This window comes from Amblyomma americanum, chromosome 8 (assembly GCF_052857255.1).
Source record: "Amblyomma americanum isolate KBUSLIRL-KWMA chromosome 8, ASM5285725v1, whole genome shotgun sequence".
Lineage (NCBI taxonomy): Eukaryota > Metazoa > Arthropoda > Arachnida > Ixodida > Ixodidae > Amblyomma > Amblyomma americanum.
The window spans coordinates 115,824,663-115,896,751 of record NC_135504.1 but is presented as its reverse complement, the minus strand read 5'-3'; the positions used below and the strand labels follow the sequence as shown (position 1 = coordinate 115,896,751).

General features: G+C 46.8%; 1 protein-coding gene across 1 annotated transcript; it reads left to right on the top strand.

Annotated features, from left to right (window-relative positions):
- Positions 1-35,141: 35,141 nt before the first annotated feature.
- LOC144102687 (uncharacterized) lies at positions 35,142-41,810 on the top strand. The gene is made up of 3 exons (XM_077635886.1): positions 35,142-38,018; positions 38,350-39,786; positions 41,730-41,810. Exons 1-3 carry the CDS (start codon positions 35,142-35,144, stop codon positions 41,808-41,810), a joined length of 4,395 nt encoding a protein of 1,464 aa, XP_077492012.1.
- The last annotated feature ends 30,279 nt before the right edge of the window (positions 41,811-72,089 follow it).

Below are 72,089 nucleotides of genomic sequence, written 5' to 3'. Positions count from 1 at the left end.
ACGCTCTAAAAGGTGGTAGGGTGACTCCGTCTACGCCTGCGTTTCCCTTTGCTTGAAATGCAGTAGAGAAGTTCCTTTTCCAGTAATTGCCTTCGCGTTGCGGGTTGCCATAATTGCCAGTCAAAGATTACCCCTAGGTAAGCTTTGACTGGCAATTATGAGATCGTATCCGACTAAGCCCACCTGTTATTGAGCAAGCTGTACGAGGTACGTTGGCCGTGCCGTGACATGCGCCTGCTACTCAGATACACGGCGTGCCTGTGCACAGCGTAAGCACAGCTGCACAGCAGGTTCTCGTAGACAAGTGGTTCAGGTAAACAAGTGGGCAATGTGATAACAGACACGGGAAAGTAAAAACGTAACCGTACGTGCACCTCATTGATTTAAAAAAGCTACCTATGCATTTATATAATATCTGATCGCTGCAGCAAGCTACGTTGAAATCCTTGCCGTTTGCTAAAATTACCGAGGAAGCAGAAATAAAATTGCTGCCGTGATGGTGCAGCCCTGTGTTGGATTTCACCTTGTACTCAAGACCACAGGAAGTTTTAAGTGTAAAACAAAACCGGACATGAAGAGCATGAAGAAATTAAAATATCAAATGCAAACGTCTAGAACGAAAAGATCAAAATTCTTGCAGCATACACAGAAGTAACGCGCCACCTCAACTCCGGGCATCACAAAGCCGGTATATTCAGTTTAGATCAAGCCGGACTCTATTTGCGGTGCGCAGAAACGCCTGCGGAATAATACTTGTTTGACTGTTACATATTGTACGCCCCGAAATACCCCGCGCTGAGCGAAGCTGAGTTAGGCGCCATTGACGGCTTCCTCATATCTCATCACTACCACTACGCAAAATATCCTCTTGCAGGTTCCACAGCTTTCCAAAGCGTGTCTTTTCATCTTGGCCCCGTCTTTCCATGTTTAGATCATCGGGGGAGAGGGGGTGTGGAGTTGCACAAAGCCTCGTCAAATATTTATGCTGGAAAGCGCCACGACATCACATTCCAACCCCATTGTTGCGCAGGCTGACGTTAATCTTCGGACTCGGGTGTGTGCAAGTTCCCTGCCACTGGGGAAGCATTATTAATTCGAAAGTGCGAAAGCATTATATGATTATGTCGCTTCAGCAAAAAACGTCCGCAAATTTTGTCCGCGCGACTATGTCGCTCTGTGAAGGTAAATGTGCAAAAGTTTGATTTTTTCAGGTAACGCGTGAGCAGATCTTGAAATGAGAAAAGTTTGGCTGATCAATTGTAATTAGTTAATTAAACTGGATGAATATAAAAAGTAAAACAGGAGCGAGAAAAACTAAAATAAAGGTAACAAAACAAGAAATAAATACGAATAAAAATAAAATAATAAAAACAAAAACAAAGATACACGAATAAAACACCTGAAAAAATAAAATTTCAAAAAATAAAAAATACATAAAGATGAGAAATTTAGGGAGCAAGAGAGAACAGCGAAAGGCTTTCGCATTCCTGCCCTCAAGGATACTTATGTGCAATCCTGTAATATTTCTTTCGGGGTATTCCTTTTCCGTCTGGCGCGTGCACGTTTGGTGATTTTTCCCCGTTACAGGCTTATTTCTCGACTGCGTAGTTATTCCCTTGTTTCTGAAGTGCGCTTACAAGGAACAGAGGCTAACTAATTTATTTAAGATGTGGGAACATTGGGGGACGTTGCTAGAGCACCAAAAACCGATAATTATGCGGATACACTTTATAGTGAAAGCAACGGTAGCGCGAAAAACTACGACAAACGAACAAGGGGAGGTAGCGTTCCTCTCTTGTCCTTCTCCTTGCTCCTGTCCTCGTCTTTCGCTCTGTTTTCACCATGAACGAGTGTGTATAATAACTTATCGTCTCAATCCGACAAAACTTGAATGATATTTTCCGTTTATTTCCATGCTTTGCTGCTCTGTTCTTTTTTTGTTTCTGTTTGTTCTCCTAAGTTCCTCGGTTCCTGTTGCTGCTTATTTTCTACCGTGGTAATCAAACTGAAATTTGAAATAAGCTCGATGTCTTGAAAAAGTGTTTTCTGACTCTGACTCGGAAAGTCTGGCAGCGTTTCGCACGGTGCGCATACAGAGATTGGCACTTTGTACCTCAGGCCGTGTCGCCAACGATAACCTTTGCGGCATCGCATTGCAGCAAAATATGTCAGGAGAAGTCTGAGGCCAATAACAAAGAGAGCTAGGCGTGCAAAACGATTTGCGCAAGCAAAAACGGCATTTCAAGGGCCCAGCGCGCATAGGTGCACGAAACAATACAGAGCGGTTTCGGTGCTATACCGCGTCCCGAGTACTGTGTAAAGCGCTGATCGAGGTAACTGGCGGGCACACTAAGTAATTCAGAATATACTGGTTGCTCTGAATTCCCTGCGACTCAAAAGTACGCAAGAGATGAGAAACAGTAAGCGCCGGATGCTTGCCTAGATGAATTATTTGGGACCATCCTCACTGCGCAAAAATTCATGCGTCATACACGTTATCACTTCAATATCTGCGACGACTGAGGAGGATTGAGAAGACCGACCTGGATGTGCAATTTCGCGTTGCCGCCGCCGGCTGACGACCACCAAAGCAGTGTCATGCTTCTAGTTACGAGGAAAAAAATGCCTTTGACAACAGTAGTAAGCTTCAGTTTGGTCACCAGCCGAGCTTCTGAGTCTATAAAATCTGTAGTAGCTAGGCTCGCCGAATCTACAGGGACTTGAAGCCACCAGAAATGCCAAGCGAAAATGGAACAACTTCTGCGCATCACTTGTTTCATAATGTGGCAACCACGGCAACCATGCTGACGTACAAAGGCGGCAAACTATAAGCCTCGCCGTGCTGTCGACATATAGCGGCAGCAATTATTCATCATTGAGCATTTCTATTGACGCGTTACGAGAAGGTCGTCCACGCTAACTGTATTAATTCATCAGCGCAACCGTTTCAGTTTCGCGCTAGTGACGTCAACTAGCTTGTTTTTTTACGAAAGAAGTAAAAAATGTCGCCAAATGGAAGAATTGCAACAAGCTTTATTCGCATATTTTCTACTTAGCTTTTTCAAGACAGTACGTTGAGAGAGAGGAGTATTCGAAAGAGATTCTTTCGGCTTTTTTATTGCACAGCATGCCGATCCGTTTGCTACTATTGCATCACATATTTTCACGGGTTTAAATCATGCACTTATCACTTTGAATTTTTTTATTTTCTTGAAAAACAGTTGACTCTCAACTGAAGACGACAGCATGTCGGCAACGAGAATACTATACGAGCGCTTCACTCAGTGCATAGGCCTTTCGCAGATGTCTAGCATGGCTTCATATGGCGTCCATTTCTTCTTCAGATAAATTCTATCAGATTCTTGTCGTATAATGTTGATTATGTTGTCAACGCTGCGTTACTTTAGGCAGTTGAAACGTATACTGATCATGAGCATATCATCGGTTCCACACCCTCCCCCTCAGCCTTGTCTCATGCAATGCCCTTACGGTGACACCCTTGGGTAAATAAAGTGAATGACAATATTGAAGGTGATGATATTAGAGGTACTTTAATCTCCTGCAGTAACAAAGTGTAATCTTACAGGTTTTCTATATAACCACTAGAAGGCTGGAATACCCGAAGGAAATACTTCAGATAAAATACAAACCTGGGCAGTGTGGAAATCCTTTTTTGAAACGATTCTAGCTGCTTTCAGAAATATAAATGCATTGCTGATGTGGCATTACTGCGTCTATTGAGAATCCGACGTTCAGAAACATCAGACGGGAAAAGGCAAAGCAGTTGCGTTTCGTATACAGATAGAAAACAACAGGTCGCAAAAGAGAGCGAGCGAAGTTAGGAACTCGTGAAGACCCGTGTTGGCGGTGTAATTAAACAATGTTTCGACTGGCTTACTCTTCCCGGATGCAAGGCACGTTGCCTCTCATGCAGACGCGCGAGCAGTGACATCGTTAACTCTAATGTCCGATTCGGCTTGAGCGGCTAGTAACTACGGTGAACTCCTGCGCTCTCTATTGAATTAAGCACCAGAGGCCGCAAAAGCCTGTCTAGAATGCCTTTGAAAGCCCTCAATGTTATCCTAACCTCAGAATGGGCATCTACTTCTGACCATTCAATTACGGCTCGTTACTTGGAAAGGAGGACAGCGGACTGGTGGCTTTGAACCTTCACTTCAAATGTTAAAGTAATTAAATTCTTGTGCGTCTCGATATTCCCGCGAATGTTTGTACCGTTCCTTCGTTTTCACTCAAAGCCGCCGGCACGCGGCTTTATCATTTGGTTTGTGATGATAGATTTGGCCAGAGTTATCTCGAATGTTCGACTCTGCGGGCAACTGCTCCCAGATTGTTCCAGACTGCTGTAGTTGCTTTGAAGCCTTATCTTGATGGTTCCTTTCCACCCATGATATGAGACCTGCACAATCAGCTTTAATGCTTAGACACACGTGTCATCCTTGCTCGAAACTTTTCTTTTTGAAGTGTGTCTCTTCCTCTGTTTCCTTCTAAATAACCACTTCTCTATTGTCGCGGTGCATGGTAGCTATGCAGAACCTTTTTCTCTGCCTAACCTGCTCCTTGCTGCCCCTACTTTCATTCTCTATTGTAATATGGGGATAGATGGTTAGAAATGTTTCAAGCTCGAGGCTACTGAAAATCTCCGCTGCTATGGGTCGCGCGAGAGGAGACGCGGCGAATAAGCCTCTTCTTTGAGGATTTAAATATTAGAGTTCTCGGCACGAAATTGCTTCTGCGGCGTCTTAAAATTATGTACAGCACCAATGATGGATGGATGGATGAATGAATGAATGAATGAATGAATGAATGAATGAATGAATGAATGAATGAATGAATGAATGAATGGATGGATGGATGGATGGATGGATGGATGGATGGATGGATGGATGGATGGATGGATGGATGGATGGATGGATGGATGGATGGATGGATGGGTTGGTGGATGGGTGCTTGGGTGGGTGGATGGGTGAGTGGATCGATGGATGGGTGGATGGATGGATGGATGGGTGGGTTGATGGATGGGTGGATGTATGGATGGATGTATGGACGGGTGGATGGATGGATGGATGGATGGATGGATGGATGGATGGATGGATGGATGGATGGATGGATGGACGGACGGACGGACGGACGGACGGACGGACGGACGGACGGACGGACGGACGGACGGACGGACGGACGGACGGACGGACGGACGGACGGACGGACGGACGGAGGGGCGGACGGGTGGGGATGGATGGATGGATGGAGGGAGGCTGAACCCTTTAAATCGGTTGCTACGTGGCTCAAGCCAACTAGCCATGACTTATGAAATTTTACTCTTGTCTTGATTTTAGCCATAAATCAGATAGCAATCGCTTGGTTACTCCTACCCGCTTAAAATTTACTTTCCCTTCACTGTCTTTAAACCCTAACGCCTTGGATAAATCAGACCCTCTGCTTTCCACTGTGAGGAGAAGCCCTTTACAGAAAACTACGAAGTGTTGAGCCGTTTCTTCCTCCTCTCCGCACGCACGCACGCACAACGTGGCTATCTCGTGGTACCTGACTCTATATGTCTTAGTTCTCAAAACTCCCGTCCTGGCTTCAAACAACAAAGAACTTTCGCTACAATTATCATAGATATTTTCTTTGGCAATATCTTGCTTGAAGATATTGTATGTTCCCAGTGCTGATTTCGTCAGCATCCATGTTTTCCGCAGAGATCTCTGTTTCTTTAACCATTTCTTAACCCATAATTACTAATTTACGCCCCTTCTGCTATCCAGATATTTGCTTGTCAATTTTCTAGTTCGCTTTCTCCCTTTCGTGTCAGCATTACTCATGTACAGGTGTTTGAAAATCTTCCTAGCCCACTGCTTATCCCCCATTTTTCTCAATCGCTCCTCAAATGCTATCTTACTGCTAACTTCTCTGCTTTCGTACGGCGCCCATCCCATATCCCCCTTTACCCCCTGATTTCGTGTATTGCCATGTGCTCCCAAAGCTAGCCTCCCTACGCCGCGTTGTTTGATTTCTAACGTTGCTTGAACATCTGGTCTCATGCATAGGACCGCATTACCTAAAGTCAGGCTAGGAACCATCACCCTTTTGCAGATCTCTCTTTCCCATTTCATACCTATTGTAATTCCACAGTGCCCTATTTTTCATGAAAGCTGCATTCCTACCAGCTCTATATGGGAAATGCGCAGCGCCATCTCTCGGCGCTCCAAGAACTAGGCCCTCCACGTTAGAGCAGTAGGTGATGATGATGAAAACGTGTATTGAAAACGAAAAAGGCTTGGGTTACGGGTAGAATGATCGCGTCCCTTGTCCGGGATACCTTCGGAAAAAAGCCGCTGCCCATGCTATTTCGACTACGGCTCGTTCTTCCTGGATGCCCGAGCTGGGTAGAGCCAGCTCCCAGCTATCCCACGTTGGCTGATTTATTATGTCAATACTGCTATTTCTCTGACAAGTGCATACCATACAGTATAAGTTTGCTTTCTGGCCACAAAATATGCTCTGCGCCGGAAAGGCCTTGGTAGAGAAAAAGAAACCGCTGCCCAGTGTTGGGTCAAAACGGCTGCGCTTCGTCTGCTGCGCTTCGCTGTGCACTATGCAAAGGCACTACGATGCGTACGGGAACCAGGTTCGTTTCAGCTTCTCACTTTTTATTTTTTTGTAGCGATAGCTACATTACGGTAGCATTCCGTGCCTTCAGCATGGCACGCTGTCACGTGGTTGGTCACGTGGTGCGGAGCAGCTGCCGGCGGCGCGGCGCCGTGGCTGATCACGTGATTCCTCAGATGGTTGTCACTTGACGAAGTTCCACTCAGCCAGCTGTAGCTATCGCGTCACTCCAGGCTTAACTAGAGCTAAACCACCGTCTTTTTTACTCCGTGCTAACGTCTTAATAACGCCGAATGCCACGCGAGCCACCTTATGTAGTAGCAAGGCAGACCTCTCCTGTTACATAAAAAGTCCTTCTCCTCCTTATGTATCAGCACGCTTAGCAGCGCACGTTTCGCTTACTCTGGCGATTTTTTTTTCTTTTTGCAAACCTTTCCTGGTGACGCCGTGGTGGCTCAGTGGCTAGGGCGCTCGGCTACTGATCCGAAGTACCCAGGATCGAACCCGACCGCGGCGGCTGCGTTTCGATGGAGGCGAAACACAAAAGGCACCCGTGTGTTGTGCGATGTCAGTGAAAGTTAAAGATACCTAGGTGGTCGAAATTATTCCGGCGCCCTCCACTACGGCACCTCTTTCTTCCTTTCACGCTCTCCTTTATGTCTTCCTTTAAGGTGCGCTTCTTGTGTCCGCCGATATGTGAAACAGATACTGCGTTATTTCCTTTCCAAAAAGAAACAATTTTCGATTTTCATTTTTTTTCCAGCGCTGGGTCAAAACTACTGCTCTTCGTCAGAAACTTGAAATCCCAGTGCACTGTTGCGCTTCTCTGTGCAGTGTGCAAAGACACTACGATGCGTGTGGGAACAAGGTACGTTTCAGCCTTCTCCCTTTTTTAATTTCTTCCTACTCCGTGCCAACGTTTTAATAACGCCAAATGCCGCAGGAGGTATCTTATTTTTCAGCATGCTTAGCAGCGCACATCTGTCGCTTTCTGCGCTGATTTTTTAAAAAGCTTTCAGGTGATTTGCGCTTAAATTAAGACGCGGATCAGGCTCTTTGCAGTCTGTGATCAATATTAGAGAGCCGGTTTCATGAATTTACTAACCCTCCGATAGACCATAGTCGGTCGGACGTGAACAAATCGACCCATACTTAAACAACGTAACAGAGGAGGAAAATTTTCAGCCGACCTGCGCATGCGTTACTGAAGCGTATACTCCAGTAGCGAGGAAGCGTGTTCTTTAATTTGCCGGAAAATCGCGGCCATGGGCTCTCAATGCGCTCCGTCTACAAACCTCGATCGCTCGTGCCAAGGAGAACTAAGTGCACTCAAAGAACCATACGCCGATTCTAGCTTGTTTTTCCAGGTGTCCAGTTTAGATTTCCCTCTGTTCAATTAGCTTTAGAAGGCTCGGAAAGTTCTCTCGACCGTGGATTTGTTGCAAAGTCTCACACACTGTTCTCCTCTAATGTCTTTCAATCGCAAACGCGTATGTTATGCGCGGTAATGCGTCTTTTTGATGCAATACACACTATGTACAAAACTGAGGTGTGACTGTTTTTTTTTTTCAGCATTCCTACAATTGATATCGGCGGCGATGCAATTAAGTCTGTTCAAAAAGCGGATAATCTAGCTATCTTATCGGTAAGACGGGACGACTTTATAAGATTTAAGGCACGTACTACAGTGTTAGGACAACGATTCAGGCCGTGGGATTTTATTTTTGTTGCGCCAAACTGCAACACCTTGCTCCGCGAAAAAGCCATTTCTGCAACTTTGATGACAAGCCAGTTAAGTCTCGCAACCAAACATGCTGATTTCACACATGCACAGTCAGCTGGACCAGTGTATCGAGTCCGTTCATCCACCTACTGCTGTAGGCGCTTTCTCTAATGAAGCGCGCTCTTCATGGAAGCAGGGAATGACCCGCGCTACCACAATTCCTCTTTTACAAGAAGCTTCATATATCCTGATTTCCTCTTTACAAACTCCTTTCCTGTCCTTCCTCACCACATCTTGTTGCAAAATAGATACTAATCAAGTTAACATTGGACGTACAAAATCTTTAAAAAATCTGCGTCTTTGCTTACAATATTTTTCATTATATGCCTGCTTTCCTCTAGTTAATATCCACAGCTAACATCGCAATATTCGATCTAACTGCGGCTTACGCAAGACATGCTTTCAAGGTGTCGAACACCTCTCTGAGAGTGTGGCGGCAATCAACAGTAGCAATGGCACTAGGCTTTTAAACGGTGATGTTGAAAATAGCGGATGCGCATTGCATATTCATTTATTTCATTTCGTAATTCCTGATTCATTCATTCTTAATTAATTCGTTCTTTCCATTGATCAATAAGTCAGTCAGTCAGTCAGTCAGTCAGTCAGTCAGTCAGTCAGTCAGTCAGTCAGTCAGTCAGTCAGTCAGTCAGTCAGTCAGTCAGTCAGTCAGTCAGTCAGTCAGTCAGTCAGTCAGTCAGTCAGTCAGTCAGTCAGTCAGTCAGTCAGTCAGTCAGTCAGTCAGTCAGTCAGTCAGTCAGTCAGTCAGTCAGTCCTTCCATCCCATCTTGCTTCCTTCTTTCTTTGCTTGCATTCACCAATCAATCAACCCGTCCTTTCTTGCTTCCGTTTTTCCGACATCCCTTTCACCGTACTTTTCAACGTTCAATACCGTGTTCTATATTTTTCATTTTATGTTCCTTTCCTTGACATTTTTTTCTTTCGTGCTTTCACTTCTCCATCAATTCTATCTTTCCTTTTCCTATGATTTGTTTTCTCTCTAATTTTTATTTTGCACGATTTGTCCTCACGACAAACATGATGCCCTGAAAATAAAAACGGTTTTCTTCCTACCTTCCGGCTTGTTACAATTTAGTTTAACTTGTATCGCTCAAGTAAGACTGGCAGATTTTGAAAGCCTCGAAAACGAAATTCCATTTGCACCTACTCCGTTCAACTCTACTGAAGCACGCTTCTATAAAAAACGCTTTCAACTAAGCGACAAAATGATGAGATCAGGGCCACTTTTAAACGCCTTTTTAAAAATCTGCTGCGTAACCGTCTTCCATGGCGAGTGCTTGCGATTCCGAGTAGTTTAAACCGGCGAGTTCTGGTTAGGTGGCCTGCATGTTCATGAAAACCTCTTAAACAAACATTCGAATCATTCGCGAAACCATAGCATAAGGGAAGATTTGCCCCCTTAAGAAGTTTAATCAGGGCGGACAAGAAGGTTAGAATTTCCTACGATCAGTAGACGGCGCATAGTTGCTAATGCACTGTGGGAAGGTGTTCCCAGGAAATAGCTGTTTTTATTACTTTCCCACTTATTCATTGTCGTTTACGATGCCCAATTTGGGTTTTGCTAGTCACTTGGTATTGTTTTCGATTTATTCTTGACGTGCAAGCGTTCTCTCTTCATTACGATTTATTCCATGATCCATTGGTATTATGTGAGACGCAGTAGGCCTGTCCACAGATAAGTTCGCCTCTCGGAAATCCTGCTGAGAATCGCATGCTGTATCCCCCGACTGGCTCGTGCCTCGGGCAAGCTTTCATAACGCTGCACAGTTTTAGGATGAGCAGAGAATATGTAATGATGTCAGTGACGACGCCTCCTATCTTACTTCTCGCGGTATCCGCAGCTTCGACCACCGGACAGCGTGACAAACGACGTGGAAGGAAGAAGGCTGCTATCGCCGGATCCAGTTGGTTTCCGCATGGCAGAACTCGAGCTCAGCAGAGAAGCCCCTAATTACACACCAGGGCGACGATATGGACTCCAGAGCAGTCACGGCTGGCTACATTTGTATCATCCACGCCAGCTTGCTATCTTTCCTCCTGTCTTCTTGCTATCCAGATCGCAGTGTAATCCTGTCATCACTAAGCACAGTGCACGCAATATTCGCGGAGAAAGCATCCTATCATTTGCGTCCATTATCCGTCCTTACCAGCTGGGGCAAAGGCTTCTCTTTTCACAGGACTAAGCATTGCTTTCAGCGTATGCTGTGGATATGACGATGGTAGTGGTGGTGAGGCAGATTCCATGCCCAGTGCAATGGCCTAAGTATCGGTGATCCAAGCGCGGAGGTGTAAAAAAATTGGCGGTGGTTTAGCCCAGTTTAAACAGTGGCTCGACAGCTACATCTGGATGAATGAAACTTGCTTAGTTTAATTGCAAAGTCAGTCTTTCGCCGCTTCGTTTCACTCGGCGTTCCTTCTTCATCTTCGTCCCACATAACACGGCGCATGCGCAAAGCTGTGGCAGCTCGGGTCCGCCTGCTCTGCACCACGTGGCTGTTCACGTGGCCAACCTTGTGACCACGTGGCGGTGGCGGCGCCGTCACGCCGTGGCTGCGCCGCCACCGTCACACGCCCCCGCCATGATAAAGTCTCGGAATGCTATCGTAATATACCTATCGCAACAAAATCCTAAATTGTGATTCTCCGGTTAGTTGGTCATGCAAAATCCATGGCGACTTTAGCTTGAAATGAAGGGAAATAAATTGTAAGCAATTTTTTAATCCTACAGTAGGCAAACCAAGCAAACTGGATTTATTCGCTGCACTACAAAGTTTTTTGGAGCGTTGCCGGGCCGATCATTAACCAGTGTTAGTACCACCTACTTGAGCATTCAAGCCCCTTATATTTCCAGCTGTTTTAGAAGATTCACTTTCCTCACGGCTCCGAAATATGTGTTGTAGCGAAGCTACAATACATTGGCCACGAACTCGCAGTTTCGCCACGCTCGCATTCCCGCCGTGGTCGCACAGCACCACGTGACCACCACGTCACTGATCACATGACCAAGCGCGTTACGAACAACTTGACAACAGTGTGAACAGTGTACACAGATTCTTTACATTGATAGCTTAGAGATTCAGTGCAGACTGTCTTTATTTTCTCAAAAAGAACATGAACGCCAAGTGCGACTGCTGAAACAAGAGAGACAGAGAGAGCTGACGCTTGAACATGCCGCGGCATCGGAGTAAGCGGCTCTCTTTCAGTGCAGAGGTGCTAGCCATCTCAAGTGACCGACATACTGAGGCTGCGGCGCATGGCCTCCACGCCGTGTCCTCCACAAGCGGATTTTCAACATGCTTAGGTCCTATACTTCTTCCCTGCAATAAATTTCTTTTTGGGAGAGCACACGTGAGCAGCAGTGCATTTCCAATGGCGCTGCATCAGCCGCTGCATACCATTTACATTTAGTCATGACAGGCATGCACAAGCTTGAAAAATGAGTTTGCCAGTAAAAGCTTCAGCTAGTAAATGCTTTACTGGTGACTTTCTTTGGTTCCCTTCCACATTAAAATTTTTTATTTCCAGTTGGAGGAAACCAGTAGCTAGCCACCGGAAAGCGCTTGAAGCCACACCTACACACGCGACTCGACGGCGGACATGGGATGGCGTCTGAAGCGGGGAGCCGCAGCTCAACGTCCTGACTCGACATGCAACATAAAAAGAAGAATCGGCGGAGCACGGAATATTACAGTTCGCACTGCATATACCCGCAACGCAGCCTCAAAACGTCTTTGTTGACATCGCCCATCAAGATGTTCTCCCAAAATAATGGCACTGCTGTTAAGAACGAACCGGTTTCCTGTTGCCCGGTGGCATAGGGCCATGCTCTGACTGAAGTCTACCCCATGGTCGTTACAAACGCGAATTTTATTAATAATGAAATGTACCCCGTTAGGGAACAACACCAATTTGGAAAGCACGATCTGTTGGCACACGATTAACGCAGTCTTTAAACCATAAGGTGATTATTGTTCTTTAATTACTAGTGATGTTAAGGTAATTCTTTTTTCTGTTTTAGGCAGCCTCTCTCTGCAGTTTCCAGAAATTAATAAAAATCATTTGTACAAACCCTATCAAATAAACAGCTCTTTCATTTCTCCTCATTTTAAAATAGCACGTTAGCCGGCAGATGCCATAAAGGGGCCAATATTAAAACAATTTTACACCCCGACACGCAACCAATAGATCAGAGCCAGACAATAGGGCAAAAAAGAAAACATATAAATACTTTTCTTGATTTGAAAACTGATGACGCAAAAAAAAAATCAGCACGGCTTAGAAGAAGATTCATTTTGAGTTTGCTTGCTCTAAATTTTGAAGGCTTATGAAAAAACTTAATTTTTTTTCAGTTTCTTGACGCACATCCAGCTGCCCTGTAAAAAGCGACATGCAAATTTCCGCTTTCATGGCAGTCTCCACGCGAACCCTTTTGAGAATTCATATGCAAGGAAGATTTATACATGCGGTTACTCAAATGCATGAACATATTTTGGAACATTACCACAGCAGCCTCGCGTAAATTTTGACGCCGCCTTTTACTGGTGCCGCATTACAAACTCAAACCAAACAGCTTTTACTTCATGCACGTATGGTTAGCGAAAGTTTCGTAGTATGTTTGTGCGGGCGTGTGCATGTGCGAGCGTATACAAGTCGATACAAGACCTTATTGCTCTTGAGCCTGAAAATACGTTCTGCTAACCCTTTGCGTAAACTTACCAGAAAACCCAGACAGCGTTCCTTTTGTGTCACACGAGCCCTTTCTACGCAGCGTGAGCTGAAGTTGCTCTGTGCGTTGGTTAAATTTGATATGGCACGTGAGTGGGTTTCGGTGTGGAGCACGCTAAGAGCAGCGGGAATCGACTCTTGCGGGAGTCGTGCGTTAGCAGAAATTCAGTACGGCGTCTTTTGTCGGCTGCGTAAAGCCTTTAGAGTCCAAACCCAATTCCTACTTACAACCGCATTCCGCTGCAAGAAGTTCCCGCAACCTAGCAGCTATCAAAAGAGCCGACTTCCTGTATATGACGTTAACTCTAAGGCGCGCTCCTGAACACAGCCTGCTCATAAAAAAACATGAGGGCAGTGTTAATTCTACCGGCGTGACGCTGACAATGCCTTTTTTTATTAGGTTTATAGTTTATGAGGTTTAGCGACCCAAAGCGACTCAGGTCATGAGGGACGCAGTAGTGAAGGGTTTCGGAAGTTACGACCACCTGGGGTTCTTTAGCGTGCACTGACATCGCTTAGCACATGGGTCTAATACTTTTCTTTTGCATTTCAAAACATAGGCGGCAGGCTGTTATTTCTCTGTCTGTTTCTACTAAAATAATTAGCAGAAACGGACCAAGACACAAGCGCAGCCTATAACATACGCATAGAGTACCACCAGGCGGGACTATTCAAAACAGGGGGAGGTCTTAGTTCCACATAGAGAGAAAAGTAAATAGTGCAACACTTAGCATAACAGCCGGTGTAATTCGAAAAGAAAATTTTGAGGACTGGGACTAAGTGGCACAGTGGCGCCAAAAGAGAACAAGACGGGACTGCTTGGGCTTTACACGAGCTGCTTCTAGAGCTTCTGCGACACGCTCCTTCTTAAAGGGGAGAAACGGAGACAAAGCAGACAATATCTGCAGAATAATTACGGCTCATGGCAAAATAACCATATGGGAAAGAGCGAAAAACGACACCCATGTTGATAAAGTTAAAAGCTGAACAGGGTGGACCCTCCCCGTAAGTAAGACTTTAATCTGTCGTATTCGGTATAATACGCTACCGTAGAAGTTTTTTTTACAATCTGGGAATGTTGAAATCGGCTCTGCACTTCAGTTAACAATGATCGTCTCCGAAAGTTGCCGTGTGACAAACGCTGTAGCTGGGAGAATTGGTAACACGTGGCCCCTCAGGGAAAACTTTGGCCAATTATCAGCAGTGAGTCGTAGATGTTGCAGCATAATATTATTTTTTTCCCTTTCCTATTGCAGGAGAGAAGAAAAACACTGTATAGAATTTGTCTCTTAGTTCAACATGATCGAGATTTCATGTTCGTTGTAAACATATATGGCGGATTTTACTGACATGAACCACCTTAAAATATTATACAGGGTAGCTGCTCTCTGCACCCTAGATCGGAATTTCGCTGGAGCCAAAAGCGCTTGTACCGCAGTTATAACAGTGAGAGTTCTTCGCTGGTTTTGCACACAGAACAGAAGAGTCTGCTTGTTCTGCATCCCGGCTTGCAGAATTTAACTTCTATACATGATATGAAATAAATGAAGAAAACGACTCGTCCACACATGCGTGTCTTTAGGTGACCTTTTCTAGTGTACCCACTACGGGAACCTGTAACTAAGCACTCAATTTTTCATATTGCATTCACGGCAACGTCGCTTGTTTCATGCTTTTTATCCGTCATGCTAGCATCAGTAGTGCCGTTACATTATTTGTGCATTTTATGCAGTCGGTAAAATTTTCAACGTTAATATATTTTAATTTCCTGTGCGTGGAAGTCATTTTTTGTTCTCACTGTAAAAAGGGCGGTTTTCTGTTCTTACACGTCGCTTAGTTCACTCGTGCTGTTAATGAACTTATTCCAACATGCCAACTTGCCGTACGAATGTCTGTAATGCATCAATTCTAGATTAAATTTATGAACCTGCAGTGGGCACACTGGGACTCGGCGAATGACTAATTCAGCAGAGTTGTAGTAAACATAAACTGCACTGAGAATACGAAGATATGGTAGTTGTGTTCAACTTTTCAAAATTTCGGAGCTACTTAAATATATGCCATGAGTGGAGCTTCCCTGCTAATTTCGATAAACTGTCTATTAGTTTTGTTTTTTTCGTTAATCATTTTTAGCGCCGCAGTTCAGGAAATCTTGCCGATGGCAGAATATTTCAGGATGACTGAACATTGCTACATTAGTATTAAACTCACTACTCTAAGCACGTGTCGAACTTCAGTGTAGTAGATTTTTAAAAATATTTTTTGAACACCATTTTCAATCATGCCCTGTTTATAGCTTTTGCTTATTGCATCTTAATCGGAGTTAATCCCTATAGGAAAGTATGCCGCACTCTGCGATCATAAATCCTCTAATCTCTTTGCGTGTTTAAAAGTTTTCAAAAAGAAGCTGTGATAAAAACTGTATTAGGAGCACATAGAAAGCTCCGCCAAAGCACGCCTTGGCTGTTTTATTATTCTTCTTGCGATGGGGTCGAAGGCCTATGTTATTAACATTTCAGCCTGCAGATGCTGAGCAACAGGCCAGGAGAAAGCCTACCCGACATTGGTGGGTGCCAGCTAGGTTGCACGTTGGGTGAAACTGCACCTCCCACACTCAAGACGCATGCTCTGATCCCTACGTCATCGCTGTGGTCACCGCTGTATCAGCGAAAAGTTCCCTTAAGCGTCTCATCAATTATAAAACTTCCAGAGGAGAAGTAGGCATGAATCAAGACGAAAGCCAACTACACGGCGAGACGACGACAGACCCCTCAGTTATGTTCAACCACAAAACGCACTAATATCTGAAGGAAAACACCGACTATTCATGCGTCAGGTACTCACGAAAGGGGATGGCACCCATTCACCAGATGGCAAGGAACGAGAAAATGTCACCAAAACATCAATATCGAAAGCACCTTCCGAGGATAAAGAAATTCAATTTTATGTTAGTCCGGGCACGCATCGAGCTATCCCTGCGCTAAAGGTATTTGCGTGTTATTGGCAAAGAAGGTTTCTTCCGCAGAAATAGATTTCAGGCCATTGGCGCGCACGTGCGTACGGCAAGGCTTCCCGGTTGATGATGGCCGTGACTGTAGAATACGTCGCTTTTCTGGCTGTTGCGGCAGCGTAGGGCCGGACATTACAGAGAACGTAGAACGTCGGGCACGTTCGGACTTCGAAGCTTTCCTGCATTGCATTTCAACGCTCGCTTCCTTTCACGCAGCGATGCACCTGCCAAGACGGATCTCGAAGGCGTACGATGTGTCAGGGAGAATATGCAAATACTTTCTACGCACGTGAGTTCCATTGCGGGTCCGACGAGGTTTGAGCCGCGTTCATAAAAAGGGGAGCCCCAGCCCTGACTGAATCAGCCTCTTCGGTAGTGGACGGAGTGTTACGTGACCGATTCACGTTCACTGCTTTTCAAGCGCGCTCCAACACGTCCTCCAGAGATAAAGAACAGCCGGTGGTCGTTGTTGCTGTTTGTACGAATAATGCGCCAAAAAGTGACTAGTAGCAACGTGGACCATCGGCAGAAGCTCTGTGCCTTTCACGTGGACTAATTGCACGTCAGTATAGAAATGTCGCTTGATAGTAATAATGCCCAGATAATGATACATACTCATATGGTAGAATTACTGGACAAGTTCTTATTGTTTCAAACAGTTTTTTTTTATTTGAAACGAGTTTCAACAACGGTATTCTAAATTTAATCAAGTGGTGCTCTATGTAGTAACTAGTGCACAGTTAGTCAAACAGTTGCCCATTAAACACAGCACCACGGTAGTTACTGAAGCAAGCCTTTCTGCATGAACATGCAACATTAACCTGGTTTTGTCCATGAAAGCACAAAAAAAGCGAAATCACTCTCACTCTAAAAAGAACACACGCTATCTTCGCTACCGATCGCGCCTCGTTTTAAACTGCGACGCTCTCACTCTGTGCGTTGCTGTGCACCTTGAAAAGCTTTGCTGTCAGCATATGTGCATAAATTGCTATAGCTGGTTACAAGCAGTACGTTATATCAGGCATCTTATGAAAAAATAAATAAATAGTGACTGTTGAAGTTTTTGCAAGACAGAAGGTTAGCAAGCAGTGTTTGGTGCCAAATCTACTAGCAAGTACATATCTGTAACCTGGCAGCTTACAGCGGCTGAACGCGGTTTTCCGGGTAATTTAAGTTGCAGAGAGCCACTTCTTTAGCCGGCAGTACAATATGGCCAATGAATAGTTGTGTCAATCGGGAACCTTTTACTTATAAAGCATAGACCTGCAAAAAAGAAAAGCGTCTTACTAAGACACCTGCACATGCGCAGTGCCTTTGACTGCTTTTCTGCACTGAAGGGAGCACTCCGACATTTTTTTTTCACTTGTCAGAAGGTTCCTCATGCGTTCCAGACATCAAATAAAAAGCAATCATTGCAATCGGAGCGTGCAAACAAAACACAGTGGTTTGCACACGCGCCCTGGAAAATTGCATAGAACTTGCGTGCTGGGAGAAGCCACATCGATGCATTTTGACGACGTTGTCATTTTGAGTAGAGGTCAAAGGCACGCCAAGGCCGATTCACTTAGCAGGAAGAGCGAAGCTTTATTGTAAATCCTTTGGCATTGTTAGTAATAGGAAGCTACTACCGGAATCTACATCCCCCGTCTTCACCTCGCCACCTGTTGTCTGTTCTGCTTTGCCTTTACATTCTTGACAAGGCCGTGTCAACTAGCTTTATTTTTTTTTCTTTTGCTGCCTTTGAATTTTTACTTTAAACCAAAACGCTTACCACTATGAAAGGTTCACAAAAATGTAATTTGTTCGGAAACTGGAAGCGAAGACGGAACTGCTTGTTTCGACATTTTCCTAATGCGAATAGCTCTCAAGATAACATTTTAAAACTAGCCGCCTAACGAACCAGAAAGGCAGCGCTTTTTATGGTTGCCATCTCATGTCCGCTACAAAATTAGCTGCTATGTTTGAACGCCAACCCGTAAAATGCAATAATTTGGGCAATCTTCTTGGGTGCTAAGATATCGCCATGTCGTACGCTACAGATACAAACAATATGATCGCTTGCTTTCTTTGCATCGCAGGAAAGGAAGGAACGGATTAAGGCAGGCGAGAGTATGGTCACATCTGTGTCCTTTGTAACATAACAAAAATTCATTGGCCCTAACTAGCCTCGTGCATTTTCCGCATTCAGAGGTCATAAATACACAAAATGCTTGATCTCCTGAAAATTGTCGACACTTTCGTTTGTACATATTATCGTAAAGAGCTATGACTATGCTGCCATGCACTTTCTTTAGCCGCCTGCAACAAAAAAAATAAAATCTCATATACTTACTGAGCCCTTAATGAGTTGGCTCTTCGGAGGAACGATGAAGCCTTTCGCATCGGCGCACGCAAATTCTTTACGCGGTTCACAACATATCATCGCACACTGAAAAGGGAGTGGCATGCAGGCTTGTCAGCGACATCAAAGGAGAGCTGAATACTGCTTACCCCTAAACACGAAGATGATAATCTGGTCATTTGAATTCCTACAGGTTCACTTGAAGATATTGCGAGCGAACGAGGAGCCGTCGATGTCAAGAAAACTGATGTGTCGAACAAACACCATCCTAACTGCGCGGCGAAATGGCAACTGCCAAGATTTGTATGCCGCTCAGATAATCCATGCACTTTCGTTGCTCCCGCACTTAATGCCGACATGAGTGAGCGTTCAATGTACTTAGCACGTTGTTGCACCAACCGATGATGTCCAGTCTCTTGTATCTCTGCAAGCGCGCGTAAAGGAACAGGCAGTAAGCCGGAGGCTGCTTTGAGGCCGACGCGTCACACACCGCCACTTTGGCCCGGCGGAGCTAGGCCTTTCGCGGACTGGCGGCGAAGGCAAAGCGACACGAAGCTGGGGGCTTCAGAGGCAGAGTCTGTGCAGGACATTGCTGCGGAAGGCGCAGGTGATCCGGTGCCTCGTGTCATGACAAGCGAGCGTGCAGCAGCCAGAGCAGAGGCAAGAAGCGAGCAAGCAGTGACGAGCCAGTCTCTGCAGAAGCCAGTGTCGTCAGCTGCGAGCGCGGCGCATCAGCAGCTACCAGAGGCGGCGAGCAGGCCTTAAGAAAGGAGTTTTTAAAATATTTTAGCGTGTGCAGATTTATTCCAACCAACACAATTCAGTTTCAAAAGGTATTTAAATCACGCGAATGCTCTGTTCCACTCCTAAGTTCCGTACCCGCAGTAAAAAACAAGGATTTCCCCATCTTCACCTCTTACTGTTTATAGCAGTGTTTTAATAAAATGAGTTTAAAAGTGGACGACAGTCGTTTATACTCCCATTCGACCTAATTTATTTCTACAGTGTAAAAATTGACTCAAAGTGCATATCCTCACAATCAAATACATTGTGAAGCAAGATGATAATTTCACAGAGTACGTTATAATAAACTCCTAGTTTCGTATAAGTACTTCAAAGTTGCTACGCTGCCATTAGTGACAGATATTTGCTCATTTTCTCTGCATCCGCTTGTGTACGTAGCGAACAGCAACTCTTATTGAACTCTCTCTTATTGAGCCCGCCTTACTGAATAGAAGACATATTTGAACGGCCTTCGATACCTCAGCTAATCAAGCCCGCTATCAGCGATTTCGTCGAAGCAGTATCTCTCATCAACTCAGCCAAAAAAAAATATGCTTTTTGTTTAATTCCGCTGAAGTGCGGCCATTATCGTTATCACCACACCCGCCCACGTAAAATTACTGATAGACAAAGGCTTCTCGTCATGACCTCCATTTCATTCTATTATCTGCCAGCATGAACCATATGTCGGGTCTTAGAATGAGTTTGCTGCTTGAAGGCGTCCTGTAGGACATTCTCTTGGAAATCCTGCGGGCTTTGTACTTTATAAAGCCCTCTTATCAGCTTTCAAGAACCACTACAACGAGTGGTCTGCCAAAATTAGATGTAGTCCGCTATCGCATTGAATCTTTAAAAAAATACACGAAAATACCGCGTAGACATGTGTAACGTCCGCGGTCGTCAGAGAGTCGCTCCCTGAAATTAGAAGTTTGTAATTTGAAAGATAAGACCGTCGCCTACTAATCAGGAGTACCCGGGTTCGAACTCGATCGGCCGTGTGCTATGCGATGTCAGTGTACGTTAAAGATCCCCAGGTGGTCAAAATTATTACGGAGACCTCCACTGACGCACCTCTTTCTTCATTTCTTCTTTCTCTCCCTCCTTTATCTCTTCCCTTACGGCGCTGTTCAGGTCTCCACCGAGCTATGTGAGACGATAACTGCAAGACTTTCTTCAAAAATAGATTTTCAAATTCGAAAGAAAAGAAAGTTGTCATAAAGCGAAAGGGTTCAACGAGCGTAAGATTAACTCGTATTCCGAGTTCCGTGGGTAGCAACTGGATGGCGAAATCTATCATCCTAATCGTATTCTGAATGTCATCGGCTTACGTCACATGAGACGAGAAAAATGGCCGTCTTGCCTCTTTCGCTGCAGGCTGTTTTACCTGACTTTCCGTGAGGTAACTCCTATTGAGTACATCCGGACCGCGCAATTCAGTCTTGCAGTGTGGGTCATGTCACAAACCTGGAAATTACGAAGTTGTTTTCACAATCTCCATAAACTGAGTGTAAATATGCTTCTTTTGTGTAAAGGCCTACGATACGAAAATCTTGAAAAAAATAATGCCCTACGTAAGTGCATATGACATATGTAGGTCGGGAAAAAACATCAAAGCCCGCAGGTTATCCTGCCTTCAGTCACCTTTCTTTATCATGGATACTGTGCAATTTGAAATACTATTCAATATCGGTTTGCGCTAACTTGTGCTTGCTATCCGATTAGAGAACACACATAAGCAGCAACGCCCGCAGAGCACCAAGTTTAGAAGCGGGCGCTGGAAAAAGCTTGACAAAAATAGAAGCGCGCATATATCGCTCATGCCCAATGCTCCCAGCTGCACCGCGGCAAGAGATAAAAAGCAACTACACTACGCTAACGGACCCACAGGCATCCGCTAGTGACATTTGTCTGCCGGTCTGCTTAAGCCGGATGCTCTATTTCCTTTCAGAAGCAACGATTGCGGAAGCTGGCGGGCCATTTCATATCTCTGCGTGAGTTTCTCACGTCCATGAGCAACTTCTGTGGAACGCTTGCTGCGCGACGCACTCTTCATTATGCGAACGAGGCTTGCCAGCAAACAACGGTCCGACTTTTGAAAAGGGAGCGGAGCGCGCAAGGAGTAGTGGGCTATTGCGTGTGCATGATGGGGAACTTCGCGGTCAGATAATATGCGCCTTTTCCTTCCTGCCCACGCTTGCCACTTTATGGCATAAATTTCCAGCATATGTGGCTGCCATTGCTACGCCAGTTGCGTGACTGCGTGGCATGTTCAGTTTTTCCACCCCCTGAATTTTACCGCGCGTTCTATTAATTTTTTTTCCGCTCAGCTTTCCCTTGATGAGGCATGTGTGTTATTATGGCTGGTCCGCCATGTGATCCTGTGGCGCTCTACTATCACAGCGTTCGCAGTCTTAAGGCAGTTTTCCACACTGCCGGCACCAAAAAGGAGCATGCATTCGCATTGTTCTCAGTCTCGTGCTTAACACGCCCACCTCAGATGCACCCCAGCAGCCGTAATTTATCGAGACGGGCTCCGCTTGCTTCATAGTGCAGTTTCTCAACTTTTACCTACAAATGCTGCGCCCACGAATAATAAAACTGTAGAAGGGAGCGTTGTGTCATGCGGCGGACATTTTTCAGTCAAGCTGTAATAAATCTTTGCTTCTTCTGTCTCCTACTCTCTCCATGCACAGCAATGTTTGCGCCACGTTCGATCGGAAACCAGGTCGTCGCCAATCGCTCGCTAAAGGGGCCATCAAATGGGACCAATTTACTCACCCTAATTTTCTTTTATTGAGATTCTAAATTCCTATGCGGCGCTCTCTCCTTAGGTCTTTTCCTTTCCTCTCTGTCTGCGGGATATAAGGCGCGGCAAACACTGCCGCGCCTGTATACATAATAGTTCCTCCGAGCTCCACATAGTAGTCTTTCAGTTGTCACTGCGCAAAATTAACCGGTACCGAGAAAACAAGACACAAGGAGGTGTAAGCAATGAATACTTAGACGTGCGTCTGTGATACTTTATCGGTGATATCGACATTTCAACATCGATTGATTAATATCTACTTTTTCTGTTGCTGAAGAATTTCGCACGCTTAACAACGTGTGTATGGTATGGTATGGTGTGTATGAAAACGTGTCCAATACACATGCGTTTTTTCATGTATACAATAATATTGAAGACCAATAGGAACAGTCGTTTGGTCTTTTTCAAGCGGCGGTTATAACTGACTTTTCCTGGAGGAAAAAACTACAGCTTGAAGACACGGAAAATGGACGACGCGGATGAACCGGAGACTCTAATTTGTATTCCAGAACGAGCGTAGATACATATATTGATCAACAATTCATCAGATGAACAAGATGAACGAGAGTTTTCTTGTGAATCACCACGTCTTATGTGAAAGCCATTTGCGTGGTCGTCATAAATTCAATTCCTTTTTCCGTCCGGTTCAATAAAGGAGAGTCATCGCTCTAAAAAAGCTTCCAAGATTTCTCGCATGATTTGAAATGAACGAAATTCAGGTAGCTAAGTTTGTGGCATTTTTGGTGTCACGAGATTAACGTCATTACAAAACTCTACTGGAACAGGTGCTTCTTCGGGGTCGTCGAATTAGCGAAAATTTTCCAAAGGCAGGAGCTCAACAAAAGTACGTTTTCTGTGTTCTCATTTTCCTCATTCTACACAGACAAACCTTAATACATTTTAACGACACAATCCATCCAAATGTAAATATGTTCCTTTTTCGAACGAGCTAAATCTTGCTTTTGTAGAGGAAGACTGTAGAGCAACATCCCATAAAGCCAACCAAGTATTGCGTGAAAGCACAATCTTCTCTTGTTTAATATATCTTGGAGAAGGGGAAATAAATAGTAATGTACATGTTTTCTTTTCTCTTTATTCTGATGATACTTTGGGGAACGGCGTCGAGCTGTCGCAAGAGATTTTAGTGTGGACACCATACGTTCATTTGTTGCTTAAACCGGCCATAATTCGAGAGATGTCGTTGAACTTTAATGCCTGCAGGCACTGCTCTCGATCGAGGATGTTTTTTTTCGCACAACGCCCAGCTTATGCGATAAGCAGGGACAGGTGTTTCACCTTACCAGAAAAAAAAGGGCTGTAGCCTTCGTTGTATAAGGATCGGAGGCGCTTATGTTTTGTGAATGTTAGTTTGATAAAAACAAAGCGCTTCTCGATGCAACATGAAAACTTGTTACTCTATAATCTTTTTACATACTACTCTCAATAAAAAATTGCCAAATCTGTTTAGACAAATCATATATGCTGTCTATGCACAGCTCGCAGATTTACGTTCCCACATTCTGCTATACTGACAGCTCATCCAGTTGTCTCTGTAAATTGCTATTGTTATGTACAATTTCTATCCAGTTCGTCCGCACCTTACAATTTTTTTCATGTTTATGTCTAAAGCAAATTATGCAGACCGCCTGATTGGTGTGCAATTCTGATGTCTCTAAACGGCGACTTCGGGCCGCTCAAAATAATTTCCTTGAGTGTGAAATGACTTTTAAGGTAGCCAAAGTTCTCATTAGTGGGTTATTGGCTCTGAAAAAGTTTTAGCAGCGTTTTGGCGGTCGTCACAACTACACACTTTTTGTGATCGCGGGAAAAAGGATTCAGCCTACTAATTATGGGGGCCAACTGAGAACTTTTTGCCTCCGCTCGCGCGGTTCAGGTGATCAACGATATATGAGACAGATACTGCGCCATATCCTTTCCCCCAAAAACTAATTATTATTATTATTAGTAACCATGATGGCAAAACGGTTCCGATATGCCAGCGCCTCATCGGTGTCCCGATGGCACCTGCCTCCGATGCAAAAGAATTCTGCCAAAACAAGATGTTGCGAATGTTTCGCCCCGCCGCGGTGGCTTAGTGGTTAGAGCACTCGGCTACTGGTCCGGAGTTCCCGGGTTCGAACCCGATCGCGGTGGCTGCGTTTTTATGGAGGAAAAACGTTAAGGCGCCCGTGTGCTGTGCGATGTCAGCGCACGTTAATGATCCCCAGGTGGTCGAAATTATTCCGGAGCCCTCCACTACGGCACCTCTTTCTTCCTTTCTTCTTTTACTTCCTCCTTTATCCCTTCCCTTACGGCGCGGCTCAGGTGTCCAAATATATACGAGACAGATTGCGCCATGTCCTCCCCCACCCCCCAAAAAAACAGTTATTATTATTATAATAATAATAATAACTATTAATAATTATTATTGTTAATAATAATATTAAAAATAACTATTATTATTATTATTATTATTATTATTATTATTATTATTATTATTATTATTATTATTATTATTATTATTATTATTATTATTATTATTATTATTATTATTATTATTATTATTATTATTATTATTATTATTATTTTGTCTTATTTTGTCTTTACTACACTTGTGCGTTTGCACCGGTATTATATTGTTTTTTCTCTCCTTAATTGTTCATCACGTGTACTTGTTTTCATTAATATTATTTCTTTATTACTGTATACTCACGCCTGATTGTCTGTAACGCGTTCACTAATTACGTTTCTTATTGTGTATGATTGTATTTCTAGCTTGTATTTCAGAGGTTTCATATTCGTTCATATTGGTATTGGCTTTATTCTTGTTTGTATTTTGCTATATGCTGTACTTGGCTGTTATCGGTCGTTCATTCTCTTTGTTTATTGTTTCATTAGTTATTTATATGTCTGTTGCCTGTTCTAGCTGTTTTCATTTACCGCTGTTCTCGCTGTTTTCTTGTTTTCGCTTTTTTGCTTCATGCTTGCTGTCACGCCTAGTTTATATGTCTTTTTTTTCTATCGCCTTGACTGCTGCTTACCTCCCCTGAGTGTCTTCCTTTGTAGTGAAATAAATTTACATTTTGTGCGTGTGAATGGTGTACCAGCACCAAGACCTTTGGGTTGTTCCTGGGCACCGAAAAAATAAAGATTGATTGATTGATTGATTGAATGATTGATTGATTGATTATTATTTCTCTCCTTAATTGTACATCACGTGTACTTGTTTTCATTATTATTATTTCGTTAATACTGTGTACTCACGCCTGATTGTCTGTAACGCGTTCACTAATTACATTTCTTATCGTGTATGATTGTATTTCTAGCTTGTATTTCAGAGATCTCTTATTCGTTCATATTAGTATTGGCTTTATTCTTGTTTGTATTTTGATATATGCTGTGCTTAGCTGTTATCGGTCGTTCTTGTGTTCATTCTCTTTGTTTATTGTTTTATTAGTTATTTATATGTCTGTTTCCTGTTCTAGCTGTTTTCATTTACCGCTGTTCTCGCTGTTTCCTTGTTCTCGCTTTTTGTTTCATGCTTGCTGTCGCGCCTAGTTTATGTGTCTTTTTTTTGTATCGCCTTGACTGCTGCATTACCTCCCCTGAGTGTCTTCCTTTGTAGTGAAATAAATGTACATTTTGTGCGTGTGAATGGTGTACCAGCACCAAGACCTTTGGGTTGTTCCTGGGCACCGAAAAAATAAAGATTGATTGATTGATTGATTGATTATTATTATTATTATTATTATTATTATTATTAATATTATTATTATTATTATTATTATTATTATTATTATTATTATTATTATTATTATTATTATTATTATTATTATTATTATTAATTTTGTTAATGTTACGTTTCACCTGGGGCAGTCAAGTGGAATGCCGCTCATCTAAAAATGCGCAGGACAAGCATGCCATGCAAGGCTTTCACCTATGACATTCTGGCATTTTTAGAATTACGCTAAAAAATTGGAGGCGACACATATGCTCCACCTTGGAGGTATGACGCGATAGCGTTATTGGGTTAATTCTCGACTGTACAGAATTCTTCATTCTGTACTTCACATTCATATATCGCTGGTAATCCTCATACTACACCTGGCGCAGTGGTGCAGCGGTTAAGCGAGGCACCACTGCACTGCGGTGGCAGATGCTGCCACCAGTGGGACTTGTACTACTAAGATTGCTCTTCCCAAGCAAAAAATCATTACTTTAACTGTCACCTGCACTGTGCGCAGTTTGCTCACAATCCGTTGGGCAGGCTGTGTTGACGCCACAAGGTTACATGAAATAAGTGGGCCGCCTGCCTTATGTAGGTTTCTTCCTCTAAATTATTCGCGGATTTATCCCATATGGTCAACGACTCAGACAACGCCGATGCCGCATTCTCTGCGGCACGTGTTAATGCATGCGGTTTCAAAAAACGTGCAGGTTAACCAACCTCTCCAGTGCGCGTACCTTGTCGAAATAGCCAACGTGTCGTGCCTTCTTGTTCTCTGTCTTCGTGTCTTTGCGCAGTTAAACATGGTTCCTTACCAACTCGCCCAGTTTTCCGTTCTTATTAGCCAACATTTGTTGGTAAATAGTGCAGAGGGTAACTGCGTTTTAGAAGTTCTAATATCTGCTGTCAATGTTACTTAGAGTTGGCAACACGTCTCTCAGTAAGTCAGAACACTAGCGGCAATAGCTCAGAAGTTAACTACTATGTATTAGTTAACCAGTTAACACATCTAAGATGTATCCTGATGCGCTACGCTACTGACAGTGCTATGTCGAAAAAAACCCTCTTCAAACTCAAAAAGAAGATTTGAAAAGCTGCAGAATATTTCAGATTAAACACCGAGGTTTACCTATAGTAATATAGCGATCTCAGAATGTTCCTTCCGTAAACGTATCTAAGAGAGCATGGGTATCCTTTTTTTTGGAATCACTTCGTTTTGTTTACGGCAGTACTGGCACTGAGTCAGCAGGTAGCAGCGAAATGGCAAATACGTTCCAATCTTGCTACCGAATGCTTTTGTTAACCCAGGCATGGAAAAGCAGCCGAACTGCCTCCCTACAGCGCACGTGCCACGTGGCAGATATAGACGTCACGAGCGAATACGTCTGGAACCTTCGTCGTCGTCATTCTACACCAGAATTCTCACCGCATTGAATGCAGAGTGCGTAAGTAGGAGTGTGCAAGCTCCGTCTTGGGGCGGCAACTCGCAAAGGCTTTGCTTTTTTAAATGTCTTCGTTTTCCTGTAGCCTTTCTTTATTTTCCCGTCGCTTGCGTAAACTACTTCGGTTGGCTTCCTTTGTATGCTTCCCTATCCTCTTCATTGAAAGCAAATGTTCTCTTTTCCCGATTCTTTTTTCTCGCATTTCCTGGCCTGGATGGTAGGTGCAACGTAATTATTTAGAAATGCATGCTGGGAGCACACAAAGCTCCGAATTTCTCCAGAAAAGGAAGATCAGCGATAACAATGACACTAAACATACCGTTCGTGGAAAGGTTACGTTGCCAAAGTGCTACTTCAATTATGGCGACTATGAAATCAGCACTAGTAAGCACGTCATTTTACATATCTGATATTAGGTCGCAATTTTTTCAGGTTGTATTGTTTCGATTTCTGCGTTGTACTATTTTCCGAACTAAATAGGACATCCGACGAAAATTAACACGTTAACTGCGTCGTGGGTGATCGGCATGTTATGTCGTGCAATAAGTCAGTGCGGCCACTAATACTGAGTCGCGCGGTGAGGTCGAACGATCGCTAAGGCTTTACAAAAAGCCAGTAAAATAAACATACGTGCTCGACGGTTATTGCGATATGTTGCTGGTTCCAATAAGCTGGCTATGCCGGGGGCTCACTTATGGGTCACACTGCGCCCAACAAAATCAATGGTGGGTCACCAGTTGACCACGAAGCACATCGATAAGAGCTGCAAAAATCGCTGCCGCAGCAAATTTGCGAAGCAGTTTACCGATGTAGAAGCTTAGGAGGCTTGGTAGGAGCGCTCTTTGAATGCCGGAACAACTGAAAACACGCCAATTATTCTTGGACGCCCTCCAAATGATCAAGGCTCGAAATAAAACTGGGTTAATGGAAGCAATAACGGATCCAGAGAGGGGCCATGCAGTCCAAAACAAGAGCCACATGACTAACGTCTGGTTCTGATTGCCACAGCTCACTATTACAATTAAGTATATCTGCAGATTGTTGAAAAATTTTACTGCATTTTCTTCAGCGCACTGATTATAACCACACGTCTCCAGCATTATGTCTTTTTTAAATCTTATAACGCGCTTTCAAACGTGTCTTCTATATTATAACCTTTTTGCATGTGCCTTGGCATAGTATTTGTTTTGTATCAAGACGCAGTAGCAAGAAAATAAGTTTAAAGCCTCACAATGCTCGTTTACTTCAGCACAAAATGCGCTGCAGACTAAGCGTCGCGTGAACGTTTTTCTTTCAAAATCACCGCTCCATTTTTTTTTCAACGAACATCGCTTCATACAATGCGGGCGGGTAGCAAAATAAGCATTTTAAACGTGGTTTCGAGGTTCGAAAGAAGAATTGGAAGAGAGCATCTTTTGGACAGAAATTAGTGCAAAAATAATATAACATCTACACATTTATTTTAGTCTCACAAAAGCTATGCATACGATATAGTTACACAGAAATCCGCACAACAAGTCTCCTTTCAAGCATGGCAACATTCAGACGGGCAGGCAGCACTTCGTCCGTGCAACAATGCCTAGAGAACATAGATGGATTAGGTATCTTGCTCGCAAATTAACTAAGAAAACCAGCGCAGAGAAATCTCACTGCAATAGGCACTGTACACACCACTCAGTGCAAAGAATATTTGCCAAGTTTTTGAAGTGCTGAACGCATGCTGAGCTTGCTGCATATTAGGTTGGCTAAAGCACAGTGATTAGTCGATAGCGGCAACACCATGTATGGGCTTTCCACTGCCAAGAACATTTTTCCCACCAGCGTGACACGCGCACCCTTGCGTGGTTTAATTACGTGCATGAAGATTCAACAAGGCGAGCTTCAGCAAGCTTTGCACGAGACAACGTGCCCCACTCGTAATCACATTATGTTGTGAAAAAGTTCGGCTTCATATTCGTCCTCAGGTTCGAACAATGTTCGCCCGTGTTTGGAGAGAGGGATCTAACAACATTTCTTCCTTTAATGAGTAATGTGCGGCCAGGCGCGAGAGAACATGACATCATTCGCGTTGTGAACAGTAGGGTTTTCGTGTTGGGTAGCCGCTAGCTTGGTAATAAGTAAGTGCCAAATAGTTATCCTATACCAGTCAGGGTTAATTACTTATTTGCAAATAGATATTTTCTTTTATATGGGTGCCCTCGGATCCGAAAACATATACTTTACTAGGTTCAACTGGGTCACCAAGAATGAGTGCAACGAGTGTCTGAATGAATGGTTTTGCGATGCATTTTGCTTGGGCAAATTGATGAGTTCATAATTTTAAACCGATGTCCGGCCATTTGAGGATACCACGTACGAAACTGGCGTCCAACGTTTTCTTCAGCATTTAAAATATTGAGTAAAGCCTAATTATGGTAGAATGGTTGATTTCTACAGGTTAAAACTGTGAGCGTAAAACAGCACAGCCATAGAATTGCGCTAGAAAATTTTGGGAAGCATTATTTATTAGTGCTGTAGGCAAAAAATACTCCAGACAAAGGGTAATTTAGCAGCGTTCTAGTTGAACTCGTTTATGAACTCGCATTTGTGTGCACTCTATCGCAGAAAAGCGCAGACGCTACGAAATCTGTCAAGTAAAGCGGCCCTACTCAGTGGGAATGCCTACAAACGCAGTCATAGAGGCGTGCACTGATTTTTGGACCGTAGTTAGAAGTGAAAAAAAAATATTTATAAAGAGCAGTTAACTCCCACGCGGTAGAGAGCTTTTGAAACTAAAACTATCGTCGGGATGGCCACGACCTTCAGTAGTTGATAAATCGTCTGAAGGAGAATCGGACGCTGTAAGTTTCAAAAAGCTCCCGAAACTTTGGAGAGCCGTTGCTGACGCCCACCATTCACGAGGAAAATGAATTGAGGAAGTGTTTAGACGACTGCGACTCGCTAAGCGTGCGCGACGACACGAGGATCCTGTGCAGCCGCAGAGTGGGCAACCCTGGAAAATGCTGCAAAGTGCTGGCGCTTACAAATTGATTTGCTCACTCCACTCGTGAAAGGGAAGCGGATGCAATTTTCGTTCCGCTAGGAGCCACTTACGTATCAGGCCATTAGCACTGCTGGGTCTGTTTCCGTCCTCGGCTTCCAAGAGAAACCAGGAGCTTTTCGGTGCATCTAATCTGTTCATCTTTGTGGAAGCACAACACAACAAGCGTTGAAACACTAACTACCTAAAACAGCGAATGACGCAAACTTTCCCAGCTTTCTTGGACCTGAATGAGTAGCTTCATCTATGGGTCGCCAGTAGCAAAGATTTCTAAAGAAATACTATTTCTAAAGAAATACTATTGCGTGCCAACTGTACAGAACGGAGTTCAATGTGTGAACATGTTAAGCGATATGGGCTGCTTTTCATACGCACTTCAAATTCTACTCGTACAATTGTTCCTGCGCTGCCAGCCATCAGCCCTCGCGGCCGTACGAAATCAATAAAATGTTAGAAATATTTAAAATTCCCGGCGTCAGTTTGAACGTTAAGTGGCGGCAGCATGCACCAACTAAACGCGTGTCGAGATATTCTCTATGCACGAGAAACGGTGTTGACACTTGTAAAAAATTGATGGGCGATCAGTTGGATAGATGCGATCGCGTGCTCCTTAGACTCCCCAATCTATTCCTGTTCAGACTGTGTTCTAATTTTGAGTTCATTCTCTTTCGCTCCCACAGTTCTGATTCCGCAGCTAAAAAGGAGTCACATTCAATCATCGCAGCGAGTCTTCATACGATTACCGGCGAACTGGAACAGCGTTTAAGCGGAGTAACAATGCACTGGCTGGCGGCTGTTTCAAACGCAGCTATTGGTTGGATTTGTGAGATCCAGGTTGCTGTACCTGATCAATGGCAGACTGAGTAGTTAACGCAAGCTTCATTTTTCCGCCTAAATTTTGTATGTAAGCCTGCTCTTGACTCAGTCATTTCTTCTGTCATTTTCATTTTTACTGATCAAGTGATTAATCGACCGGCGCCTCCTCCTCTTCCCTACAAATGCAGAGAGAGAAATGGGCAAGAGGAGAGCGGAGAGAGGCAAATCCTTCTAAACACCTCCAGGCAGGTGGAGGCTTCACACAGACGCTAACCCCGATGCCGCGGCACAGTGTTCGCGTTCATGGCCCTCCGAGTGCTATCGCATTGAAGAAATAAAAGGCATTCATATATCCTGTCACCTCCTAACGCATTAATTTTACTATGGGCGCATTACATTTAAATTGAGATACTCCGGCCTGAGATCTGAGCTGTTTTCTTTTGCGGCTGACGACATTTTGTTGTTCCTGCTATTCTATAGGAAAAACTCTCAGTTCATTTCAATATACAATTTCTCACCGCTTTAAGGACACCATGAATTACTGCCGTCTTGCAACCGTTCGACCGTCGGTGCTTATCTGTTAGGTAACCAACGGAACACAACTTCGCAGCTTCTCACATTACTATCAGTTAATATAAAGAGCAACTGAGATGTGTCGTTAAAAGTGCAATACGATTTTCAGTGCACTTACTGAACGGAAGATAGGCCGGGTGTTCTTTAAGCCCTAAACTTTCGCAAAGGGGTGTGCTCGCAATCTCTTTAGGCCCGAAGGCATAAGCCTTTAGCATGGCGTAACTATAAAAATGCTGGCTGTCCATTTTATAGCAAACGTTCGCGTATCTCAAAGAGGTGGCCGAACGACAGTGCATGTAAAAAAAAAAGCCCTCTGTATTCGAGGATTTCGAACGATGAAAACAGAGGCTACGCGGCACCAAGTGCACCATAACCCTTAATCAATTTAGCTGCACGTAATGAATAAAAAGTGCACGAAAGGCAAGTATGAAAGGAGAATTATACGTGCCCTGATTCGCCTGGGCACTCACCCCTCCTTCAAAACTTATTGGGACTGGAGGAGAGGTCCTTTCAATAAAAAGCATAATGCCCTTTAAAAGTGCGGTTAAGGCTCGAACAAGAGCAAAAAAAAACAAGTTTCTCTCTCTCTCTCTCTTTCTTGGAATGACCAGGGCTAGTTAGCCCCTACACTTTCGCCGTGCCGATAAGGCTCTTACGAATAAACAGCCCCGAGCACATGTACCAAATGTTCCATGCCCGCTGCTCTCCTGAACGTTAGCCACCTGATGTGGAAGTGTCCCAGGATAAGGACTTCAAGAGCAAGACGGCTACAGGAAGTTCGTCTAATGGATACTAGGCAGGAAGACTTCATCCTATAGATGACACGCGGCATGAAGAGCTGGAGCGTGCACAGCTTTCTGGATGAAAATAACCTCCACGTCCTTCTATTGTATACTGACTGCCGCATCTTAGGTAGCATGGCAAGTCCTCGCAAAAAAGTGAAATACACAGACACAGCGCGTCTTTTCGTCCTCGGCATTACTACGGTGTTATTTTTTCTGCTACAAAAGCTTACGTGGTCCTCATTTTTTTCCCTTATACTACGAAACACTCTATCAGTGTGCTAATTTCAACCTAACCCTTGCTTTACGAGCCTGCTGGAGGTATGTTCTTCGCCTTCGTGCTTTTTGTGGAACGCGCCGCGTTGCACGTAGCTGGAGGCAAAATGCAGTGCGACCTAGCAGGGCGGGGGGCTCCTTTAGAGGAGTCGCGTGACATTTTTGGGACGAGAACTGCCGCAGGAGCCTGCGCTTAGCCGATCATGTCCTGCACATGACTACTCGCGATGCTTCTTTAGCTCCAGGCCTCTCCGGTAGTTGAGGATTTGAATTCTGTACGGTGGATTACACTTTTGTTTATAGAAAAAAAATGCAACCTTTTAGCGTTATTCAATTACAGAAAAAATAATTGAAGTACTCACGATTAATGTAACCACAATGTAACTAGTTGTCTGCAAAATTAGACGAAGATGTACTTTACCACAGCTAATTAATTACTTGTAACGCGTGACGTAGAGCGCTGGTTGTATGACGACCGCGATTAGCTTAGCCGTATACATATCATAAGGCTTTGTTTCTCTGCATATATAAATGGATAGAGTAAAAAGATCTGAGCAAATGCTTTTAAATTTAAGTCACCGTGTTAAAAAGCGCCAATATTTCCTTTTCCAATGCACGATGAGAATACATAACTGTGAACGCAAATATGTACGCAACCTTAGTCAAGTTTCGGGAGAATAAGGTCTCATATTCAGCGATTCAATTGTGCGGTTATAGCAAACCTGAATCTCAATATCTGTGCAATAGAAGGAGAAGTTTTGATTTCTCCGCTTGCCAGCTTTTTTTCGTCAGCGATGTCTTCAGGGCTCCACTGTCGAGTTCAAACAGAAACAATGTGGCCAAGAGAATTCTGACCACGGCTTTACTTCGTGATTTTTGACAACTATAAAAATTGTGTTTGGCAAAAGCACGAGTTTCTCTTTGGCGAAGTGCTGCCATTTTTCTCACCCTATTCTCAGCTCCGTCATAGAAAATGAAGCGTAAATCAATACTGCACTGGAGAAATAGCAGCTTATTGCAACGCAAAGTGTCCGAAGAGCTGTTTTGTTACTTTAGGCCGCACTTACTGTGACAGCTGAATGGCTTACAAATTTGTACTAAGCTTAAGCAAAGACTGGAGCTAGTTTCCACGAAGGCGGCTTGTTTCTGACAGATCACTCAAACGGAAATCTCCCACTGTATCAAACTTTCCACTCTCAGACCAAACTCTTGACAAAGCTGTGGTCTGGTCTCGCCATACTAATGACGGGATTGCCAGTGGGTGTTCCAGCTGTTCTTTTTTTAACGCTTTGTTCAAGGCTGAGACATGTTTCAGATCCTAATTTTGTTCCATGCTTTTTTAGAATACAGATTTATATATTTTGGTTTTTGATGCCTCAGTTTTCATTCGTAGCCGGTATACTTGAAGAAAGCAAAGAGTTAAAATATTAATACAAGAACTCCTAAGGTCCATGGCCCGTTGGTACGTTTCCATGGCTTAATTTACTAACTGCCAGTTGAACTTTCTTTTTTAGAAGAAACACCAATGGCCAGGCAATTGAAATGCGTTTCACGCCAAGTTTAGATCGAAATGGTTATTTCGAAGTTGTTTCAGAGTGCACGACAACGATCATGTAAATACGATAGGCGCATTATGCTGCATGTTCATTCACTGCTCGATTCTTTTACTTGAACGGCAATATAAGATCAGCTGTATTTCATCAAATTAGTCATTAAGGTTCTTGGGTTTGGGGTGCATGCGGCACCTGGTAAGCATAGCAAAGCATTCAAGAGAAAAATGAAGTCTCATTCAGAAGAATGCTTCTTTGGAAGTCAAGCTGCTTGTTCCCGGGAACGCGTTATACATGTCGGAGACAAAAGAGTTGAGACGGAGCCGTGCGGTGCGCGATGTTATCGGCCAACGAACCCAGGACGGCGGGAGTGCTGTGTGTGTGTGTGTGCACGTGTATGTGTGTGCGCGCGGGCGGACCAGACGGCGGGCGCCCGGATGAACCGGGCGGCGGTCTGCGGGGTCATCGGCCGGCTCGTCTGCCTGTCGCCGGAAAGGAGGAAAGGGAGGACTCGGCCCGGCGTCGGGACAGTGGTTGTGCGGGACGCTGAACGGAAAGGCCGTGTTTCCAAGCTCTGCTGTAAAGTTTTCTTTTGCCATTCGGCTAATTAAACAAGTTAAGTTTTACCGGATTATCTTTCTTCCTTGTGACCGGATATATAGAACGCGTACGTGGAGCACGTATTCTTTCACGTACAACACGTTTGGTGCCGAAACCCGGGACTTCTGCTGTGGATTTGTGAGATCATCGCTACATCCACTTCACGTAAGTCTCGGCAACGACGAATATCCATGTCATCAATCCGGTAAACTAATTGGCTAAACGAACTGTAGAAGAGAATGGAGCGCCTTTTAAAGAAACGAAGAGTTTTACGCTCGCAAACTACGAAGCTTACCAACGAAACTGAGGAGCGACAAGCGTCCCTCACGATTACAGAAGCTGTATCGTTCCACGCTCGACTCATTAAGCTGCAGCAACAGCTAGAGCACGTCAACGAAGAAATTGAGCCATTAGTACCGGAAGAAGATGCTGAAAACGAATATCAGCAAGTGTACGATTATCAAGACCGTATTACAGCGTGCCTTGCTGTACTGCAACTTCGAGTCGACAGTGGTTCGTCAACAACGCAGGCTGAAGTGAATTCGGCGGGCAGGGGCACTGCCATCCAAACGACCACGCCAGCCCCCATAACGACCACGTCGGTGAAGACGAGAGTAAAGCTGCCGAAAATTGAACTGATCAAATTCACCGGGCGGCGCTCTGACTGGCAAGCCTTTTGGGAAGTGTTTGAGCAGGTAGTGGATAAAAACGAAGACTTGACTGACACAGACAGGTTTCACTACCTGCGAGCATCGGTGACAGGCGATGCGGCTGCTGCGCTGGCGGGCCTTCCATCGACGTCACGATGTTACAACGACGCTATCCAACTCTTGAGGAAGCGGTTTGGAAACGAAGAACTTCTTGCGCAAGAACACCTGAAGAGTCTAATTGATTTGAAGCCGGTGCGTTCTTCAGATGATGTCCGTGGTCTTCGCCGTCTCTACGACACCTTGGCGGCGCACATCAGAGGACTGGAAGCGCTCGGACGGAAGTTGGACACCTTCAGTTCAATGCTACTTCCGATTGCACAACGAGCAATCCCACAGGACATTCTGCTAGACTTCAACCGAAGGTGCGTTGCCGACACCGACCGTCTCGCCAGCGAGCAACAAGGCTCCGTCTCCGATGCCTCATCGCACACTACGGACGAGACTGGAAAAGGTACCGTCTCTTCATTTTCTAAGTTACTCTCCTTTTTGAGAGTAGAGGTCGAAAGCAGAGAGAACTTGGCTGCACTGCAAGGCATGGACCTCTGTCGACAACCTAAAGAAGGCACTAAAGAGAGTCACAAGCAGCTTCGTAAAACGCATGACAAGCATGTCCGATCCGCAGCGATGTTGCATCAGAGCTCGAGCCCGCTGACCTGCTTTTTCTGTGACTCTAACGATCACCAAACGCACAACTGCGACGCCTCAAAAGGTCTAGAGGAGAAGAAACGACTTTTGCAGTCGTCCGGCCGTTGCTTTAGGTGCACGAGAACTGGACATCGGTCACGAGCATACCGCGTAAACCTGCAGTGCAACAAATGCCACAAGAAGCATGCCAGCACGATGTGCGACCCGACGTACTCAAGTAACAGGCCACCCGGAGCGAACCGAACAGTGACTAATGCACAGATAAGCCTCGAAGCTACGACCACGGGAGACAGCTCCGCTCTCAAAAGAACAGTTTTGTTACAGACCGCGACTGCGTTATGTAGTGGAGAAACTTCCAACGCGCAGGTGCGAGTCCTGTGCGACGGAGGAAGTCAGCGCTCCTACATCACCTCTGACACCTCACGGAAAATGGGATGCACGCTTCTCGGGCATGAAAGGCTGACTGTCGGTGTGTTCGGAGGCCACCAAGAGGAACGCGAGTTACGAAGAGTCAGAGTTACGCTAAAGACGAGGCGCGGATGTGAGCGCGAGCTCGAAGTGCTGGAAACAGATGTAATTTGTGACCAGCCGATACCCTCGCCACCGGGAAATGTACTGCAAAAGTTGATATCCCTCGGGTACGAAGCAGCTGACTTCTCAACAGACAGCGGTGCAGAAAAGGTTGAGCTGCTCATCGGGTCTGATCATCTATGGGACTTCACGACGGGCAGATGTGTCAAATTAGGAAAACGACTGAGGGCAGTAGAAACATCAATTGGGTGGACTGTTCAAGGGCCTATTGAGAGCGATATCGAGCAGACAAACTGCCTCCACACCGTGACACTGCGAACTTCAGTGATTGAAAAAGAAACAACTGATATTCTGACCAAGTTTTGGACCTTAGAATCAATTGGGGTGAATGAGAGCGAAGACAACGAAAAACCATGTGAGGCCTTGGAGTTTTTTGAGGACAACATCAAGCGAGACGGTAATCGTTATGAAGTTGCGTTGCCCTGGAAATCCGAGATTTCACTCGAGGACAACAAGGAAATTGCGCTGAAGCGACTCAGTCAGCTGGCCAACCGGCTCAGGAGGGCTCCTGACCTGCTCCAAGAGTATGACACGACCATTAGGCAGTATGGCGTCTCCGACATTGCAGAACGGGTAGAAGACGAGACCATCCGCAACCACTGCGTTTATCACATGCCTCATCAAGCGGTCATTCGCGATTCCCGAAAACTGGGGGTCGTATTTGATGCTTCCTCCCGCGGAAAGAATTCCAAGAGTCTCAATGACAACTTAGAGACTGGACCCAATCTATCTGCGGACCTCGTGGGGCTCCTTCTTAATTTCCGCAAGTACCGAGTTGCACTTGTCGCTGACATCCAACAGTCCTTTCTGCAAATTGGAATCCGAGAACAAGACAGAGACGCCCCTCGATTTTTTTGGTTCCGAGAGACCCCTCAGCCCGGTTCTCCGTTGCCTCCCTTTGAAACGTGGCGCATGAAGCGAGTTCCGTTTGGAACCACCGCGAGCCCATTCTTACTCTCCGCTACTCTTCAGCACCACCTGAAATCGTGCGAGGAAGGTTTTCCCCACACCGCGAGCCAGCTGCAGCAAGGCCTTTATGTAGATGACCTACTAACTGGTGCAGATGACGAAGAGGAGGCAGTGAAGCTATACACCGACAATCTTCCACGCCGCCTCGATGAAGCTGCACAAGTGGTCGTCGAACAACGAGAGGCTGCGCCAGCTATTTGGGCAAGACTGTAACGAAACCAAGCCTCTGGGATTTGTGTCCGGTGTACTCAAGGTATTAGGACTGGCATGGCACCCCATTACAGATCGCCTGACCTTTGCGTCTTGCGTCACAGACGACACTGGTAAACCAGACACCAAACGATCCATGCTACAAACTACGGCACGGATTTACGACCCGTTGGGATGGCTGTCACCCTTTATCGTGCGGGCCAAGATCTTGTTTCAGAATCTGTAGCGACGAAACGTGGAGTGGGATGATCCCCTACCAAGTGATGTAGCCGAAAGGTGGCTTACATGGCACGGCGAATTAAAACACCTCTCTGAAGTACAGGTGCCGCGGTACTATGGGGCGGACGTAAGCGGGCAGTCAACAAAGACGGATCTACACATCTTTGCAGACGCCAGTCCCGTGGCTTATGGGGCGGTCGCATACCTTACCATCGCCTCGGAGGACGGCCTGAGAGTGGCCCCCCTGAAAGAACTCACTCTAGCGAGGCTCACTTTGCTCGCTGCTCGACTATGCAGCTACATCCTAAGCACGATCGAACTGCACCCTGGTCGAGTAATTTTGTGGACCGACTCTGCGATAGCGCTCCACTGGATACGAGGAGATGCGGGACGCTGGCAGCAGTTTGTGCGAAACCGTGTATGCGAGATTCAGCGCGTCACCGGCGGCTATGAATGGAGGCACTGCCCAGGAAAAGAGAATCCTGCGGACCTCCTGACGCGCGGCGTTTCCGTTTCTCGCCTTGCGGCCAGCGACGTGTGGTGGACAGGGCCCCAGTGGCTCCGCAAACCTGATGGCGAGTGGCCACAGGGATTAGTGCAGAACGCGTTCTCTGATGCGGAACTGGAGCTAAAACAGCCAACGAAGGCGCTGCCGGCCATGTCATCCCAAGTGCAATCCCCTTCATTAATGGACATTCAGCGCTACAGCTCCTTCATCAGACTGATCAGAGTCACAGCTTGGGCGCTTCGATTCGTCTCAAGGATGAGACGACGCAACGATGAAGTCGGAGCTCTTACCGCCGAAGAACTCGATCAGGCTGAAATATTTTGGATCCGCAACGAGCAGAGGGAAGGCTTTCACAGAGAGCTAAAAAGCGTTCATAACCAGCAAGCTTTCCCCGTCGACTCTCCACTCAGAAATGCTTCTCTTATGGTGGACGACAAGGGAATCCTGAGAATTGATGGACGGCTACAACGTAGTCACCTGGACTATGACGCTAAGCATCCCGTCGTGATACCTAAGCAGAGCCACCTATCGAAGCTGCTTGCTCTTTACTGTCACCGCAAAGTGCTGCACGGAGGGATACGTTGCACCTTAACGCAGCTCAGGGAAAGGTATTGGGTGATCGGAGCGAGGCAGCTGGTGAAAAGGACTCTAAGAGAATGTGTAACGTGCCAACGGTTCAACGCTCAACCAGCAAATCAAGTGACTGCTCCACTACCTAAAGACCGCATAACCGAGGCCCAACCCTTTCAGGTGACCGGTGTTGATTTTGCCGGGCCACTCGTTGTCAAGGGGACCTCTCCAACCAAGTGCTATATAGCGCTGTTTACCTGCGCAGTCACTCGAGCTATCCATCTGGAACTGGTCAGCGATATGTCAGCGAGCTCATTCCTTCTCGCATTTCGAAGATTCACCGCCAGACGAGGACTTCCGAGCACCATCTACAGTGATAACGCTCTCACATTCAAGAAAGTGAACAAGGATTTGGGACGTCTCTGGGATGCGATGCGAAGTGGACAGGTGCAAGAGTACATTGTAAGCGCTCGGGTTCAGTGGAAATTCATTGTAGAACGCGGACCCTGATGGGGTGGCTTCTACGAGCGTCTTGTCGGACTGACGAAGCAAGCGTTGAAGAAGACTCTCGGAAGAGGCTACCTTACACTTGAGGAAATGACAACTACGCTGACCGAAGTGGAAGCTGTACTGAATTCCCGCCCACTTACACACGTTTACACAGAGCCAAATGAACCGGAGCCCCTTTGCCCTGCTATGTTTCTTACCGGAAAACGACTGACCTCTCTACTAGCGCTACAACGAAAGGAAATCGCCGCTCTGACCTGTGACCACCTGCGACATATGATCTCGACTCGTAATAAAGCGTTGGAGGGGTTCTGCAAGCGCTGGTGCTCTGAATACTTAAAGGAGTTGCAGCTGACACATTCCAAAGGCGTTCAACGTGGAAGACAAGTTGACATTGGCGATGTGGTCCTCTTAAAAGAAGCTCTGCAGCCGCGCCAAATGTGGAAGCTTGGAATGATTGAAAGGGCTTTCACTGGAAGAGACAACAAGGCAAGAGCTTTTGAGGTCCGAATGCCAGGGGGGGCAAGACTTCGGCGGCCGATTCAACTTATATACCCTTTGGAACTCTCCGGCTAACAAATGACTTCCATCATTTGGGGGGGAGTGTGTCGGAGACAAAAGAGTTGAGACGGCGCCGTGCGGTGCGCGATGTTATCGGCCAACGAACCCAGGACGGCGGGAGTGCTGTGTGTGTGTGTGTGCACGTGTATGTGTGTGCGCGCGGGCGGACCAGACGGTGGGCGCCCGGATGAACCGGGCGGCGGTCTGCGGGGTCATCGGCCGGCTCGTCTGCCTGTCGCCGGAAAGGAGGAAAGGGAGGACTCGGCCCGGCGTCGGGACAGTGGTTGTGCGGGACGCTGAACGGAAAGGCCGTGTTTCCAAGCTCTGCTGTAAAGTTTTCTTTTGCCATTCGGCCAATTAAACAAGTTAAGTTTTACCGGATTATCTTTCTTCCTTGTGACCGGATATAGAGAACGCGTACGTGGAGCACGTATTCTTTCACGTACAACAATACATATGCCAACAGCATGGTACACTGCAGTTGTATTTTCTGCAAACCACAGGGTTGTCCACTTTATCTGAAAAGAAAGTGAGGCGTCTTTGCAATGTGGATTAAAACAAGAGTGACCTGTTATTTTCTCGTCTAGAATATGTGTGCCCTTTGTCAGACGTTTACACCTCATTGGGTATGCTGCAGGCGGTCTGGCGCACACTATGTACTTGTTATTAATTAGCAGCGTTAAAGGATGCGCTATAAGTGTCCGAATACAAAGTTGAGTACCACTCTTCCCGGTCAGTAACCTTTAAAATGGGTGTACTTTTCATGTATTGGTTTCTTTACTCTACGTTGAAATTGCACCATGTCTTTTTCTCTATTCTAAATTAAATTTAACTTTAAAAGTTCATGCACGTTACACTCCTCCTCGCAATGTATTGGCGTTACTTTTAATCTCCAAATCTTTTCTCCTTGCAGTTGATTTTAGTAAAGAAACCCTTTAAACATATGTAAAAACAATGTAGGTCAAATATGAGCCTTCTTAGAGCTTCCTAAATAGTGATCACGCTTCCTAAGAGTGCACATATGACTCCAGTAAAAATTTGCGGAAACTATGATAAAGTTCCGCTCAATTAAAAGCCAATTTAAGAACAGTCTGGTCTCGGAAAAGACTCAGGTGACATTTTAAAGCAGTCCTCCAAGAAATAACGGAAGCATGTTTCGATAGAGCGCATTGTTAAGACAGGCCATAACTCTTTCGTGCTCTAAGGCTACTCAATATTCAGGAAGCTGTTTATATACATAGCCGCGTGTCCTGAATTTCATAGTAGTGTCGCGGTCTCAGTGAACGCAGTCGCCACAATCATTCTGCAGCGTCTCCGCTTTTCTGTCCTCTAAGCAGAGCGCTGACCCAGACGCCCCAGAAGATCAGACACCACGAAAGATGAACGGCCGGGACGCAAGCGGGCAAGTTAGCGGATAAAGCGAGTCGTGGGCGATCACACTCTATACGCCGACCACTCTCTAGAGCAGGAGAGCTGTTTAACCTCAATCTCAAGACAGTTTGAGTCAACTCCTTTACTTTTTTATGAATCAGTTGTAAATAATCCGGACAGGCCGCCATTGGAATCTGAACCTGGCAACGTTTAACGCTAGAACTTTAGCTAGTGAGGCTAGCCTAGCAGTGCTGTACGAGGAACTAGCGGGAATTAAATGGGATGTGATAGGGCTTAGCGAAGTTAGGAGGACAGGTGAGGCGTATACAGCACTAAAGGACGGACACATACTGTGCTATCGCGGGTTAGAGGGTAGACGAGAACTAGGTGTGGGTTTCCTCATTAATAAGGATATAGCTGGCAACGTAGAGGAGCTCTACAGTATTAACGAGAGGGTAGCAGCTATAGTAATTGGGCTGAATAGGAGGTACAAGCTGAAAGTGGTGCAGGCCTACGCACCCACATCCAGCCATGATGACCAGACCGTTGAAAGCTTCTATGAGGACGTAGAATCAGCAATGAATAGAGTAAAATCGCAGTACACTGTACTGATGGGCGACTTCAATGCGAAGGTGGGCAAGAAGCAGGCTGACGACCACGCGGTAGGTGACTATGGGATAGGCTCTAGAAATAGCAGGGGAGAGTTATTAGTCGAATTCGCGGATAGAAATAATTTACGGATCATGAATACCTTCTTCCGCAAACGAGACAACAGGAAGTGGACCTGGAAGAGCCCCAATGGTGAGATTAAAAATGAAATAGACTTCATACTATGCGCTAAACCTGGCATCATTCAGGATGTGGCCGTCCTCGGAAGGGTGCGTTGCAGCGACCATAGAATGTTAAGGTCTAGAATTAGCTTAGACTTGAAGAGGGAACGGAAGAAGCTAGCGAAGAAGAAGACCATTAACGAGTTAGCCGTAAGAGGGAAAGCACAGGAGTTTAGGATAGCGCTGCAAAACAGATACTCGGCTTTAACTGAGGAAGATGATCTTGATGTTCATTCAATGCACGATAACCTGACATCAATAATTACGGAGTGCGCAGTAGAAGTGGGCGCTAGGACAGTTCGAAAAGATACCGGGAAGCTATCTCAGGTGACGAAAGATCTGATTAAGAAGCGCCAAAACATGAAGGCATCTAACACTACCGATAGAATAGAACTAACGGAGCTATCAAAGTTAATAAATAAGCGCAAGGTAGCCGACATAAGGAAGTTTAACATGGAGAGAATCGAGCATGCTCTAAAGAACGGAGGTAGCCTAAAAACAGTGAAGAGGAATCTAGGCATAGGTAAAAACCAGATGTATGCATTAAGAGACAAGCAGGGCAATGTCATTAGCTATATGGATAAGATAGTTAACGTAGCCGAAGAGTTCTACACAGACCTGTACAGTAGCCAATGTAATCAGAACGCCAATGAGAAAGACAGCAGTGCACAGAAATGCGTCATCCCGCCAGCAACGAAAGATGAAGTAAAGAAAGCCTTAGAAGCGATGAAAAGGGGAAAAGCAGCTGGGGAGGATCAGGTAACAGCAGATCTGTTGAAGGATGGAGGGGACATCGTGCTATAAAAACTAGCCACCCTCTATACGCAATGCCTTATGACCTCGACTGTACCAGAAGCTTGGAAGAATGCAAACACTATCTTAATTTATAAGAAGGGAGACGCCAAGGACTAGAAAAATTATAGGCCGATCAGCTTACTATCCGTTGCCTACAAAGTATTTACTAAGGTAATCGCAAATAGAGTCAGGGCAACGTTAGACTTTAATCAACCAAATGATCAGGCAGGCTTTCGTAAAGGATATTCTACAATAGATCATATTCACACCATCAATCAGGTGATAGAGAAATGCGCAGAATATAACCAACCTCTATATATAGCTTTCATTAATTACGAGAAAGCATTCGACTCAGTGGAAACCTCAGCAGTCATACATGCATTGCGTAATCAGGGGGTAGAAGAGCCTTATGTCAAAATACTGGAAGATATATATAGCAACTGCACAGCTACTATAGTCCTCCATAAAGTCAGCAATAAAATTCCAATAAGGAAGGGCGTCAGGCAAGGCGACACGATCTCGCCAATGCTCTTCACCGCATGTTTGCATGAGGTATTTCGAGGCCTGAATTGGGAACAGTTGGGAATAAGAATAAATGGAGAATACCTAAATAATCTGAGATTTGCTGATGACATTGCCTTGCTGAGTCACTCAGGAGGTGAACTGCAAATCATGATCAACGAGTTAGACAGGCAGAGCAGATCGATGGGTCTAAAAATTAACATGGAGAAAACCAAGGTAATGTTCAACAGCCTAGCAAGGGAACAACAGTTCACAATTGGCAGCGAGAGCCTAGAAATTGTGCCGGAATACGTCTACTTAGGGCAGGTAGTGACAGCTGATCCGGATCATGAGAGGGAGATAACTAGAAGGATAAGAATGGAGTGGAGCGCATATGGCAAATTCTCGCAGATCATAAGTGGCAGTTTACCAATTTCCCTCAAGAGGAAAGTGTACAACAGCATAATCTTACCGGTACTCACCTACGGGGCAGAAACGTGGAGGCTAACAAAAAGAGTTCAGCTTAAGTTAAGGACAACGCAGCGAGCTATGGAAAGAAAAATGATAGGTGTAACGTTAAGAGATCGGAAGCGGGCAGAGTGGGTGAGGGAACAAACACGGGTTAATTACATCCTAGTCGAAATCAAGAGAAAGAAATGGGCTTGGGCAGGGCATGTAATGCGAAGGCAAGATAACCGCTGGTCTTTAAGGGTAACGGAGTGGGTTCCAAGAGAAAGTAAGCGTAGCAGGGGGCGGCAGAAGGTTAGATGGGCGGATGAGATTAAGAAGTTTGCAGGCAAAGGGTGGATGCAGCTGGCAAAGGATAGGGTTAATTGGAGAGACATGGGAGAGGCCTTTGTCCTGCAGTGGGTGTAGTAGGGCTGATGATGATGATGATGATGTAAATCATCCGGTCAGGGTAGCTTCGCTAGTTATGAAATTTACTTTCTTCCATTATCTTGCTTCCCCTTGTGGACCTTAAATCCGTATTGAAACATCTAAAACAGATAATGGAAATTCCTATCTTCATTGCACATGTAGTCTACATGAGGAGAGATTAAGCACGAGTGAAAATGCAGATTTTTTTTACTTTAAACGAAATTTGTTCCGGGTGAGAAAGCATGCAGATTCAATTTAGGTCGACTTCGTTTTATAATAAAAACGAATATAGCCGCCCATATTTCATCGCTCTAAACTTCCGCCCGAAGCTGCTGAGTTCTTCGCTTATTTCGCATTCAAAAGGTTGCTGTTTCTGTCCTTACACGCCGTTTTCTCGGTGTCGCATCATAGTAACCAAATATTCCGCCGGAAATGTTCATGCGTATACCATCGATGAAACCGTGTTTGCGAGCTCTTGCCATGTACTGAGGACAGAGGCGTAGGAACCAAAGCCGTCAATACTGCTTCATTATGAGGCTGACAGTCCTATCCCGATTTTAAATATTTCTTCATTAGCTTTGCATCAATCCTTGAGATTCCTATGTGAAATCCTAAAAAAAAACCGTTATAGCTAGTCGATGTCGCAAGCAACGCCTCAATGTGAGCACTCAATAATGCAGTCTATTCAGTCTACAATACGATGCCATGAATGGTGCAGTTTATTCAGTCTACAGTACGATACCAATATGTGCATGTTCAGGACAGTGACCACTTGTCTGTTTGTTTTAAATACCGTGCATGTTCCTGCCGTCCAATTTATGCGCACAACCATAGCCCGAACTGTGAACATTCTATGGCTCACGACAGGCGGACAAAAGCACGTGTGACGTCTTCTTCCCTTTCCTGCCTAGACTCTGCCATCACACTCATCATCATCTGGGGCCAGATTACGCAACTTTCAATTATGAAAATTGTCACAAACTTGTCAAAAAGGCATCAATAAGCCTCGCTCCTATTGGTCGGTCGTAGCCGGCGGCCATTTTGATTTTGGCGTCATGGGTGGCTCCAGATTACGTCACGGATGTGGCAGAAGTGGTGACGTTGCACGCCTAATTATGCAGCCGCTAACTGGCAGTTTTTTGTGCCAGTTTCGAGGCGGTCAATGGGCTGCTTTCGTGCAAATCGGATTGACATTTTACCGCCGTCAGCGCATACCCGTGGCAGCAAAAAGTACCCCCCAGCAAATTTAAAATTACATCTTGGAATGCTTTTTGTTTTCCTTAATATTTTCGAACTTTAAACACAATCTATTGGCAAAATAAAATATTTGTTATTTTCATCGCTGCTCGTTTCTTATTTATTTTTAGAAAATTTAGCAGACGGCCACTCGCCATGCAAAAAAAAAAATGCTCTCGGGGCACCGTCCTGCTGTAATTGGCTGATTCCTCCTTGCGCCAACCGGTGACGTCTCATCGTTTCGTCATGTTGACGTCACTGCCAGTAACTTTTAAAACAATTTATGGCAGTTACTTAATACGGCCCCAGAACTCTCTCTCTCTCCGGTAAGCGTATCCGCACCATCTACCGCCCGGGGCTTTCTCCCCACTTGCCTCTTGCACACCGTCCCGTGCACGCTCGCGTTTAGAGTAAAACTCTTGTCCCTGACGCGCTGCCCCCCGTCATCCTAGCTTGTCATCCGTAAACAACAAACGAGAAAGGGGATGAGCCACAACGCCACTACACCAATAGCGACGGGGCTCTCAGCGAACAAGTTAAACAACGGTCTTGGCTCCCACGCACTGGATATATATGCCAGAGAGACGCGGCAATTGCTTTTTCCGGCGCTCGTTCCCTCCTTGAAAGACGCTACTGGTAGGCCACACAGCAGTGCGGGCAGCTGGGGGACATCGGGCGCCTCTCCAGAGATACCTCCATGCACGTGTTGTACGCAGGATCCGAAGTGCACACGCGTGCTGGCCGGCTGATGTAGTCCTGCGCTCCTCGGAGACCCGTTGGGAACTTTTACGCTGTACTGTGGCGAAGTAGACGTACTCGTCCGTGTGGAAACCGTACACGCAGCGCACCAGGTAAGGCTACGGCGTTAGGGCATTCCGCGAAGACTGCGATGGTGCGTCAAAGGCCCTCTCAATTTCCCCTCTGCACTGAGAAAACGGGGGCTCACTGCTTACAATGGAAAGCAGCTACGGCGGGTGGCGGCGTCATGGAGAGGAACGGCATTACACCGTTTTCATACGGCTGTCTCTTGTATCATTAGTATCGCCGCATAATTCAACAGTCCGTAAAGTCAGAAGTGATGTGGATCTTCCACCAAGAGGGCGGAATTTGTGAGGAAAGCTGATCGCTTCAGTAGTGGCAGCAATCTTATGGGGGGGGGGGGGGGGGTGAATAACAGAGCGCCTCTATTCGCAGGCGGGAGCTTATTTCCACATTTAATTTAAGCGACGGCATCACTTCCGCCGCTGTTGCTGCCAGACATGATAAAGTAACCTCAGGTATTGGATTTTTCCGGCGTTTGGCGTAGCTACTCAATGCAAAAATGGCGGCCGCAATGCGGCAGCAATGGACGATTTTTTTAAGGCTCTCGGAGCCAAGACATCAAGCATCATTAAAGAAGGTGTAGAAGTCCTAATTGAACTAGCAGCGAAGCTAGATGCATTTATGAGTGACGGGAAAACTAATGTAGAGAAAAAAGCGGCAACTCACTCACTGGAATTCGCGCTGAGCTCGGTAATATGAAAGACTCAATTCACTCTACGACCGAAGGGTTTCAGTATTCAAAAGCAATGTAAAAGCTTTCGTGTTAAGCTTGCTGAAGGGAAAGCACAAAAAGGCCATTGTTAGCTAACAACTGAGCTGCTCCGACAGGAACTGAATGGGCAAGAAAAGGTATACTAGAGTTCCAGGACTTGGAACAGAAACATCGATATATAGAGGCTCCCAATAGTTCCGAATGATAACGTAGTCAGTATCGTGCAGTAAGTGGTTACTGCGCTTGGCGTTTGGTTTAGCGAACGCAATATTCGTGTGATACATAGAGCCCGTTCTTAGCATATGGACACAGAATATATCATCGTCAATTTCCCTACTACGTCAGTCCGAGTTAAGGTGCGCAATGTTTCTTAAAAACAAACGACTATGGGTCTTCTTGGTTTCCAAGAAAACGAAATACTGTATGTAAATGGACATCTCTGTTTTGCTTATAAAACGCTTCTAACAAAATTAAAAGCAAGCGATAGTGCCAGAAAGTGAAAATAGGCTTTGTAGCGATAGCTACATTAAGGTAGCATTTCGAGCCTTCAACGATGGCGGCGGCACTGGACGGTGGCGGCGCAGCCACGGCATGGCGGCTCAACCGCCACCATGTGGTCACGTGGTTGTTCGCGTCACCAGCCACGTGGTGCAGAGCAGCTGCTGCTGCCGGCGGCGCGGTGCGCCGGCGAAACCGAGCTGTAACAGCTGTGCGCATGCGCCGTGTCAAGTGGGACGAAGATGAAGAAGGAACGCCCAGCGAAACGGAACGGCGAAAGACTGACTTTTCAGTTCAAGTGAGCAAGTTCCACTCGGCCAGCTGCAGCTATCGCGCCACTCCAGGTTTAACCAGAGCTATGCCAACGCCAATGTTTTTCTTGGAGAGGAACGTTGTGATGCGCAGAGCGCAAAACTGCTGTATGGTATTTGTAAAATGCAAAGAGGAACATTGTAAAAGTTGTGTGACTTTTTTGCTTTGTTTACTTCGTAGCAATGTAGGCTTAACGCCCCAGGAGCGAAGGAAACGAGACCACTGCTACGAGCCGACACCAGAACAGAACTGCCAGCCGTGGCTGCACAAGCCACGACCAGGTGCCGTCTTTATTCTCTTCGCAGGGTGGCACCTGCTAGCCGGGTTGTCGGCGCCGCCCAAGAGAGGGTGCTACAGGGCCCCCCGCCTAGACTGGAAATCGAAACGGACGGAGGGCCGGCGATGGCACTCGAGCACTAGGTCAGGCGGCGCTGGGAGTCGTTCCAGGTCGGTCTCCATGTAAGCCGGTTTAAGGCGGTCTAGACTGACGGTCTCTTCGCGGCCGTTTTGGAGGATGGTGGCGGTTTTCAGGGTGCGGCGGAGAACGCGGAAAGGTCCGTCGAAAGCCGGTGTGAGTGGAGCTCGGACAGCCTCGCGGCGCACAAAAACGTGGGTCGAAGTGGCCAGGTCGGGGTGTACGAAAATGGTATAGTGGCGAGACGGACGTGGGGGAGTAGGGCGGAGGTCTTTAACGCAGTCCAGCAGGAGTTGGAGGAATTCTTTGGGCTGGGCTGGAAGCTGCTGGGATGTAAAGAAGTCGCCTGTAAGACGCAAAGCACTTCCATACACGAGCTCTGCAGCTGAGCACTGTAAGTCTTCTCGGATGACGGCCCTTAGACCAAGCAGCATAAGGGGCAAGGAGTCGACCCAGGAGGCGCAATTGAGGCGGGCAGCGAGGGCGGCCTTCAATTGGCGGTGAAGCCGTTCCACCATGCCGTTAGCACATGGTTGATATGCAGTGGTACGGCAATGCCTGGCGCCGAGAATATTATTAAGGGAAGCAAACAGGGAGGACTCAAACTGGCGTCCATGATCGGCTGTCACAGTGCCAGGACAACCAAATCGAGATACCCACGCAGAAATGAAGGCGCGCGAAACAGTCTCTGCGGTAATGTCAGGAATGGGGACTGCTTCCGGCCAGCGAGTGAAGCGGTCGACCATAGTCAAGATATAGCGGTATCCTCGAGAGATGGGTAGAGGGCCCACGATGTCGAGATGAACATGGTCGAAACAACGGCCAGGGGGTAGAAAGGCTTAGGAAGGTGTCTTGGTATGTCGACAGATCTTGGTCGACTGACAAGGTAGGCACCGGCGCGTCCAAGCACGCACATCAGCGTTGATTCCGGGCCAAACATAGCGCTGGGTGTGAAAGCGCTGAGTAGCCCGAATGCCTGGATGGCATATGTCATGGAGAGAATGGAAGATAGGGCGATGTAGTGAAGCCGGAACAAAAGGGCGAGGAAAGTCCGTCGAAACATCGCACCACAAGGGCTCAGGCGAGCAAGGATGGAGCACAAGCCGTAATCGGAGAGATCGAGGGTTCGCTCGAAAAGCGGCGAGCTCATCGTCATTCTGCTGGGCAGAAGAGAATGCGGCCCAGTCGACGGTGGTAGATGGAGTGTCTACCGCGACTATACGAGAGAGGGCGTCAGAGGCGGTGTTGGCTGCACCTTTCACATGCCGGATGTCGGTAGTAAACTGCATGATATAAGCGAGCTGACGGAGTCCACGTGACACGTACTTCGATGAGTTGGTCCGGAACACTTATGCCAGCGGTTTATGATCGGTTAGCACGTGAAACTTGCATCCTTCTACAAAATGCCGAAAGTGCTGGATAGCGGAGTAGATGGCTAGGAGCTCTCGACCGAAGACGCTGTAGCGGGTCTCAGCAGGAAGTAGCTTCCGAGAGTAAAAAGACAATGGTCTCCACTCGGAGTTAATGTACTGCTGTAAGACGGCTCCGATGGCCACACTGGAGGCATCCACCATCAATCTCGTAGGGGCGTCGTTGCGCGGATGGACTAGAAGAACGGCGTTAGCGACTGCTTGCTTCGCGGCAGTAAAAGCGGCCTGGGCTTCTGATGACCAAGAGATTGCGGAGGACGGACCAGCGGTTGACCGGAGGAGGTCGGTGAGCGTGCGAAGTAGCTCTGCACAGTGCGGGATAAAGCGGCGGGAGAAATTAACCAGCCCCAGGAATTGTCGCAGGAGGCGCAGGGTTGTGGGCAGGGGAAAATTCTCGATGGTATGGACGTGGGACGCCAGAGGGCGGATACCCACTGAGGATATGTGATGACCCTAAAAATCGAGCTCAGAAGCAGCGAAAACACACTTGGAGGCATTCACAACCAGGCCGTAGTGCTGTAGACGATTGAACAAAGCACGTAGGTCTTGCTCATGATCATGAGGTGTAGGGCTGGCGATGAGGACATCGTCAAGGTACGCGAATACACTCGGTAGGCCCCGTGTGACCTCAGCCATGAACCGCTGGAAGGTTTGAGCCGAATTGCGTAGTCCAAAGGGCATCCTGACGTACTCAAACAAACCAAAGGGCGTCGTGATGGCTGTCTTAGGTATGTCGGCGGGTTCAACGGGAATTTGGTGATACGCCTTAACCAGGTCAACTTTGCTAAAAATGGCGCAGCCGGCGAGGCGCGATGTAAAGTCCTGGATGTGGGGCAGCGGATAGCTGTTGTGGACAGTGTTGGCATTCAACGCCCGATAGTCGCCGCAGGGACGCCAGTCACCGGGATCACGCTTGGGCACTAGATGCAGCGGAGACGCCCACGCGCTGGACGACGGGCGTATAATGCCGCGCTCCTCCAGCATGTGGTCAAACTCACGTTTCGCGATAGCTAGACGGTCTCCAAACAAGCGGCGCGGTCGAGCAGCTGCTGGTGGACCCCGGGTGACGATGTGGTGTGTCACAGTATGTTTAGGCGCCTGAGTGAGGTTGCATGGCTTAGTGAGCTCCGGGAAATCCGCCAACACTTTTTCGAACTGAGAGGAAGGTATCAGCGTGCGAATGCCCATGGGAGGAAGGTCGGACGAGACTCCCGAGATGGAGAGATGAGTCAGACCGTCGGTAAGGCGACGATGGCGCACGCTGACGTCTAAGTCGAAGTAGGAGAGGAAGTCTGAGCCGATGATCTGGCGAACCACGTCTGCGATGACGAAGACCCATCGAAAAGTGCGGCGTAGGCAGAAGTCGGGGGTGAGAGATCGTAGCCCATACGTGGGTATAGACGAGGCGTTGGCAGCACGGAGCGACAGTCCTGATGGCTTGGAACGATCTGCCTTAGTCGGTGGAACCACGCTGATTTCCGCGCCCGTGTCTATAAGAAACCGGGTGCCGGAGAATTTGTCAGTGACCATGAACAGGCGGCTCGAATGACTGGGGGAACCACACGCCTCCGTTAGTGATCCCGGCGGGCGCTTCCCGGCCACGAACAGGGCAGTGTACACTTCGTGGCCCGGTGGCGAAAACGTCTGTTTTACCAGCAGAGAGATGTAGGGCTGGGACTCCGAGCTTGACGTGAGCGCGAAAGAGCGCGATGATCAAGACGAGACGGACGGGTCTCCAGAGGTCGGCTCCGGAGTGCGGCGACTGAGACGGCAAGCTCCTCGAGACGGGCCTCAAGGCGCGAAATCGCTGGGTCTCTTGGCGGCAAAACAGCAGTGACGGACCGGGAGGTGGCCTCATGAACGTTATCTGCGAGCTCAGCCAGGCGGTCGAGGGTGACGTCACCGGCCGCCTCAAGGACGAGGCGGGTGGGCTGGGGAAGGCGTTGGAGGAAAAGCTCTCGAAGCAACGCTGAGGGGTTGGGGATGTCGCGCTCCCAGAGAAGCTGTTGCATGCGGCGCAGAAGCTGGGAGGGGCGCCGGTCGCCAAGGTCTTCCCCGGTAAGGAGCTGCTGGAGGCGGGTGCGGTCCGACGGCATAAATCTCTCCAGCACCTTGGTTTTCAGGTGCTGATATGGTGTAGCACCCATGGGGGCGGAGAGAACGTCGGAGAGCTCACCGGCAACGTCAGGAGGCAGGCTTGAGGCAACATGGCAGTAGCGCGTCGTCTCCGACGTGATGCGGGCTAGGCAAAATTGCGCCTCAACCTGGTGGAACCAAACTTGCGGGTTCTGGGGCCAGAAAGGTGGAAGGCGAACCTGCAGCGACGAGACGTCCTGCGGACGCGAATCCTGCTGCGTGGATGTTGCGGGATCGGTCATTGCTCGTCCTTGGTCACTAATGTAGGCTTAACGCCTCAGGAGCAAAGGAAACGAGACCAGTGCTACGAGCCGACACCAGAACAGAACTGCCAGCCGTGGCTGCACGAGCCACGACCAGGTGCCCTCTTAATAATAATAATAATTGGTTTTAGGGGAAAGGAAATGGCGCAGTATCTGTCTCATATATCGTTGGACACCTGAACCGCGCCGTAAGGGAAGGGATAAAGGAGGGAGTGAAAGAAGAAAGGAAGAAGAGGTGCCGTAGTGGAGGGCTCCGGAATAATTTCGACCACCTGGGGATCTTTAACGTGCACTGACATCGCACAGCACACGGGCGCGTTAGCGTTTTTCCTCCATAAAAACGCAGCCGCCACGGTCTTTATTCTATTCGCAGGGTGGCGCGCGCTAGCCGGGTTGTCAGCGCCGCCCAAGAGAGGGTGCTACAACTTTTCAGTACGACAGTGTATTTTTCTGTTATCACAGCATTTCAATTTTCTTAAGTTTACGAATTCATACTGGTCAAATATTCCCCATTGTTCATTGTAACATGGGTACTATCAAGAGGAACCTAAATCGCTTGATTCTAGACGTGTCAGTGTGTCAATTGGGTTTTGATGTGACAGCCCTTATTGAAACATTGCTCAAACGTGATGGCAGCTTTGTTTTTCCGGCTAGAAATTTTGTTTCTACGACGACACAAACGTACACGGGTAGGTATGGGTGCATTGTTTGTCCAAGATATTGTTACTGACTACATGCTGGCCGTGAGGCCTATCTTCGAAAATGGTATTCAAGCCCTTCTAGTAAAACATCCGAATAGAATAGTGGTTTATTTTAGTTCAAGAGAAACTGAACGGCGACAATGATTTTTTCGCAATCTATGAAATGATCCTTTTAGAATTTTTTGTGGGGAGCGCACTAATTTTGTCATAGTGGGAGATCTTAAAATTCATCTACCAACTGACACACAGAATATTTATACCATAGTTCTAGAATCATTTTCTTTGCGTAACCTTATCACCGCACGAACCCACGTCCTTTGTACCTCAAGCGCTATAGTAGATGATGCACACAGCATTAAACAAGCAAACCTGAGCTGAGATGATTGCTGAGAATTCCCGAAACTTTTTATTAATTGCAAAAGGTCTGTGTAGGTAAGTGCAGTTATTTTGGTGCAAAAATGCACTAACGATATTGTGACCTATTGCACGATATAATTAAGCAGTCCAGTTTGAATGTGGGCCTAAGCTAGTTTCGTCAATGCTGATTTTACAAAAATTGTAAATCTTCTAAAGAATGCTACCTAACGCCACTCTGTGCAAATAACCTGAGGATGAACACTCCTAATTTGCCCAAAGATGAAGAACTAACTCGTAAATTTGCTTAAAGAAAAGCGAACTGCGATCAAACAAATACTACTGTGGTCATTTTAAAAGCCTTGGGAACAATTAAGAAATGGAGGAAGACGAAGTCTCCCTGCTAAGGTGGCTGCACATGGCTCCAGTGAAAAATCTCGCCATCCGCATAAATACGTTCCTTATATCAAGAGAACTGACATCGCACCATCTGAGGAAGCTCCCGAGGCTTATGTGCCGTCTGACTTGGTGGCAGTAAGCAAATGTCCTTCAGCCATCTCGGTAGCTGGACTGGGCGCCGAGGCTAGGCCTAGAGCCACCGGTGACGCGCTGGCAGATAATGGCTTCGCTGGCGTCGGTACCTGCTCCCCGTCCATCAGCGGCAGCGCACATCCCGCCTTCTTCAAATGCACGTCAGCCCGTGAGCGATTTGCCCTCTGGGCGGAACTCGGCAATGGCTTCCCAGCATCGAGTGCTGGATGGGGCTTCCACCGTGCAGCGTGAGGAGGAGAGCTCTCCAATTTACCTCTCTTCAGCACCTCCATCCGTGCCACCGGATTCCTGCAGTTCTCAAAAGCGCCCATCAGGGGACACTGCGCAGGATTCGTCTTCTACCAACTGCAGCTCACAAGGCCAGCGTTCCTGCTCCGCGTATGCCAACCATGTGGCGGTCCCGACATCGGCATCGGTATTGTATAAAGTGGCCATTAAAGCTCTGGCAGCCAAAACCCTGACAGATATACCGAACAGGATTCTTCAGGCGAACATGGACGCGTGTCTCGGGACAAAAGGTTTTCGTGGTTTCACGTCTAGAGCGAAATCTAATACCATCGCTGTGTTGCTCCCGACTTTGGCTGCTGTAGAACGTCTGCAAACGCTCAAGTGCATATCGATTACAAGCGAGATCTCGGTGCTGGTCCAGGTGTACCTAGTAGAAGGTTCGGACCTACAACGCTGTGTTGTTTACAACGTCGACGTTGCCGAAGACCAGACGACCTGCCAGCGTGAGCTGTACTGTCCAACCCACCGTGTCATCCAAGCGCGGTATATGGGAAAGGGGCGCTCGTGCATCGTCACACTACAGGGCCCACCAACTCTCCCAGAACGACTTTACTACTACGGCTGTATTCTGTGACCTCGCCCTTACAAACCGAGTGCTGTCGATTGCTACAACTGTTTCAGGCCTGTCCACATGCGCCGATCATTCCCTTTTGCCAGGCCAGATGAGGCTCGGCCACAAGGCACACCGTCTTACAGGTGCGGACTTTGCAAGACTGACGATCACGATAACACCTCACTAACTTGCCCAACAAAACAGAAAGCAACTGTGAATTTTTGGCGTGGGATTCGTAAGAAAGTGCCTCATAATGAAAACAGAGCCCGGATACAGACATCCAACAGGTTTGCGGCTCTTCAGTGGTATGAAGACTGCTAGCCGGAGCTTTTTGAATCCAATCCACCAGCAGCCCCTACCCAATAATCGTACAGTGATAAACTGCACAAGGATGGCAGTCGCCTTCAAGTTACACAAAAGCACAGCATACTGGAACCTCTGCGTGAGGACATGGCAGCAGTTGACGACCAAATTGCACGCCTTTTAGCCGAGGTCTCTAAGCTACGGAAACGTCGTGAACTGCTTGCTCGCCGTAGACAACCAGCGGAGTCCCACTCCACGCCAATCAATGCTGCAGCGTCTTCGACTAGGTCTAGCCCTCATGCGTTTTTCGCCGACTCTACCAGGTCTTCTGCAGCACTGCAGGATAAATCAACAACATACCTCCTCCGAATTATGGTAAACCAGTTATCTAACAGGACATCAGTTCTATAACAACGCTTGGAAGCCTAATCGAAAATGGTGACTACACGTAGCTGTCGTGTGCTCGAATGGAACTGCAGAGGCCTCTCCACAAAGCTGGGAGAGCTCAGATCTCGACTTCGCATGAACAAGCTCCAGGTGTGGGCCTTGCTACTGCAGGAGACCCATGCCTTGCCATCAATTCCGGGGTTTAATAGATATATGTCTCCTTCAATGAACGACCGTCGTGTGCACACTGTTGCCCCTCCGGGAAAGGCGGCAGTGTACGTTGATGCGCGTTTTCCTCAAGTTCGCCTCTCTCTCGAAAACTGGCGCACCTCATATCAAGAGGTAGTCGCAGTGGCATTGAAGCTTCCCAAGGCAACTGTTGTGGTCGTGTCATACTATGCAAGACCCTCCGGATGAGCTCCTTCCCGCATTACTCTGTGGCGGTTATTAACTCTACGAGACAGCACCCAGAGTGGCCTGTTTTAGTCGGTGGTGACTTTAACGCCCCTCATCCGTACTCGGGGTACCCCACTTCAAGTCCCCGTGGTAGGCGTGTGCGGGACGCATTCGCGGAGGCGCTGTTTATTTTACTCAACCATTCAGACTCAGGAACGCGGTCTGTGCGCCATGCTCGCAGTCCAACATATGCTCAGGACCTTACGTGGTGGTAGGGACCCGGGACTCTATCGTGGCACCTGGAGCCAGATTTCTGGGGTATTGACCACTGTTACGACTTCGCCCACTTTTGCGTGCGCTCCCAGACACCCTTAGAGCGTGTGGGGGTAGCGCGGCCTCGGTCACTGAGGAGATACCCTCGACTCAGCGTGGCAACCTCAGCCGGAGACCAGCTACCAAGTGACAAGGGGGTTGGTCGTTCGGTGCCCAGATTTCGCCGGTCGCAAGCCACAAAATGGGTCGGAGCCAAAGGTTTAAAAAACAAAACAAAGTTTATACAGCGAAGAGACGATACAAAGGATTGCACTTTCACTCGTACTAGCGTATACAAAGTGATTCATCAATACCATGCAACACGTGCAAGGTAACACTTGACAGAGATAACAATTCAACAAAATCGTTGCACCTAAAGTGCACTAACACAAGGAGAAACAAATAAAACACAATTTGTTCACCGGGCACTGCGACAGTCCGACGACTTCAGGAGCACGGCGGGACCGATCCGCAGACTGGCGCACGTTGCCTCGCTGGTCCGTTCTTGGCTGGTCGAGTGGTGGTCTCCCGGGAGACGAGCGGGCGCACTTCTCAGAAGCTTATACGGCGGCCCAGGCTAACAGACGGCTGTTGCATCCCCTCATTTATAGGCGCGGACCGTGCCTGTTTGTTCTTCGCGCCAAGGCAGGCACGCACATACACGCAGCTTTAACCGCACCAACTCTTTCTCTTTCTTGCGCCGGGCGCGCGACCCCATTGGTCGAGCGCGGAAACCACCTTCTAGAACAACTTAGGTCATTCGCGGCATGCCTAGTCATCGGTGCCGGAGCGAACAGAGGGGAGGGCATCCTTTGGAGCGAAAGGTTACCCCCTTTCCGTCGACACGAAAAAACTTCAACGTTCGAGAAGAATCGACGCCGCGCCTGGTTATGTTTACTTTGGCGCCCCAACGGCGAGCTGAGTGAAAAGCACCGTGCACTCCCGGGGGTTCTTCCCCGCTGTTTTTTTTTTTTTTTGCTTTAACGCGCGGGCGAGATTGTTTAGGCGCAGCGCTGGTTTGCTTCGAACTTGCGCCGAATTTTGTGACACTGTCCCTTCCTTTAAGAATATTGTGCAAGAATATTCACAAAACACAAAATTCTTGTGCACATGCTTGCACTCACAATCTGTTTTGTGGACGCCAGAATACATACATTCAATCATGTTCTTACAAAAATGGCACTTGACAATACTCACAATGTAATTCAACACATACCGCACCTCGGCATCACATTAACACAACACAAAGAGGGAGCACACAAGTTCAAGGCATTCCTGCGCCTGTATTTCCAAATTCGGTGTATTTAGTCGGTTCGGCGTAAACTTTCCCCGCTCGAGATTTCAGAAGCGTTCGTGGCTCGCTTTCCAACTCGACTCTGGGTTTTCTTCCTCACGCGCGTTATGCTCGTTTTCCTCTTTGTAGAGTTTTCTCTTCCGAACGCGATTCACGCTCTGCTTCCTATTCTTACCCCTCCGAGTGTTTCTGCTCAGATTTCGAGCCCTTCCTCTTTTCCTTCGGCTAGGGCGTCTGTTATGAACAGCTTTTAGGGAAGTTCGCTCATGTTGCCTCCCCTTGTGGTGTGTTTCTTCGTCTCTGCGCGTGCTCTTCTGTTTCCGCTTCCACACTGAGTCGCTTATGAAAGTTGGGCTCGTTTGTCGCAGCTTCTTTTTCATTTTGCTGTGGTGTTTTTGCAGCTTGCTTGCACCCGACTCTGCTTTCTTCACCTTGGTTCTCTTCTGTACCTTGCCTCGTGTAGCGTGCTGAGGGCACGGCTCACCATAGGTTGGAGACGCATTCTACTTTGTTTTCAATTCAGCTTCCGGTAATTCGTTCTTGGGCTCGTCAGTTTCAGTGCCGTCGTGCTTCATTGTTTGTACTGCACTTTCGCCTTTCTCACGGTCGCTACTGCAAGAATCAGGCGTGCAGCACTCTGACTTCTCGGCGAAGCCTCTACTTTCTTCCTCAACTTCAGGCGCCTGCCTTAAGTTCCCCTCTGACTGAAGTGTCAGGTTGGCCTGCTCCACACTGCCTACTGCGTCGGTAGCAGCCACACTCTCACTTTCCTGAGAAAGCGACAATCCGGTCTGGTCTTCACTCTCTCTCATTTTAGCTGCAGGAACTGGCCATTCCTCGACCAAACCATCACTACAACTCTTCCGTGCTTGCTGACAACTCACACAGGTTGGTCTTCCACCCGGCCTCTCCTGGGGTAAGCTCCACTGGCTCCCTGACGTTGTTTAAACGACGAACTTCAGCAAGCTTCTCAGCAAGGATTGCATACTCTCTTTGAAATTCGTTTTCTCGTTCTGCTCGTTGTCTTTGTCTCTCTTTCTCAGCGGCTTAACTAACGCGCTGCCTTTCTCTCTCTCTTTCGTCTCGAACCTCTTTCCATTTCTAGTCCATCAAATGAACAAGTTCACCTCCCTTCAGACCTTCCTGAAGGCCTAGCTCGGCTATCTCCTCGAGATTCATACTGAGCCTGAACTTTTCAGATGCAGCACATAACCTCTGCTCTGTGAACCTCTCCAACCGCTCGAGCGCGGCACCTACCAATAACGTTCTGCTGCTAAACACTCGTTTACGACCTCTTCGTAAACTCTTTCCGACTCTTTTTCCGTTCTCTGCGCTTACAAAGCACCAAACGTCCTGCCGCGGACGCCAGAATATGTCACCACTTCGCGCACTTTTGCGTGCGCTCCCAGACACCCTTAGAGCATGTAGGGGTTGCGCGGCCTCGGTCACTGAGGAGATACCCTCGACTCAGCGTGGCAAGCTCAGCCGGAGACCAGCTACCAAGTGACAAGGGGGTTGGTCGTTTGGTGCCAAGCTATTGCCGGTCGCAAGCCAGAGAATGGGTCGGAGCCAAAGGTTCACAGAACAAAACAAAGTTTATACAGCGAATAGACGATACAAAGGATTGCACTATCATTCGTACGATCGCATACAAAGTGATTCACCAATACCATGCAACACGTGCAAGGTAACACTTGAGAGAGATAACAATTCAACAAAATCTTTGCACCTAAAGTGCACTAACGTAGGGAGAGACAAATAAACAAAACACAATTTTTTCACCGGGCACTGCGACAGCCTGACGACTTCAGGAGCACGACGGGGCCGATCCGCAGACTGGCGCACGTTTCCTCGCTGTTCCGTCCTTGGCTGGTCGAGTGGAGTTCTCCCGGGAGTCGAGCGGGCGTGCTTCTTCTCGGAAGCTTATACGGCGGCTCGGGCTAACAGACGGCGGTTGCAGCCTCTCATTTATAGGCGCGGACCGCGTCTGTTTGTTCTTCGCGCCAAGGCAGGCGCGCACATACACGCAGCTTTAACCGCACCAACTCCTCTTTCTTGTGCCCGTCGCGCGACCCCCTTGGTCGAGCGCGCAAACCACCTTCTAGAACAATATAGGTCATTCGCGGCACGCTGAGTCATCGGTTCCAGAGTGAATGGAGGGGAGGGTATACTTTGGCGTAAAAGGTTACCCCCTTTCCTTCGACAACAAGCAAAAACTTCTCCAACATTCGAAAAGAATTGACGCCGCGCGTGTCTATGTTTGGCGCCCCGACGGCGAGCTGAGTGAAAAGCACCGTGCGCTCCCTGGGGTTCTTCCCCGCTGTTTTTTTTTTTTGTTTTACTTTACCGCGCGCGGGCGCGATTGTTTAGGCGGTTTATTGCGAACTTGCGCCGAATTTTGTGACAACCACCATCCTATCATCATCTGTCTCCATCCATCAAGGTCCCGCCGATTACGCCGTAGGTGTTCTGTGGTCAACTGGGACACGTTTCGCACCCCCGTCGAAGATCTCTCTCTCTGCAATCATCTACACTACTTGTGGACTGCATGCAAACTGCGCAGAATAAGGCTACTGCTATCACCTGGACCGACGTCGAATCGCCCGGCGCCGGATGTGGGTCTGCTTAACCTGTGGGCTGCTCGCCGGCAAGCGGAGATGGCAGCTTCCCGAGACCCAACTTCTGCGCAAGCACGGAAAAGGCTGAGTTACCTTACTGCCAAGGCTCGTAGATATGAACGGGATCTATCGCGACGGCAGTGAAATGCGTGGTGTGAGCAGTTCTCGACGAAGTCATTGGATGCTGCTCTGTTGCGAACGTTTCGTGCAATGGAACATGGTTCTCGTCGTCCTGACGCAGCGGCCATAGCATGCTTGGAAGCTAACTTTGCTCCGAATGATTTCGCCAGAGAGGCAGCGCAGAAATATTTCCGCAAGTATAATGTGTTGCCTACAAGGGTCATACGAGCCCCCTTTTCTGCCATTCCAGCATATGTCGATAAACTCCCATCTACAGCCGACGCCCTGAGAATTGGAAGCCCATTTTCAATGCCCGATTTGTTTGCAGCAATAGACGAGGCCCGTCGGAAGACTGCGCCCGGTCCGGACTCCATTCCTTACGAGGTTTACAAGAACTTAAGTTCCGCTGTACTGCCTCAACTCCTCGCCAGCATTAACAATGTATGGATAGAAGGCGTCGTACCAGAAACCTGGAAATCGGCTATTGTGATCCCCATACCAAAGCCGGGGAAGCCGCCGACAGACCTCGGAAATTTCCGGCCTATATCGCTTACGCCAACATAATGCAAGCTTACCGAAAAAATGCTTGCCACACGACTGTCGTGGTGGCTTGAGCACCATGGTTTTTACCTTCCCGCCCAAATTGGCTTTCGTACGTCCATAGGTACAGAAGATGGACTGGCTGTCTTGGCGTCAGCAGTTCTGGTCTCAACTAGCAGCCGCAATGTACGTACTGTACTGGCCGTGGACGTTGAAAAGGCGTACAATAATATCAGTCATGCTGCCATCCTGGAATCGCTTGACATGCTGCATTTTCCCGTTAAAGCGCGCAATTTTGTTAAATACTTCCTTGAAGGCCGACACTTTGCCATACGCCTCGGTGGTGAGGCCGTCGGATTATTTGTGCCTCTTCGCGGCGTTCCCTAGGGATTGGTGTTATCGCCAACATTACTTAATATTGCTTTTATCCCCCTTGCTTGGCGCTTACATGATGTCTCTGAGATTAAGTTCTTATTGTATGCTGATCATATAACGGTGTAGAGCACTCACAACGACATGATGACTCAAGCAGCAGGCCTACAATCAGCCACAGATATTACGTCGACTTTTGCTTCTTCAATTGGTCTGCAGCTTTCAGTGAGTAAAACAACGTTCGTGTCAATCGCCAACCACTGGGGGCGCCGTAAACTGGCTGCAATACCAATTCGTCTCCATTTATCCGGAGCTCCAATTCAAGAAAATTCGACCGTAAAAATCTTGGGCTTGACAATACACGGGTTAGGAACAGGTACTGCTTGGCTTTCTCGGGCTTAAAAGCAAGCAATTCAGGTGCTGGGTCTGATCAGACGCGTTGCTCCTAAAACAGGCGGAGCCCGCTCTCATGTTGCACGAGAGTTGGTGCGGGCGGTTGTGCATCCGCGCCTCGTTTACCAAACCCAATTCCATCATTTGATGAGGGTTCAGTGGGGTCGTCTAGAAGCTGTTAATCGAGATGCAATGAGGGTCATCACTTACCTTCGCCGCATTACCCCTATCGTGGCGCTCCAAGAACATGTGCAGCTGAATACACTAGATGAGCTGGTGCAGCAACGACGCGATGCTCGCGTCCTAGAGTCAAGCCTTACGCACACAACGTAAGCACTCAGGGCATATGCTTCATCGCACTCCATTCTACAGCCGCCCCGCGAGTTCTTCCTCCTTAGCGTTTTGTGCAGCTAAGCGACAACACGCCAACTGACCTACATCAGCCATCATCTACACACGCGGCATCGTCGTTTCGCGACCGAATTGCAGAGCAAGACGTCAATCTGCCGCATGGCTCCATCGTCATGTACGTTGACGCAAGCGTCCAGGCCTGCGAAGCAACAACGGCAGTTAACCGTCCTTGCAAGCCTGCTCTAACAAAACGTCAAGGTTTCGCTTCTCAGAACCTCCTTACTCCTTCTGTGCGGAGATGATTGCGGTTCAAGAGGCACTTTGCTGTGTGGCCGTCGTTCCCATGCTACCCACGGCCCGCATTGTCATTCGCACCGAGGTCCTTCAGGCCACATGCTTACTACGACGTGTCAGTCGCACCCCAGAAATCTGCCAAGACATCTATCGTGTAGAGGCACGCAATCCGCAGCAAATCCGTATTGAGTGGGTCCCGCTTGACCGCCTGAGCGCACAAAGCCGCGCAGATTCTGCGACCCGCCTTTCGACCCCAACCTCGTCTTTGCCTCGAGTCCTCCCTCTGGATGACAGCACCCTCCTTTTAACAAGAAAGGAACACCTCCGGCGCCGCACACGTGCTCTAATCCGTCCGTGTGCGGTAACCCGCCCCCGTGGTCTTAGCCATGCAGAGGAGGGTGCGCTTCGGAGGATACGGGTCGGGGTTGCCCTAACTCCAGCTGTGACACGCAAGTGGTCGCATTTCAAAGATTTATATCCCCGCCCCGGGTGTCCAGTCCGCAAGAACACAGGGTCCATATCATCGTTCACGTCTTGATTTCATCAAATCAACCCACCTTTTTTTTATTTTTCTAAGCATCTTACTCATTTCTCACTTCATAGTTTTTATGCCCTGAGGCAATAAACATCGCTTCATAACAAAACAGGAACATAGGGGAATGTTATTTTCTTATCTTTTGCTGTCGGTCAAGAGGAAATTAGTGTCTTCTTTTCGTCATTCTTTCTCCATCTTTTCTGATTCCTTCGTTTCGTGTCTCCTTCTCTCTTTCTTTTATTCTTTTTTTCTTGCTTCCTTCCTACCTTTTAATTTATTTTTTATTTCCCCCGTTTCTTATAGCCACCGCGATGTCTCAGTGGTTATGGGGCTCCGCTGCTGACCTGAAATATGCGGGTTGGATCCCGGCCCGCGGTGGTCGAATTTCGATGGAGGCGAAATTTTAGAGGCCCGTGTGCTGTGCAATGTCAGTGCACGTTAAAGAAACCCAGGTGGTCGAAATTTCTAGAGCAGGTGGTCGAAATTTCTACGGCGTCCTTCATGGTCTGAGCCGCTTTGCGACGTTAAACGCCTTAAAAACAAATCAAACGATTTCCCCCATTTTTTTCTACGACTTTATTCGCTAAATTGTTTGCTTCGTTTCCTTATTATTTCTCTCTCTCATCAATTATTTTGCCATTATCTCTCTCAAAACCGACACGGTGCTCTGCAAAGTAAACTTGTTTTCTCTCTTTCGCCCCGCATGCCGAACTTCATTTCAGGCTGTATCGCGCAGGAAAAAGATCACTGCTGAGCGCAGCGAAGCCATAGTATCTTTCAGAGTTGTTTCGTTATGTTCTCTTCAAGCACTCTGCTACAGAGGGGACCTTTCGAGAGGGTATTCAAAACGCTGAAACGACGAGCAATGAGGTAATTACGAGGTAATCAGTGTCCCTCATGCAACACCGAGGCTTGGGACTTCGAGGAGGTCCTGCTGACTTTGAAAAATTAAGTGACGCGCATGTTTATGAAGGCGTGAACAAGCAAAGCGCAGCAATCACATATGTACAAAGAAGAGAAACAACGGTATATGAGGGTTAACTTAAAAAAATATTTAATTTTACGCCAACAGATTTCTGTTAAGAAAATCATTGCGGCAAACGGGAGCAGAGTTGCAAGTGTTAACACCACTTTTGAGAAAAGGAAGCATTCGGATCATTCACGAAATCACGGCAAAGCGGAACGCTTGCATTTGAAATGGTTTATGAAGGTGAGCGGATTAGATCAAGAAATTTTCGGGGACAGGGTGGCCGCAGCTGGCACAGTACACGACTGAACGGAGACCATACCCAACAATTCTGCACAAAAGAATTTTTCAACGGGAGAGAATTTATGAAACCAATTTTTTTATATATTTTAAGTTTCCCTGTAACCGATAACAAAGAATATACCAATGGATCCCCTGCCAGCAGGCTTCCATTTCTTCCCTATTAACCTTTTTGCTATCGTTCGAAACGTTCCACGTTTATTTTCCATAGAATTTTCCCCATTGATTTCCACTGCTCGCATTGAGCAGTGAAAAAACTGAAAGATAATTTTTGCTACGCATCGAGGGAATGGACCATTGTCTTGAACATTTGCATAACAGTGGCTTACAATATTTGACTACTCAAACTGTTTGTCCACGAGTTCTCGACAAATATGCAAGAGGCATTTGCCTTGCATTGGCGTAGTCAGTCTGATGATAATATTGATGATGGTGAAGACTCCAGAAGTTTAGAATTTTTGGTAGTGATAACACCACAAGTTCTTGTCATTTGCCAGTAGTGACGTCTTTGCACGAAGATCGTTATTTATAAGGAGCACTCTCTTGTCTTTTGCATTTTCAGATACGATCTATCCGAAAAAATAAACAATTACCAACTAGCCTTAACGAGACCTTCTTTTATTCAGCATCGCTTTGGCATGTCATTGTTTTTTTTTCCTTCCCCAGGAGAATACTTAAAAGCACTGCGTTCTATTGCAGCTTGTGCTTTTAATTTCTGAAGCGTTGGTGACGTGGTCACGGATAAGTTCTTCGATCAGAAATGCTGCGCAGAGACGCGCTCAATTCTGCGATTTGGTGGTCCCTGCCGTATCCCTCCACAAGGCTGCATAGTTTTAGGCTGAGCGGAGAATCTCTGATAGTATGGACCACTACGCCTCTTATCTTTCTCTTTGCGGCATCCGCATGTGCGACCAACGGAGAGCGTGATAAAGGATGCGGAGGGAAGGAGACCGCTGTCGCCAGGTCACGCAGGCTTCCGCACCACAGTACCCGAGCTCAGCAGAGAGGCCTCTGATTAAATACCACGCCGGCGATATGAGCTCCGGCGCAACCACGACCCGGTGCACTTGTTTCGCAAGTAGCACTTTGTATAGATTGATTTCTTTCTTGTGTCGACGCTTCACACAGTGTAACGCTGACGCCAAAAAGCGCAGGCTCGCTCCGTTCGCGAAAAAATTATACCCTGCATCCCCGCTATTTTATGATCTTCAGCTGCTGAACAGCCCCTACGATTCGGAGTTTTAAGCATCGCTTTGAGAATGCGTAGCGTTGATCCAGAAGAATATGCTGCTTTTGTTAGTCGTTTTGAGGCAACCTGGCCAAAAAGCGGCATGGAATATGTGTTTTTGACCCGCACAAGGAGGGCACAAAAAGCCTAAATTGCGAATAAAGGTATTGTTAGCGATGCACATGCTTTGCACGCTTTAGTTGATACCGTACAAATTTGCCGCAAGGCCAGTTGAAACCATTGACCTTTCCTTATTTCAAGTGAAAAGATTACTGGGTGTATCTGCTGGGCAGCAAAGTTTATTACGCGGCTACATGGGCTCCAGGTCGTTCGTTAATAATTCCAACAAATGGAGAATTTGGGCCCTTATACATGCAAGCATTGTAAGCGATTTTTTCTTCTTCACAACGCCGAAATGTTTTACCACCAAACCCGCGTTTGGCAAACCTCTACTGCCGAGTGGACGTCGCCTTTTCTTTTCTGTGTTGCCTAATGTGTTTCAGCTCTAAAGGTCGGCGCGCAATCACGCTCCAGATGCAGTGGACTGAAATAAAAAAAATGCAGCAGCAACGCTTAACACTCTATGCATTTGCTTTTGTAACTTAATCGCAATATTTCATGAATCGTTCCTTTGGTTTGCGTTCCTAGTTTTTTTTTTTTTCCTATCGGTACTCCAGTTATCGGCTGAATGGAGTGGCCTGCTTGACTAGAGTGCTCCATACTGCCATATTCGGAGTTTCTTCGGGCGTCGAAGTGGTCTCTTACGTCACTTTCGTGCAGAAACACTTTCCGACTAATGCGTTCCAAGCCTGCTCGCTGCTGCTTTAATGTCCCAGGTATAAAAACAAACTGAGGCTGAACGCGTATGCTGTGAGATTTTTCAAATTTCTAGCGTCATTTGTGGCAAACGAAAATAGCAGGGTTGATTTTTGGAGCACGAAAAAAGGTTGCAGTTTGTTTTTCTCGGCATTTCTTATACATCGGCCCGCCCCCTGAATTAAGTGATCTTCACTGCTGCAAACTTTTGAGAGAAGTCCTGCTGATCTCGTGGGGATTGTCTGCCGGAAAAAATTCGTCTATAAATAAAGTTTGTGTTATATGTACTCGTCCCAAAGAGTTAAATACTTAAGGCAATATTTGCTGGCATTATTATTCGTACTGTACATTTCTTGCTTTCACATACGCTTTTGCTTTCAACGCACGACACTTTCTGCAGTAGTAAAGGAAAAGGAAGGTTTGAATCTACTTAAAATTTTCTTAATGCACTCTTTTGCGCAGAACTGCTACAGGAATCTTCAGAAAGAGAGAGCGCAGTAAGAGACAGCGCATTGTCAAAGGATGGAAATGGAAGAATAGAATGAAAAGAATGGAACGAATGCACTGGACCAGAGTGGTCCTGTGTACCCGCCTTCGTCCTTTGTCGCTACCTCTTTCTTTGTGAAGAATCGTGTACACTTGGCGGAACTGTCGTTTCACTGCAGTACTAGATTTTTAAGTAGAGCTTTCCGCATGCGTATCATTTATAAAAGAAAACGCCCCTCTTGAAAGGTTGAAGTTACACCATATAATTTCCTAAATTACAGCGCCTTCTAAATCTCCTGCAGGCTTCTTTAAAAAGGCGCCTAAGCTAATGATCACACTTGCGTTTCCTCAAGCCCAGTTTTAAGCAGTGTTCACATTTCCTTCTGAAATATTCTTGACGAAAAGGGATGATCTTAACAATGACATCAAGAATGGTATATTTGCATTCCTCCACAAAAAAAAAAAATTTCCAGCGCCTTAACTTGGATAAAGCTGGAATTCAGCGAAAAGCAGGCGCCTTTGCTAGGCGTCTAAGGCTGGTCCATGGAAGCTCTGTTACACGCTCGCGACAGCCGTATTAATATACCCAGACGGCCACGCGGCTATGACGCGGTATCACATGGTCTTACGACACCCCCATCGGATGTCATCACGTGCCTTCACATCACCCGATCAGATGTTCTTAAGGTCAAAATTCAAAGGTCAACCCAAAGGTCGCCGAATATAAATGGTCAAAAGTCAAGTGAAGGTTATAGGTCGAGGTCAAGGTTCAAGGGTTCGACACCATAACTGTACCACATATGGTCATACACGGCAATCCTTGGTTGTGCTTAAGGTCGTTCAAGTCCGTGGTGCTGCCTACCCGAGCACTGTTTTACATAACGTAGTGAAGCTTTTGGCTTCAAAAACTGTCTGCCTAATGACGATTATCTGTCACTCCATGAGAGTTATTTCCAATGTAACAATCTATAGTTGTGACCTTTGACTACAGAAGAGGAGCGCGAAGAAAAACGTCTTCGGAAGCGGAAACACGGGTCAGCACTCAAGCATTCCTGAATTTAAGAAGTCTAGGCGTAGCAAAGATTACACCATTACTTTTTAATCATTTCGCGCTCGTTACACTATCTGTTTTGTGTCCTGCTGAGCCTTGTTTGTAGAGCGGCTGCATGGACTTCCAGTGGTCCAGGGCTCGATCCTAAGAAGACGAAAAAGTTTTCTAACCCTGGGAACGTTCTTAGAAACGTCGCCCGAACGCTAATAGATAGTTATTTGTGAACTTAAACCTACTGCAACATTGGTGTTCCCCTTAAATACATTGGTCCATTTCGTTCAGGCTTCGGTGCGTTGTAAGGAATTTACTACGGTTTATTAGGAAATGAATGAATACCCTCGATCAACTATATGTGTGAAATTATTCAGGTACATACATCATATTCCTCTGACGTGTATTGAAATTGGAACGAATCATAGCAACCAGGAGGCTTAGTGGACGATTTTGAATATATATTGAAACGCGCAAATGAGGCAGAAACCAGTACGCTGGTTGTCTCCGAGATGCGAGAAAGATGCGCATGATACTCAGTACGCATGTTAGTTTCAGTACAACGCCACAATTTATTAATTTTGAGTTTCCTTTATTTATTGATACTATCGAGTTCGGAGTTCCTGTCGCCACGTTAGGATTATGGTATTGAGACTAGCGGTCTGTGCATACTGAAGTAGGCGTTGTATTTGGTAGTTCCCAAGTAGAATGCCCTAGTGAAGACGTGACAGACGACACGTCGGTATCGTATTGTTGGCACTTATACTTGTCTTTACTCTCACGTAGTTCTCCAATATCCCTCATGAGAAAAGTGTACAACAGCTCTAGCTTACCGGTAGGGTTCAGCTCTAGTTAAGGGCAACGCAGCGACCTACGGAAAGAAAAATCATAGGTGTAACGTTAAGAGGCCGGAAGCGGGCAGAGTGGGTGAGGGAAAAATGCAGCTTAGTGACATCCTAGTCGAAATCACGAGAAAGAAATGAGCTTGGGCAGGGCGTGTAATGCGATGGCCGGATAACCGATGGTTCGTAAGAGTAACGGAGTGCATTCCAAAAGAAGCAAAGCGTACCAGGGAGCGACAGAAACCTAGGTGCGCGGGTGAGATTAAGAAGTTGGAGGTTATACGGAGGGCGAAGCTGGCAAAGGACCGGCTAAACTGGAGAGACATGGGAGAGGCTTTTGCTCTGCAGTGGGCGTAGTCAGGGTGATGACGATGATGATGTATTCTCCTTCTTAAAGTATTCGATGAACCACTGGTTTTCTTTTTTCGTGATGTTGAATTGAAATCCCCGTCAGGGTCCTTGGCTGCCCTCGGTCCAATTGATTTTTCGCTGAATGGTATTCCATGACCAACGCTGCGTGTAACAGGATTCATGGAAAAAAAATTTATCTTTATAGAATTGCGACTTATGTAGACTGGAAACAGAACAGCATTAATATCATCGCACTTGACCTGTACAAACCAAACGTCACCTACTCCCAATATTGGTGTTATTCTTTCGTTCCCGATGTCAATGAAAATAGTGATTTCCCTCTTTGTGCAATGGTCAATGTCTTTGTTCTTATACACGCGGAATGTCGAAGGTGAGCTACAGTGTATACCACTTACTTCAGGAGACTCCGAACCAATCTCGCACGAAGAGCTTCGCAAAGTAGGCACTGGCCTCTGCAGCGTGAGGTTGTTCATGCACCGGACGTCGCCAAACTGTACACCCGTTTTCGAACCTAGCGTCGTGTTCTTAGGCTGTTAAGCAAGCGCGCCGATATCGAGGAGTGCCACACATATGTACTATCGGGGACAATAGTGGTATACTCCACGCAGCGGGAGCCGGAGCAAGAGAAAACTGCATCGTAACGCCATCTAAAACATGAAACATTGAAACGAGTCGAACGACATGCCTGCAGATAATAAAGGGCTTCCATTGGCTGTCTCGATCAGAGATGCCGCCTGTAGATGGCGTTACGATGCAGTTTTTCGTTGCTCCTGCTCCCGCTGCGTGGAGTATACAACTTTTGCCCCCGAGAGCACATATGTAGAAGGCGTACTGTCCTGTCCGCTGCGCATCGGGGGTGGTTGACTTGACGGCTGCATATCGCTCTGTTCTTTCGTTTACTAAGAACGAAAACCACGCAAAGGACGATACACAGGGAAGAAGTAGACAGGACGAGCGCGGACTTGCAACTGTTTATTGAAACACATCTTCCTTCCATCACCAACCCTACGCATGCGCAACAAGCAAACTCTATCTTATCGAGTTCAAGAACTTCAGCTCCTTCTTGTACAGATAGACCGAAGCCTCGCTTACACACTTCTCGGGCCCATATCTATCAATCTGCCAGGCTTCGATGACCTCACGCGTTTTCTGGTCTTTGGCCCTTCCGATTATCTTTGTACGCTCAAAGAGTGGCGTGCATTTATTGTCACAGGAAAGACAGTGTTTGGGCAAATGCATGCCGCTGTGAGAGCCCAACGAATTTTTGTGTTCTTGTAGGCGCTTATTAATGCAGCGTCCCGTTTGTCCCACGTAAACTGAGCCGCAACTAAGCGGGATTTCATACACTACTCCCATTCGACAGGACACAAACTTGATTTTGTGGTTTACACCACAGCCTGCTTTTGTTCTCGTTTCATTGTTAGTTAGCGCGCACAAACGGGACAGCTTACAAGGCGCCGAAAAGAAGATATCCACACCGAATTTTCCTGCTACCCTCTTCAGGCCATGCGAGGTCTTATGTATATAGGGCAGTACTTCAAATTTCCGCCTCTCACGAATGCCAGATTCTCGAGCACTAGAAATTGGGATGACGGTTCTCAACAGAGACCCGGCAGCGGCCTGCAGAAGCGACGAGGGAAACCCAGCAAGATGTGTTTCAATAAACAGTTGCAAGTCCGCGCTCGTCCTGTCTACTTCTTCCCTGTGTATCGTCCTTTGCGTGGTTTTCGTTCTTAGTTCATGGATTACCAACTAGCCCCCCATCGTACACTCCTTCAATTCTTTCGTTTAGCCTTTCTCGTGTGAGTGGTAGCGCTTGCAAGGCGACATCTCGTGTTTTTTTTTTTGCCTTCGATGAAGTTTTTTGCCTCTACCTGTTGTTCTTTGTCGAGTGCATGCTAAAGCTCCCACTGGCCACCCGCGCGGCGTGCACGGGCATAGGAAAATGATAAATCGCGGAATCAGCTTTAGGTAGCTAACTTTAAAATGCTTCAGAATAAAATAGCATGGCCTTAAATTTTGAGTCCATTGAGGACACTGAGTTAAGACAGTTTAGTGGCTGATATGAAAAGTTTTATGGAAGACCAGTATAGAAGATGGGGAGGGTGGGTTACCTCCTGCAAGATTTAATTCCACTCCGCGGCCCGGTGGCATCCCGAGACAATCACTACTGCCTTTGACTCCATGTGGTGTGTCTTATGGAGAGAGAAATTTTTTTTATCACGATACGGGGTTTCTGGGGTTCGAGCTGCTGAATTTCTAAACTATGGGCCTAACCTTACGTAATGCTCCGGGGAACCACAAGTACTTTTGGATACTCCATGCGCGTGCGCTAGGAGCGCAGTTATTGCTAAGTGAAACTGTTAATAGCATATCTTTCGAATTCAGTGATTTTTTGCATTGACGTTCAGGAACAATTGTCACAATCTTTGCGTTTCGCATCAACAGCAATTCGCAAATGAAAACATGTTTCGCATAGTAGCATACGAGGTCTTTTGTTTCTTGAAAAAAGTGTGGCCAGGGCTGTGAACAGGCGGCGTGGTGAAAAGGGTACATTATTTGCATGCTGTCATTGCTGTGACATGCCATCGTTTCCTTCCTTCTTATTCCTTGTCGCTATTTCCTAACCGAACGCCCTTTGGTGGCTAAGTGACCCTGGCATCCGGGTGTTGATCGCAAGGCCAGTAATTCGATCCCGACTGCTGCTTCTCGTGCAGTCTGGAGGAGATACAAAACGCCCAAGTGACGTGCGTTGTCAGCGCAATGAAAAGAGCCCAAGGTGGACTAAATTAAGCCGGAGCCTTCCATTACCGATTTCCTCGTAGGAATAGTCGCTTCGGAACCTGAAAACCCCACACGGCCACTCACAATTTCTGAAACACCATTCGAAAACGACAGTGGCCGAGATACAGACCTTGATTCCTCCTCGTTGGTTGGTTCACGGCGTCAGCGCTCGAAAGCGCAGTGGTTTTGTGTTGAAACGAAAGACGCGTAATCAAGAGGGTATATGCTGTATAGCTGTCACTGTGAACGTAGGCACTTTTGCGCTTACCTATAAGGGAAGGCCTTCGTAATTGAAGA

Bases quoted from the DNA above. Each gene is read 5' to 3' on its own strand.
- LOC144102687 (XM_077635886.1), top strand. From the start codon at position 35,142: ATGGAGCGCCTTTTAAAGAAACGAAGAGTTTTACGCTCGCAAACTACG. The intron at 38,019-38,349 runs GCAAGACTGTAA...TCTGAAGTACAG, and splicing joins AGGCTGCGCCAGCTATTTGG to GTGCCGCGGTACTATGGGGC. The intron at 39,787-41,729 runs GTAAGCGCTCGG...TCCTCTAAGCAG, and splicing joins GACAGGTGCAAGAGTACATT to AGCGCTGACCCAGACGCCCC.